Below are 72089 nucleotides of genomic sequence, written 5' to 3' on the forward strand. Positions count from 1 at the left end.
AATTTTCACTCCAGAAGTAGAGACTGCTCCAACAAAGGAACAGTTTTTCTTAAGTGAACTAATTATTACTTGATAAAACTGATTGATGCACTGGACGATTTTTGTTCCTGCTTATTAACTCACTACTTTCTTATTAATTATTCCTTTCAGTCAGCTCATGTTCCCATACTGTGCAGTTCTACAGATTTATGGACACAGCAAAATTAGGGCAATTTAAAAGCATACTCTGATCAGATTATGCCAAAATATTTTACCAATAGTAACCAAATATAGAAACTACCTTCATAGAAAAACCTAAGCTTCTCTTTGGCACCAAACCTTCCCACCAATAAAAATCACAAAAGCATCCCAACTGTAAATTCTGGCAGTTTTAATTATGGTAAAACATCTTTCCTAGGCACCATTTACCTTGCTAAAAACTACAAGTAACCCTTTACTTTAAAGCAAGCATCAAATCCCAGTCTGTTTTCACCAGCTGTTAAGCTAACACACAAATAACAATTAGCTTCACTGGGCCCCCGCCTGCCTTAATAGGCAACATCACATATACTCACCACCTTAGGATGCTGCTAATAGTTTTTTCTGTTTTGGAAGACAGCCAAAAACTTTAGAGCCTTCTTTCTGTGGCATCTTTAACACATGGATGCCTCACACTCATTTTCAGCTTCTTTCTAAAATAATTCCTCTTTAAAATATTTAAACTATGAGTACATTGCACCCTTGGCTGAAACATACCCCTAGACAGACCTAGGCCTATATAAAAACACATGTAGACACAATCACATTAACTTCTCATTATAACAACAGCTAACATGATTGCTACTTTATGGGAGGTGGACACATAGATACAGTTATGTCAGCAGTCATGCTGAATCAGTGACATATGCATCGCACATTCAATTACATAGTAAGATTCTATAAAACAAAATGTGTTTACCATTGATTTGCTTATAATAATTGAAATGGTTCAAATGACACTTTGTTGAAATCTATGAAATGGTTCTTTGGTTATGATCCCACACCAACATGTATATAAAGTGAAAATCAATAAAACTATTGTATTTTATGTATTTATTAAGTTCTGCAATTATAAAGGTCAGAAAACTTTATTTTGAAGCCTGATAGCACCAAAATCTACATTCACTGCATTTAATTTAGAACCATTTTGCCAATTGTGTTTTATGCACTGTGGAATAAGACCTCCGCATTTGAACCATCCATGCAGTGAAACACCCACATGCATGCACACTAGTGAACACACACACTAGGGGCAGTGAGCACACTTGCCTGGAGCGGTGGGCAGCCCTATCTTTGGCACCCGGGGAACAACTGGGGGTTAGGTGCCTTGGTCAAGGGCACTTCAGTCACGGACTGTCAGCTGAGGGGATCAAACCAGCAACCGTCTGATCACAGGGTTCGTTCCTTAACCTCCAGCCCCCATTTAGCAGTCATGGTCACTGCTGACAGATATTAAGCTGCACAATACTGAAATAAAACAATACGTAGGTGTAATTATAACATATTCCTGTAAGTGCTAGATTTGTGTTTAAGTGTTTCAAACAAGATGGGTCTGCTAACAGCATTTGAAGACAGTGAGGCTTCACATAGCCAGTGGAAGTTTGTTCCACCACCTGTGCTCTGTGACAGAGAATAGTCTTGATGTTTGTCTTCCATATGCCTTAAAGGATGGCAGGTCAAGTCGAGTTGTCCTTGAGGCTCAGAGGACTCCCAGCTTGGATCAAGCCATCAGGTTGGGAGGGGCAGGTCCATTTATGGCTTTGTGAGCAAGGGTTTTATATCTCTTGTAGGCAGCTACAGGAATTCAGTAAGGGGGCACAGAAGCAGGGTGGCATGAGTGAACTTAGGAAGACTGTAGACAAGCCGTGCTGATGCATCTGGAATCAGCAAATCAGCGACAGCCTGATGGCATACATAGGATGGCCATCCAGGAGCAAGTAATCAATTAGTAGATGACAAGAGACTGAACAAGCATCTGGGTGGCCTCCCTAGAGAGAAATGATTGAATTCTCAAGAGGATGCAATAAAAGGTCATCCAGAATTAAACCAAAGCTTTGTGCATCTTCAGATGGTAAGGAGATGCACAGATCATAGTGAGCACCTGAACAGTACACAAGTAATTTAGTTACATGATACAGTTTAGACACCATTCAGATACCTTCAAGGTAGCTAGTGACATTAGAGTGGGCTACTACAGTGAGGGAGCAAGTAAATCAGGAGTTCTCTGTTTAGAGTGGTCTTCCACCACCAAACAAGTAACAAAAAGGAAGATGAGCAATTAATCAAGCTCTTTTAAGACTCTTATTAGGTGCCATTCACCTTCCTCGCTGCCAACACCACTGGTAAAGGTTGGAATGATGGCATATTGGCCACTGCTTTCAAACGAGGACTGAACTAGGACATGTAAACTGATCTGGCATGCAAAGGTCATTTTATCCTTAGAGCAACCATCTTTCTGCTCTCTTCTGAGTGCATGCTTTAGGTAGTTACCCTTTAAGAGCTGGAAGTGTGATACTTTGAATTTGCTTGTTTATTCACTATTGTTATGTCTCAGGCAAGCTCTTAAGGCATGGCTTGTGTTGTACATGGTTCTGTATAGAGTTCTCTAAAGTTTTATATAGCACCAAAAAGGGTTCTTCTATTGCTAAGATTTAAAGCTTTTAACAGTAGAAGACCCTTTTGTGTGCTATAAAGAATGATTTTTAAAACTTAAGCAAGACCACACTTAAGTATAGCATCTGAAAAATTATAGATAAAAATTTTATTAACTTTTACAGCTGCATTAGACCCTTGAAACTCCCCCGTCTGTCAAACCACATCCCAGATTTCATTTTAAATATTTTCCAATATAAAATACTATTTGTACTGTGGCTTGGTTGAATACTTTATGGTTATTATTTACAGAGATATGCGCATCCATATTGCCCAGTATACCTTTTTGTACATTTTAAATTCAATTGCCTTCTATCTTGCATTCAAGTTTAGAGTTGTAACAAAAGCTTGACTGTCTTGTTTTAAAATGATGTGCACCTATGAGGAGTGTGCCATCATGCCCATTCATTGTCTGGTCTGGTCTGTACCGACGTTGTTGTTGTGAAATGTTTCTTTTCATTCATGCGCTGTATGGATACTCATTTACTTGCAACACGGTTATTCACATTTACATTTATAGCATTTAGCAGACACTCTTAACCAGAGTGACTTACAAGAAGTGCTTTGTCTTAGAGAAAGTATCTTTGCTAGTTACCAGCTAGTCCTGAGCTCAGATATCACTAGAAACAAAAGGTCACTGTTGATACTCAGAGAAAAAGGAACAGAGCTGAACACAGAACAGTGCAGTGCAATATAGTACAATATAATACATAAGTGCAGTACAATACATTACAATCAATACTTAATTCAGTGGTCATTTTAGTGCTGCATAACAACTTCAGTGATTCAGTGTCATTTGAAGAAAGCAAGAGACTCTGCTGTACGGACAGCCAGTGGGAGTTTGTTCCACCATCTGGGTGCCAGTACAGAGAACAGTCTTGATGCTTGATGTCAAGCCGAGCTGTACTCAAAGCTCAAAGGGCTCATGGTACAGTTTGAGATTTCACCATTGTCGAATGAGATGGCAAGATCATGATGAGGAGTAGTTGCAGGGATGAATTGCAGCTCAGTCTTGCTAGAACTGAGCTTCAGGTTGTGAGCTGCCATCCATGAAGAGATGCCAGACAGACATGCTGAGATGCAACTGGAAACCTGTGTGTCAGAGGGTGAATAAGAAAGCATTAGTTGACTGTCATCAACATAACAATGATAAGAGAATCCATGAGATGATATTAAAACACCAAGAGAGCTTCTGTAAAGAGAAAAGAGAAGAGGACCCAGCACCAAGCCTTGTGGGACACCAGTGGAGAGCCTGCAAAGAGAGATGTGGACCCTCTCCACATTACCTCATAAGAGCAATCCTCCAGATAGGACTTGAACCACTTCCATGCATAGCCAGTGATTCCAAGGTTGGTGAGGACATCCAGAAGGATTGTATGGTTGACCATGTCAAAAGCTGCTGAGAAGTCGTTTATCTTTTCCAAGCTGCGGTTTGTAAACTCCGTTGCCCATTGGAATTCATCAAATGTAACACATCAATTTTTATTTGTGAAACACAACTGTCACTTGCTGACATCAAACTTAGAGATGAGAGAACACAGGTTTACCTGATTGCTGTTCTTGTAATTCACTCTCATCGTGTTTTTTTTTCATGACCAGAAGTATAATTCCACTTATCAACTCATCAAAATTGTCAATAATATGCTTGTATACCATGTGGAGGCAGACACAATGTGCAATGTGCATAGGCCAAACAGCTCTGGGTGACATGCATTATGATTAATGGCGAGATACGTAAATAGTGGCTATGCCACTGCTAAGAAGTTTAGGAAATAGTATATGGAAAATCAATACTAGAGAAATTAAACTAAATAGAAAAACACACATAAAAACACATGAAACTATGAGGACTTCACTGCTCAAAAAAATAAAGGGAACACTCAAATAACACATCCTAGATCTGAATGAATTCAATATTCTCACTGAATACTTTGTTCTGTACAAGGTTGAATGTGCTGACAACAAAATCACACAAAAATCATCAATGGAAAACAAATTTATTAACCAATGGAGGCCTGGATTTGGAGTCACACACAAAATTAAAGTGGAAAAAAGACACTACAGGCTGATCCAACTTTGATGTAATGTCATTAAAGTCAAAATGAGGCTCAGTATTGTGTGTGGCCTCCACGTGCCTGTATGACCTCCCTACAATGCCTGGGCATGCTCCTGATGAGGTGGCGAATGGTCTCCTGAGGGATCTCCTCCCAGACCTGGACTAAAGCATCCGCCAACTCCTGGACAGTCTGTGGTGCAATGTGGCATTGGTGGATGGAGCGAGACATGATGTCCCAGATGTGCTCAATCGGATTCAGGTCTGGGGAACGGGCGGGCCAGTCCATAGCTTCAATGCCTTCATCTTGCAGGAACTGCTGACACACTCCAGCCACATGAGGTCTAGCATTGTCCTGCATTAGGAGGAACCCAGGGCCAACCGCACCAGCATATGGTCTCACAAGGGGTCTGAGGATCTCATCTCGGCACCTAATGGCAGTCAGGCTACCTCTGGCAAGCACATGGAGGGCTGTGTGGCCCTTCAAAGAAATGCCACCCCACACCATTACTGACCCCACTGCCAAACTGGTCCTGCTGCTGGGTTGTTGCCCTCCTACGGCCTCCTCCACGTCTCCTGGTGTACTGGCCTGTCTCCTGGTAGCGCCTCCAGGTTCTGGACACTACGCTGACAGACATAGCAACCTTCTTGCCACAGCTCGCATTGATGTGCCAACCTGGATGAGCTGCACTACCTGAGCCACTTGTGTGGGTTGCAGAGTCCGTCTCATGCTACCACGAGTGTGAAAGCACCACCAACATTCAAAAGTGACCAAAACATCAGGCAGAAAGCAGAAAGGTACTGAGAAGTGGTCTGTGGTCCTCACCTTGCCAATAATTTCCACCTGTTGTCTATTCCATTTACACAACAGCATGTGAAATTGATTGTCAATCAGTGTTGCTTCCTAAGTGGACAGTTTAATTTCACAGAAGTTTGATTTACTTGGAGTTATATTGTGTTGTTTAAGTGTTCCCTTTATTTTTTTGAGCAGTGTATAAGATCTGAGAAACATATGTCCAGATCTGCTCAGAATAATGTCAGGTTTTAGCTTGACATCATATCTTTAAGAGACCCTGATAATTTCAGAGTCAGTTAAATTTGTATCGCAGAAGTGTCTACAAAAATAATCCTTTTACTTTTAACATTCTACTGTGCATACTGTTGCTCAGCTATCCCACATCTGATGGGAGAGTTTGATTGAAATACAAATCAGCACAAATCAAGCCAAATCTCCAAGCTCCAGCTTCATCAATCACCCACCAAGCATCCTCTCAATGGACTACCCTTTCTGTATTAACAAGTTTGACAACAAAGTATATCTGATTCTCAGATTAATCATAGGCACTCAATCTGCTGCTCTATTCCATAGAATCAATCAACATCTGAGACATTTTTAACCATGGTTCTTTTGTCCGTTTCCTGTGTGGATATCTTTCTTCTTCTCCTTCATCAATTTATTCATTCCCTTATGAGTAACCTGTTGTTAAATATTTGCATCATGAGCTGACTCCACACTGATTCAGTCTACATTCAGCAAAGGCCATAGAGCTGAATGGTGGGGTATTTGAAGAAAAAATTAGATTTTGAATTAATTCATGTCCCCTCAAGAAGACCTGAGCTCTATCTCTGAAGTTCAAAGAAGTTCTTGTTGTACAGAATCTATCAATATGTAAATCAGAGAGGAAGGAATGGGGTGACCAGCCAAACACACTGGGATAGGCTGCTAACTCCAATAAAGTTCAAACAGACTATCAGTCCTCTGAGATGGAGTGACTTTGGTATTGTCCTTCAAGCCTTTTTCATTCATTTCTGGGTCTTCTTTTTAAAGCATGGTCCTATAAAAGAGCTCTTAACCAGTTAATACATCACACAGGAATTCAGAGAGGAGTCATTCACATTTCTGTCTAACATGGAAAAGTTCCTGTGAGTCATGAATCATAACACATTTTCTTTGTGTACTGTAACACATTTCTAGGTGAAACATGGTATGGGGGAGCGGGGGGTCTCTGGGCTAGCTGAACTTTTTCACTTAATACTGTATGTGGTATTAGGTGGGGATGGTGGAAGTAGGAGGTGGAACATGATATGATTATTCAGAAGTAGAGCTTGAAATTGTCAGGTTTAATCATCATATTCTGACTATGTGTCAAACTCAAATAGGGCTCAAGTTTCATGTTCAGGTTCTTACAGCTCACCTTCCACTTTTAGCAGAGTTTACCCTACATTTTCCCTGCTTTGGTTTTCTTCTTACTTTTTTCTTCCTCTCTTTTTCTGGCAAGCAGTTCAGTGCAGCCAACAGGACATTTATAGTTCATTTACTTGGCCAGAAAACGTTTTTGTATTATTTGTATCTGTGTAGAGAAATTAAGCTTAAGATTAAACAGGGTAAGTAATGAGAAAACATCACAGCATGAGGAAAATTATAATACAAATTAAAAGAAATTGTTTAATATTATTCTGTTGCTACACAATAATTTATTCTACACTTTCATATGAAATATCAGGCTTGATTCAGCCATTTAGGTGATAATGAGCTGAGTTCAGGTCAGTTTTAGAGGCAATACTTAATGATGTAGGTCTGGCCGGATTTTACAGGAATTTTATAGGAAAGCAAGAATTTTGTCATTTGTTGTTAGAATATGAAGAATTGTGCTCAATATGCCCAGATTCATGAACTAATAAGGTCTAATATATGAATAAAAGTATTTGATTTCAAGTTCACTTTAAGCTTTATAGTATTATGTCATTAAAAGAATTCAGGAGCAGTGAACACCACAAATAATACAAGATGCTCAATTTAACCCCACTATGCCAGTGAGATAATGCACCATGTCTTGGTGCTTTAACTGATTTCAGTTAAAGAGCACCAGCACTGATTAGCCCTCTGGCTATTTAACAAGTTCCATTTCAATTGCATGAGTTGGTATCTAATTTGTGACAGAAAACTGTGTTCAGGCACTTCTGATTCATGGAGTGCAAACAGTCGATTGAACAAAATACCAGGCAGAATAGTCTCCAAGAGGGTCAGATCAATGCCATTGACTGAGTCCATTGCACACATAGTGAAGAATTACAAGAATTCATTTACATTCTGGGAAGAAAATCAATAGTAATTTGTAATTCAAAGTATACCTCACTGTATTAATACAAAAACAAGCACACTGAAACTGGAAAAAAATAAGGTAAAAAAAAATTAAAGCATCCTTTTATAAGGATTATATATATTATATGAGGGCTGAAAATGTTCTCAGCACTTTTTAATAAAGCATCTAAAATGACTGCATACATTTTCTTCTTTTCTTGAAAGGAAGGATGCGCAGATCTTTTATTACCAGCAACCTTCCACAGATCTACCACAGCGAGAGAGGAAGAGAGAGAGAGACAGAGAGAGAGACAGAGAGAGACAGAGAAAGAGAGAGAGAGAGAGAGAGAGACAGAGAAAGAGAGAGAGAGAGAGAGAGAGAGAGAGAGAGAGAGAGAGAGAGAGAGAGACAGAGAGAGAGAGACAGAGAGAGAGAGAGTACCTTTGGTACTGGATATAATACCCATGCAAATATTCAATGAGAGCTATGAAGATTAACTGCAGGCATTTTAGTTATTAACAAAATTAGCAATGAATCCATAATTAATATAGAAAAATCTTTCCATGTATAATGAGCCATTTCTGAATGCAGAGATGTGATTGAGGCTGGCACGCAGACACTTATCTGTCGCAAAATGATTCTTTGCAAAATTATCCTTGAGCCATGTAATTTGAACCCACTCTCCAGATTCATGCTACACTTCATATACTGTAAATTACCATGCAGTTTTCCTGACATTTAATTGAGATTTTGATGAGGAATTGATAAGTGGGTGAATATAAAGATGTAATGATCCATATGTGATGCTATTTGAACAGCTTGTCAAATTGTATTGAAATGACTGTGGAGTGAAAGGTACTGTATTGTGTAGGACTATGTTTTATTCTGAATATGATCATTTCCACAGAAGACTTTCTAGCGATGGTATCATTTGCTCCTTTAGAGGGTCTGCAGAGGTCACAAACAATACAGATCATAACCATAAGTGGTTATCTTTTTATCCTAATCATCTGCCCACCACGAGATTAATTACAATATTCAGAGCGGGCTTAATGTTCAGGCATCTTTTAATTGATACTTAATGGTTCAACTAAGCACAGAGATGTATATTTGTACATGATAAAGATGAATCAAAATTCCTGAAAGCTTTCCTAATATTGCTAGTAGATGTTTTTCATGTTGACTTAAAGTATTGATTCTGGGAGCCTGTAGATATGCGTGCAAATTTCATACCTTTTACATCTTTAACGGTGCTCGCAATGTTTAAAAGGAAAATCACCAACTGTCACTGAAAATAATGAGTCATCATGGGATTTCAGCCCTTCTTCGTTTTGCCTTTTCTCTTTCATTATTTACTCGGGTTACCATCTGTCTTTCAACTATTAGCTATCGACTTTCTGCGCTCATTGCACAGTTATTTTTTGGGTCACATTACCTAAGATCAACCAAAGGATTGTTGGAATATATTGCTGAAGAGGTATCCAAGGCTCATTGCTTCGAGCTTAAGTCACCCTTCAGACTGGAAAGCTACTTAAACCCCTGAAATCCTTGTCAATGTTGGATAAAAAGTGCTTTTATCAGCAGCCAGTTTTATATGAAAAATAATGAAAGCTGGCCTTTGAGCATTCTTCTGACAAATTTCAAAGGCACACTGGTCTGATCTTGAAGTCTGTGTGGGTGTTTGTGTTTTAAGACAGTGCAGAGAAGAGGCGTCACCGCTCATACTTTCCCTGCATAAAGCAGAGATCAGCATTCTAACAAGTCTGAGATAGTCTCACCCCTTCCTTCATTTGATTTGACACTTGTCTTTGTTTACCTTTGCTCCTTGTCAATGAGATTTGTTTTTATCCTTGAAACTATTTATATAGGCTCTACATTTATTGGCAAGCTGTTGACAGCAGAGGCACTTTGGGGTGAGAGTGTGAAGGCTAGAACAGGGCGTATGATTCATTTCGCATTGTCTCTGAAGGAAATGACTCCCTCACTTCATCATTAACTTGACTACAGCACTGACAGCATGTACAGAAATTAAATGTGTATTGGATGCAGTTCGGGAGAACCGTGCACATGCTACAAGAGTATGAGAGAGAGGGAGAGAGATGAATATGGAAAAAAGTTAGTTGGGGCACTTGTTTTCAGCCCATGAAATTCTCCATTTATGATGAAAGAATGGCATTACATGAATACAAAAACTGAAACTGTTGAGGTCAGAGCACAATGACCCAGCATTCTTGAACAAACACTAATGACCACTACACACCGAATGTGCCGTGTTGTGCCATGCCATGTAGTGTCAAAAAATTGAAACCATTATTTGTAATAAAGGTGTAAACGCCAGCATGACAGTCTGAGCACCGTCAACACTGGACACCGTTCAATTTCTTAGCATGCCAATCAGCCCTTTGCCATTACTATGTTAAAGCCATATAAAGACCTCGGAAAGCCACAGTAGATGACGACCTGAAAAGGACACAGAGAACGTCAACTAGTCTTTTAAAAAACAGACAAATATGATTTTTGGCTCCAAAACAATAGGCCTCATTCAGCAATATCTTCCTAAGTTTTTTCTTCAATGTGTTTTTGAGAAAGGTCATCAGAAAAGATGTGTGTTTAAACCACTGAATTGTTCACACCTGTGTATACTTGACTGTGCGTAGATTCTGTTTTTACCAAAGAACAAATCCCAAAAAAGAAAACACTTCTTAATTTCTCCTTACAAACGGCTGTTAAATGAGGCCCAGTGAGTTTGTAAAGAGTTATGAACTGATGCCAAACATGATAAATTATGTTGAAAGTTTTATTTCTTTAAATTATCGTGAGTAGAGTGTAAAAATGAACTTGGAATTGAACTTGGTGTTTATCGGCACTCTCACTATGTATTCTATCTAGTATAGCAGCATTTCATACTGTATCTGCTACATGATGCTATGCAAGGCTTCACAGTGCTGCGTGGCATGGCTGGGGTCATTATGTCTGGTGTACTGTGGCCTTAAGAAAGTGTTTTGAGCCAAATAGTTCTCCCCTGTTCACAACATTCTAGAATGTTCTCTCCATCTAAATTGTTCTACCATGTTCTCATCAATCATACTATTTCAGAATGCTCTCCCCATTCACAATATTGTATACTGTTCCCCTTAATGAGACTGTTCTAGAAAGTTCTCCCCTGTTCACATTATTCTAGAATATTCTCTTTAGTAACACTGTTATAGAACGTTATTCTAAACCAGCCATTAGGGGTGTACTTTGTGTACTTCTGGTGCCGGTCCCAAGCCCGGATAAATGTTGAGGGTTGCGTCAGGAAGGGCATCTGGTGTAAAACTTGTTCCAAAACAATCATGCGGATCACAAATATGATTGCCATACCGGATCGGTGAAGGCCCGGGTTAACAACGACCGTCTCCGGTGCTGTTGACCAGCAGCGTGCCGGTGGAAATTGGACTACTGTAGGTCGAAGATCATCAAAGAGGAGAGGAGGAAGGCGGGTTAGAAGGCAGCGAGAGAGAAGGAAAGGCAGGAGTGTGGAGGTTAGAGTAAGGACTCTGAACATAGGGACAATGACTGGTAAAGGCAGAGAGCTTGCAGACATGATGGAGAGAAGGAAGGTAGATATTCTGTGTGTCCAGGAGACCAGATGGAAAGGAAGCAAGGCCAGGAACATTGGAGGTGGATTCAAAGTGTTCTATCATGGTGTAGAGAGGAAGAGAAATGGAGTAGGGATAATCCTAAAGGAACAGCTTATGAAAAGTGTTCTGGATGTAAAGAGAGTGTCAGACAGGATCATGAGCCTGAAGTTGGAGGTTGATGGAGTCATTTTGAATGTGGTCAGTTCATATGCACCACAGGTTGGTTGTCAGTTAGAGGAGAAAGAGGAATTTTGGAGTAAGATGGATGAAGGGGTAGATGGTGTCCCTAGAGAGGAGAGATTAGTGATTGGTACAGACTTCAATGGACATGTTGGTGAAGGGAACAGAGGGGATGAACAGGTGCTGGGTATGTATGGTGTGAAAGACAGAAATGCAGAAGGTCAGATGGTTGTAGATTTTGAAAAGAGAATGGAAATGGCTGTGGTGAACATGTATTTTCAGAAGAGGGAAGAACACAGGGTGACATACAAGAGTGGAGGGAGGTGCACACAGGTGGATTATATCCTTAGCAGGAGATGCCACCTAAAGGAGATTGGAGATTGTAAAGTGGTGCCAGGGGAAAGTGTAGCAAGGCAGCATAGGGTGGTTGTCTGTAGAATGAGAGACAGAGCCAAAGATTAGATGGTGGAAGCTGAAGGAGGAGGATGGTTGCAGGCAGTTCAGGGAAAAATTGCAACAGGCCCTTGGGGGCAGTGAGGAGCTACCTGAGGACTGGGAAACTACAGCTAAGGTGGTGAGAGAAACTGGCAAAAATGTGTTGGGTGTTTCGTCTGGTCAGAGGAAAGAAGACAAGGAAAGTTGGTGGTGGAATGAGGAAGTCCAGGAGAGTATTCAGAAGAAGAAGGCAGCTAAGAAAAAGTGGGATAACCAGAGAGATGAAGGAAGTAGGCAGGAGTACTGTGAGGCTAGTCGCATAGCAAAAAGAATGGTGGCAAAGGCAAAGGCTCAGGCCTGTGATGAGCTGTATGAGAGGCTGGACAGTGAAGAAGGAGTAAAGGACTTGTATCACTTGGCTAAACAGAGAGATAGAGCTGGAAAGGATGTACAGCAGGTTAGGCTGATAAAGGATAGAGAGGGAAATGTACTAATGAGTGACCAGAGAGTGTTGAGTAGATGGAAGGAGTACTTTGAAGAACTAATGAATGAGGAAAACAAGAGAGAGAGAAGGACAACGGGGGGAGAGATAGTGGATCAGGAAGTGCAGAGAATTGGGAAGGTGGAAGTGAGGGCAGCTTTAAAAAAGATGAAGAATGGAAAGGCAGTTGGTCCAGATGACATACCTGTGGAGGTATGGAGATGTTTAGGAGAGAAAGCAGTGGACTTTTAAACCAGGTTGTTTAACAAAATCCTGGAGAGTGAGAGGATGCCTGATGAGTGGAGAAGCAGTGTATTGGTCCCCATTTTTAAGAACAAGGGTGATGTGCAGAGCTGCAGTAACTACAGAGGTATAAAGTTGATGAGCCACACCATGAAGGTATGGGAAAAGAGTTGTTGAAGCAAGGCTAAGGCGAGAGGTCCAGATCCGTGAGCAGCAGTTTGGTTTCATGCCCAGAAAGAGTGCCACAGATGCAATTTTTGCATTGAGAGTGTTGGTAGAGAAGTACAGAGAAGGTCAGAAGGAGCTACATTGTGTCTTTGTGGATCTAGAGAAGGCATATGATAGGGTGCCAAGACCGGAACTGTGGTACTGTATGAGGAAGTCAGGTGTAGATGAAAAGTATGTTAGAGTGGTGCAGGACAGGTGAGGTGTGCAGTTGGAGTGAAAATGGTTTCAAGGTGAAGGTAGGGTTACATCAGGGATCAGCTTTGAGCCCCTTCTTGTTTGCAATGGTGATGGACAGGTTGACAGATGAGGTCAGGCAGGAGGCTCCATGGACCATGATATTTGCAGATGACATTGTAATCTGTGGTGAAAGTAGACAGCAGGGAGAAGAGAATCAGGAGAGGTGGAGGTTTGCACTGGAGAGGAGAGGAATGAAGGTCAGTAGAGACAAGACAGAATACATGTGTGTGAATGAGAGGGAGGCATGTGGAAAGGTGAAGATGCAAGGAGTAGAGGTCGTAAAGGTGGATGACTTCAAATATCTTGGGTCAACCATCCAGAGCAATGGATAGTGTAGAAAAGAGGTGAAGAAGAGGGTGCAAGCAGGATGGAGTGGGTGGAGATGGATGTCAGGGCTGATGTGTGACAGAAGGATAGCAGCAAGAGTGAAAGGGAAGGTTTACAAGACAGTAGTGCGTCCTGCTATGATGTATGGTTTGGAGACTGTGGCTCTGTCTAAAAGACAGGAGGCTGAGATGGAGGTGGCGGAGATGAAGATGCTGAGATTTTCGTTGGGAGTGACAAGGATGGACAAGATTAGATATGAGCAGATCAGAGGGACAGTGAAGGTGGAGCAGTTTGGAGATAAAGCCAGAGAGGCCAGGTTGAGATGGTTTAGACATGTGTTGAGGAGGAATAGTGGATATATTGGACAAAGAATGTTGGAGATAGAGCTGCCGGGTAGAAGGAGAAGAGGTAGACCTCAGAGAAGGTTTATGGATGTAGTGAATGTGGACATGAAGATGGTTGGTGTAAAAATAGAGGAGGCAGTGGATAGTTCAAGATGGAGGCAGATGATCTGCTGTGGCGACCCCTAAAGGGAGCAGCCGAAAGAAGAAGAAGAACAACAAGTTATAGAACGTTATTTACATTGTTCTAGAATCTTCTTTGCTACTCACATTATTCTGTTCTAGAATGGTCTCCCATATTCACAATATTCTAGAATGTTCTCCTCAGTCACACTATTACAGAATGTTCTTCACAATTACACTGTTTCAGAATGTTCTCCCCTGTTAACAATATTCTAGAATCTTCTCTTCTTTTACATTTTTCTAGAATGCTCTCCTGGATCACAGTATTTCAGAATGTTCTACCCATTCACATTATTCTAATGTTCTCCTCAATAACACTGCCTTAAAATGTTTTCCCAATTCAAATTATTCTAGAATGTTTTCATCAATACTCTGCTATCAAAGTGCTATCAAAGCTACGATGTTTGCTCCATTCACACTGTTCTAAAATGTTCTCCTTTATTGTACTACATACTGTCCTGAAATATTTTCCCCCTTCAGAATATTCTATAACTTTCTCCCTAGTCACACTGTTTTGTGCTGTAAAACATAGAAATAAATTCCTATTTATAAGCAAATTATCCACATTGACATGCTGTGATTTGTTAAAGTATCTAGGCAATTCGGTGTAAGGTCAGTAACCATGTGTGTGTTTAAAATTTCATAAATTTTTCTCTCTGGTTATGGAAGCTGCAAAGAAGTAAGATAGTTGGTGGTTATCAGACTCACTATAGAGATTTCTCTGGAATGTAATGCTGCAACGCTGTCCTGTCCAAGTTGTAACCAGGCCCCTCAGAAAGTAAAAGTATTGTGATGCCTTTGGAACTCTATCTCTACAAACTCCAGACTGCCTTTCTCTGCTTCATCAGTTGTTGCGATTTGCACAAATCAAGCACAAGTAAAAGCCGATTATATCTTGTGTTTACCATGATGCACTAAGGGGCTTCTGCTCTCACAGCTGGATTCCTGCTGTAGCTGCTCTTTTGTGGCCTGTTCGGCTCATTTGTAATGGCCTTGAGAGACAAGGGAATGATCCCTTCCACGCACCATGCACGTAATACGAACAGGGTTGTATGCAAAGTAATCCAGTGATTATGAGGAAAAATCTGGTTTCATTTGTTTATTTCTCCTCTGAGGGCTACTGCTGTTGGTTCTTTAGCTGTTTTCATCTCGCCATAGAGTTTTGGAATGCTGGCAGGTCTGTACATCACCAAAGCTGAGACAGCAGGCCATTGTGTACATGGTTGTGAGTCTAGGGTTTATCTGATAATGACTAGGGGAGAATAGGGAGAGCTACGGCTTAGCACAAACCACCAGCAGTGGCCTGGATTTACTGTCCTAATGTCAGATGGAAGAAAAACACACATACTCTGAGCAGACAAGTTTACCCAGCCCATAATGCAGGAGTAAACACAAACTATCAGCAGCTAAATTCAAACCTCCGTGTTATCAGCTGCCACTGCTCTATAAATAATACAATCCGATCTTGAAATTTTGAGATTGTGATGACTTGTATCTTTTCATCTAAACAGTGTATGTAATCAAATCATCGCGAATCAAAACTGCTAAGTGCTGAGTGTCATCCCCGTTGTTTGCTCATTATGTAGACACATTTGCTAATCCACAAAGCGCAGAAAGCAATGTAGAATTAGTTCCCTACATTGATTATTCCCCTCTTGTGCTGTGATTAAAGTTGTGCTGGTGAAAATCAGGCAAATTTTAACACCTGTCTGAGTAAAGTGGAGCTGGAGACATTTTGACATGAGAAAACAACATTAAAGAATCTCCATTTTCTGGAGAAAACAGGTTTGAGACATTGCAACATCTACCCACACAGATGGGAGCATCACACAAGCATGCAAGCAGTAGTTAATCTCACACAAATGCTTCTTTTGGAAGTCAAACAGTGCACTACCTACATTTGCTCTGGTGACTTTCTGTGTTAATGTGCTTTCAATTATTGAATGGTATTGATTTCACAAGCCAGCCCTGCACTGAATATGGACCATAAAAATGCGCAACAGGCCAGAAACAGTGGCTTAAATATGAATAAGCAGCCTGTGTGATCATGCCACTCACGCCACCTCTGGTGCACCCTGCAATACCTGCACAGCATTATAATGTTTCTGTTAATTATTTTTGTTGAATAAACTGGGAGTTACAGGGAGAATTTTTATCCAATGCAGTCAGGAATGATGCGTTCTTGTTGACGCATAATTCTTGTAAATTTACAGTGCTTTAATTGTGCCTTTGGACCCAAAGGGGCAGTCGGTTATTCAGACTTTGCTCCTGTGCTGCAATAGTAGAAAATAATATCATCTTGAAGCACAGAGATAAGCATATGTGTGAGATGGGGGAGGTGGCATAGAGAAAAAGATAAAGACAGAGAGAGAGAGAGAGAGAGAGAGAGAGAGAGAGATTAATGTCTGTTTGTAGGCATTAGTTGAGATGGGGGTGGCTGTACAGTGCTGTACAGATAGTGGGGTGTGAATTGTTATACCACAAGGGGCATTGAAGAGAAATAAACCAAGATGAGTGTGTTGAGGGGATTATGGAGGGGGCCTGGGAGTAACAGAGGGAAAGGAAAAGAGAGAAAGAATGTTTACTTTATTGATTATTAATAATTTTGTATTCAATTTTCTGTTGCTCTATGTCTGTTTTTCTTTTTCTTCCTATTTATGTTTAGTTGTTTTGGTAATACTGTACTGTTTGTAACATTCAGGCTGATAAAGCAGCACTGTTGAACTGATAGAGAGAGAGAGAGAGAGAGAGAGAGAGAGAGAGAGAGAGAGACAGAGAGAGAGAGAGAGAGAGAGAGAGAGAGTGAAGGGAGGTAAGGGCGGTGGAGATAGGGGGAGAGCAAAGAGAGAGAAAGTGCCAATAAAGCACTGTTGAACTGAAAGAAAAAGAGAGAGTGAGAGAGAAGGAGAGAGAGAGAGAAGGGATGTAAGAGGGAGAGAGACCTAGAGATAGAGGGGGAAGAAAGGGGGAGAGAGAGAGAGAAAGTGCCAATAAAGCACTGTTGAACTGAGAGAGAGAGAGAGAGAGAGAGAGAGAGAGAGAGAGAGGGGTAGAAAGGGGGAGAGAGCAAGAGGAAGTGCCAATAAAGCACTGTTGAACTGGGGGGCGAGGGGGTGGGGGGGGGGCTGAGGGAGTTGGGGGGGGGCTGAGGGGGTTGGGGGGGGGCAAATGAGAGAAGAAAGGACAGAAAGGAGAGAGAAAAACAGGGCTTAATGGGAGAGAGCAAAACACAAAGAAAGGAAAAAAGAAGGAGAAGTATAGTGAAATTGAGAAAGAGAGAGTAAGAGACAGAGAAGGAAGGAGAGAGAATAGGAAATATAAAGATACAGGAAGGTGGAGGTAGAGGTAAAGGAGACAGAATGAGACAAAAACTGACAGAGAGAAGGAAGGAGAGACCAGGAGAGAGAGAGAGAGAGAGAGAGAGAGAGAGAGAGAGAAGCCAATGAGAGAAGAAAGGACAGAAGGGACAGAAGGGAGAAAAGGAAGGATAGATGGGGGAGAGAGAACTTGAGAGAGCTAGAGAGTAAGAAACAAAAGAAGTAAAGAGAGCATGAAGTATAAAGAGAAAGAAAGACAGAGGGAGGGGTAAAGGAGAGAGAGAATGAGAAAGAGAAAGACACTGACAGAGAGAAGGAAGGAGAGAAAATGGGAAAGAAAGGAGAAAGAGCAAGGGAGCGAGAGAGGAGTATCAGGAGATGTGGGACAATGGAAGCGTTGGGGGGAATACTAATTAGATATTTGAATTTTTAAATCATGGAAGAGCACACCTCACACGGGTTAGCTCTGTTGGTTTGCAGGCAGATGGAGGGAATGTGAACAGAGGTCTTTGTTGCTGTATGTGAAGGAAGGCTGTGGTTTTGGAGTAAGATTGTGTGAAGTGTGCTGCACAGGGTCTGATGAAGAGATCATGCACTGATCCTCTAGAGGAATGGTGAGATGGTGTGAATCACACAATCCACACACAGGGTGCATCTGCCTGCACTCTAGCAGCATACACTTCACTTTCACCAGCTGAGTGAAAAGGCAGGGTGGGTTGAGAAAGGAGTGAATGTGTGTGAGTGAGTGTGACGGAGAGTCCAGTGGAGATTCCTAGTTTTGTTCAAAGGGGGGGGGCCATTAGTTCAGGAAGGTGCATTAATTTGTCCCTTCACATTGCAGCCCAGACAGCCTCAGCACGTCATAAGAACAGTGGGTTTCTTCAAGTTCAAGATACAGAAACAGAATTAAAATCAAATCAGTTCACTCCGAGGAGAACCAGTATTTTAAGGCTTATGTTCTTGCTTTACAACCCCAACATATTTCTAAACTTGTTGCACACATTTCAAAACTTTTTTTTTTATTCTCACAAGTTGTAAGTGAATAATAGGTTTGGAAAGCTATTGAACCCAGAAGTTGTGTTCACACTGATGAGGACATGTTCACAATTGGATTTTTATTGTTTGTGACCAAAATATAACATATAGACCATAAGTATTACCAGACGTTGTTATTATAAAGCAGGTAGCCTCATAGGTGCAAGGACAGGCCTGGTTATCTGTTTAATATGTACTTAAATGTAATTGGTTTACAGTACATCAATTTTACAGAGCTGGAAACTTTCCTTCTTAATAAATAGTGTGTCACCACAGCTTGTTAATTGGTATAGTTAAGTTGTGGCCATAACTTGCTAAGGCGTGGGAATAACTAAGTCATAGTCACAACTTAGTAAGGCATGGGAACAAGTTAATTAAGTTGTGGCCACAATTTAGTAAGGCATAGGAACAAGATATTTAATTGCTATAGTTAAGTTGTAGCCATAACTTGCTAAGACGGGGGGCACAATGAAGTCACAATTACAACCCCAATTCCAATGAAGTTGGGACATTGTGTAAAACATAAATAAAAACAGAATATGATTATTTGCAAATCCTTTTAAACCTATATTCAATTGAATACACTACAAAGACAAGATATTTAATGTTCAAACGGATAAACTTGAATGTTTTTTGCAAATATTCACTCATTTTGAATTTGATGCCTGTAACACGTTCCAAAGAAGTTGGGACAGGGGCATGTTTACCACTGTGTTACATCACTTTTCCTTTTAACAACACTCAATAAGCGTTTGGGAACTGAGGACGCTAATTGTTGAAGCTTTGTAGGTGGAATTCTTTCCCATTCTTGTTCGATGTACAACTTCAGTTGCTCAACAGTCCAGGGTCTCCGTTGTCGTATTTTGCACTTCATAATGCGCCACACATTTTCAATGGGAGACAGGTCTGGACTGCAGGCAGGCCAGTCTAGTACCCGCACTCTTTTACTACGAAGCAGGGACGTCCCTGAAAAAGACGTTGCTTGGATGGCAGCATATATTGCTTCAAAACCTGTATGTACCTTTCAGCATTAATGGCGCCTTGACAGATGTGCAAGTTAAGCCATGCCATGGGGACTAACACACCCCCACACCATCAGAGAGGCTGGCTTTTGAACTTTGCGCTGATAACAATCTGGACAGTCCTTTTCCTCTTTGGCCCGGAGGACACGACGTCCATGATTTCCAAAAACAATTTGAAATGTGGACTCGTCAGACCACAGGACACTTTTCCACTTTGTGTCAGTCCATCTCAGATGAGCTCGGGCCCGGAGAAGCCGGTGGTGCCATTTCTGGGTGTTGATATATGGCTTTTGCTTTGCACATGTAGATGGAGTGACTTACAACCTTACAATTAAGCTGTGGCAATGATGTAGAAATACATAGGAACAAGATACTAAAGTTTTTGAAGTCATGGCGATGAATTAGTAAAGCATGGGAACAAGATATTTCAAAGTTGTGACCATGTAGCCATGACTAAGTAAAGCTAAGTAAGGCTTGAGAACAAGTCAGTTAAATTGTGCCTAAAACTAGCAAGATACATTGCTATAGTTAAGTTGTGGCTTAATGATTTAATTTACTTGGCCACAACTTACTGAGGTATGGGAATAAGTTAATTAAGTCATGACCATGAGTTAATAAGCTGTGGGAATGAGATAATTAAGTCAGTCCAGTCATTAGTTCAGTAATGGTTCAGTAATTAATTGTGTAGTGACAGGAGTTAAAAAGGTTGGAGAAGCTAAAAAAAGTTATATCTCATTCCATCATTGACAGCCAGATCTCAAGATGCATATGATGATTTATTGAATAAAAGCACTCAAAACATGTTGTTTATTCAAACACATTTTGGGCTTTGGAGATAGACCAAAGACAAAAATAACACAACTAACCAGTCACAGAGACTTCAAGAGAACATTTCTGTTATGGATGATTTTATTTTTCGTTTTATTTAAGTTATTTGCAAAATTGTATTCGTTTTCATTTTTATTCTTTAAACAGATTTGGAGTTGTGCATTACTTTAATTTACATCATACATGCACTGGAATTCTTAAGCATTCTTACACGACAGCTGGGTGTAGTCTGTGTGGAAGAACATTTCATTAATGTGTATTGCACAAAGCCTGGTTCAATCATGTTTCCAGTGGACCATGGAGGACAAAAAGACTCTCAGACATACTAACAGCCTAAAAATAGGTACTGCAGAGAGACAAAGATAGAGAGAGAAAGAGAAACAGCCAGAGAGAGGGAGAGAGTGGTGTTAAACTCTGGGGTACTGACTGAAGACAAGCCGAGCATGAAGAGAGCACCTGAAGCAAGGTCTGAGGAAGGCCTCTAGTGCTTGTCGTTATAATCACTCACCAATTCAGGCACACAAGCACACACACTCGGAGCCTAGTCTTGTACTGTTGTCTACAGAGCACGCTTGATGTCTCACTGGTCCTGTGGTCAGAAACTGACCATTAATGAAAGACTGTATGGTGACTGATGCAGTTTGTTCATGAAAAAGATGAGTTGTAGTCAGTCTGTAATTATACACCTATAAAGTATATCACAACATCGTAATTCGACAGGCACCACACTCAATAACAATAATATTACTGCACAGGGCATTATCAGGTTTTGTTATTACATTAGCCTGAGGTGATTTGGAATTGACTATTACTGATGAAGCTCCAGGTTCAGATAATTAGAGATGGTGATTAACTCTGTAATTTTACTGTCAGGCTATGGACACAGCAGATTCATACTAGAAAAAAAAAAATCATAAATCTTAATGGCAATCACTTACTGTCACGATTAGCCCCTCCCAGTCTCCCCATGTGCTTCTGTTTACCTTTTAGTCTTGTCCATGTGCTTCTTTGTTTGGTTTCCTACGGTTCTGCCCCTTGTTTCTTGTCTCCGCCCTTGTTTCCACCTGTTTTCCACCTGTGTCTTATGAACCCTTGTTAGCCCTCTTGTATTTAAGCCCTGTGTTTTCCTTAGTCTGGTGCTGGTCTTTGTTTGATATGATTCATGTTTGATTTGTTTGATGTGTTCAATGTTTTGTTTGTTCTTTTCGAAGTGTTTTGTTAAGTATTAGGATTTCTGTGTTCCTTGTCATGTCTGTCCCTCCTGCTCTTCCTGTTGGCTACCTGAACCTGGACTGTATCGACCACGACCCTGGATTTGCCCAAAATAAAACTTGCTTATCTCAGCGTATGTGTCCGCCTCCTCGCTCCCCAGCGTTACGCTTACAGAGGAATTCTACAGGGTTTTTATTATTATTTCTGCATAATTCAGTTGTTTGAGCTATAAACAGTCATTCTGAGTGTTTTGATGTAAAATGTGCATTGTAGCAAAACTTACTGTTTTTTAGGAAGCAGGGGGCACAATGTCTACAAAGCATTGTCATGTTATTTACTAACCATGACCATCAAACCTATGTGTGTCCGAATCTTTGTATGTTTAGGTGATAATAGTAAAATAATAGAAAATTATTTTTTTATTTGGGGACTATTTTGTTTTACAATTCAATGTGTGTCAAGAATTGATTAAAAACCTTATTTCATAACTATTAAAGAAAACATGTAAGGCATCAAGTAATGCATTTGTAACCGTTTTTGGTAACAGTTTTTTTGATGTAGACATTTAATGCTTCAGACATCTTCCTATCACCACCACTGTGAACAATTCTGACTCACTAAGACCCCTGGTCACTTCACTTCGAGGATTATATGTGGATTAGGTCAAGCCAAATAAATATGCAAACATAAAAACACACCTCATTTAAAACAGAGGCATAAACCACTTCAGGAGGTGGTCTGAGACACACTTCAGCCACATGCTATAGCAGTGTAAATACACCCATCTCCCCGAGACACATCCAACAACCAAAGCCCCTCCTGATACAACAACTCCTCCCCATACAGTACATCACTGAACACAAGATCTGTGGTTGGGGACCAGATGCAACATAATGCTTAATAGCATTAATATGGACAGACACTACTGTGCAAAACAAACTGCAGACGACTTACAGGAACCATGGAATATTCAAACAGCTCTCAGAGAACAGCTTCCATATAAAATGCAGATTTGCATATTCGTCCACCATAGCAATCAGAACCAGAGACACATTGAACTATCAAGAGTAAATACATGGCAAAAATTTATTAGGATACAATCCAGATACTACTCACATGAAGTGACCAGGTGTAAATGGCATCTAAGTTTAGAATGTTACATTTCACACCAAACCACTCAGAATGACTTTGTTTGCACTTGAATTATTTAATTATGCAGAATGAAAAAAATGGATTCCCCATTTTAAATACAGCACCAACCAGGGTTAAACTAATACGGCTCCAATAGGGCTTCAGTTTCACTGAGGTCCTGGCGGAATGTTATTTCATTCCACTGTGTACTTGTGTATGGTTGGAATGACAATAAAGATGTTATTGATCTCTTGATCTTGATCTTGACACCCAAACCTTTTGTGCTACTCTTGAACTCCCTGAATAACATGATGGAAGATTTCTGACAGCAGTGCCTCATCACAGACAGTTGAACAAGAACAGGAGAAAGAGAATGATATGTGAGAACAAGAGAGGAATGGAGAGACCAGAAGAAGTGCTCTCTGCTAACACAGTTCACTCAGGGTCAGTGCACATGGATAAATTCACCAGAGAAATCCAGGTCCTCAAAAAGGCAGATGTTGTAAATTTTCAAGCTCACCATAATCAGTGTGAAATGCGATTATGGGAAAATTATAGCAAAATTGGAATGTTAATGGGTTAGAGACCAAACAAATTACTACTGGACAGAATAGGTGGTTTCAGCTACATTCACACATACATACTAAAAAATGATCCAAGCAATCATCATGCACCTAACTGGAAGGAAAAGTAGAGAGAGATTTCATTGGTTCCTCCTCTCTTTGTCACAGTAATCACATTGCAAGCATAATTATGATAGAATTACAGTGCTTGCATGATGCAGAGGGAACTTCAGAATCAGGAGCTTGCGGTACACAGCCAGGAAAGCAGAGCAGCAGATCCCATACTGCTGCATTATTTTCATAGCTATACAAGTTTCATCATGGCTTGACAAAAATCTCCCACCGAAAGTTTCAAAGCAAGATTATGCCCTCAAGGCCAACCACATATCCAATGTGTGCACAACCCCCACCGTTTTCACTTCAATATAAACTCCAATTTCTCCATTATAAAGAAAGACACATGCACAAGCAAGCACATGCAACACATACATACACAAAAAGACTCCACACCTATACATAATTTAAAGCATAGACACATATGTGCTCACTCAAGCAAATATCTGGTAGCTCAGCTTTGCCACCTGCTGGTGAAAGGCTGCCAGCATCACCATGTATGGAGCAGCAAATGTCACAGGCTGTCTGGCATATGAGATAAGCCATTCAGATCAATCCAGTATGCAACAGGAATGGCCCACATTCTTCTTTCCAGTCTCGACTTTTGGCAGGTCTTCTTTCAGATCTTAACAAATCAGATGCATACTCTGCACCCATCTTGAGGGGGCAATACCAAAGGTCTTTGTCTAACTGCTAGGCATGTTTCAACAGTTTCTTAATTCTATTCTTAAAAATCTTCTGATATGTTGCATTTGTCTCAAGATCATCCATCAAGCATCCGTTTGTGCATTTTAATTTGTTTTATATGTAAAATATCTACATAGCTGCTTGTAGGATACTAGATCTCTGTTCTACCAATGGCATGTTTAAAAAAGTAATGGGCTTTCCATTTAAATCACATTTAATAATACTCATATGACCTTTATAAATGAGCTGCGCATATTCAACATATGCCATTAACCAGAATATATCACTGCTCCATCCCAGTTCTAAGGAGCACAGTTTGTGGCCTGCCTAATAAACCTGATAATTAACTGGTTAGTCAACTCGGATGTGTTTGAAAAGAGTGCCCTGGCTGTAGCACTGGTCATAAGTCGCAGTGACTGTGAGACTAAAGTGTGAGACATCAACTATAATTCAAGGGTATTTGATAGGATTTTTACATGTTTAAAATAATTAATCACGATCCATCACATCATTTTATGTAGTTAATCGCATTCATCTCAATTTCTCTAATTTGACCCTTACAAAGAGTTTTTTTTTGGTTTAAAAGCAATATGTTTTGTCATAGCTGTATAAATGGAGCTTCATCAAAATCTGTATAATACCTTTAATAATTAATTTTGTACCTGAATATACACTCACATGAATGCAGGATAATAATTAAAATATTTATTGCAAGTGTCCTGTGAGAGTAACAATGGCTGCATGTTCCTCCTCCTCCACAATTGTAATCTCTCATTCTCAATAGCTATGCCAGGTCTTATTTCCACAGGAACTGGATGTTTCCACTTTCCTTTTGCTGTAGTTCACACCTTACAGTGTCCCCAAATGTATCATTGTCCCTCTCTGGTGTCATGTGACTTGTTAGAGTTACAAGGTTCCAGGTGTGAATGGGGAACAGGGCTGTTAAATTTGGTATTTTGGGTACAAATCGCTCATACTGGCCACTGGATATTCAACATGGCACCTCATGGCAAAGAACTCTCTGAGCATGTGAGAAATAGAATTGTTGCTCTCCACAAAGATTTATAGGCTATAAGAAGATTGCTAACACCCTGAAACTGAGCTATAGCACGGTGGCCAAGGCCATACAGCGGTTTTCCAGGACAGGTCTCACAAGGAACAGTCCTTACCAGGGTTGCCCAAAGAAGCCGAGAGCCAAAGAGTCCACGTGTTCAGAGTCATATCTAGAGGTAGGCTTAAAAAAATTGACGCATGAGTCTGCCAGCATTGCTGCAGAGGTTGAAGAAGTGGGAGGTCAGCCTGTCAGTTTTCAGACTATACGCCACATCAACTCGGTCTGCATTGCCGTCGTCCCAGAAGAAAGCCTCTTCGCTGATACACAAGAAATATATATATATATGTATTTAAAGTGGTAAATTTAGAGGAGAATGTAAAAACATGCTTTACATTTTAATGTAAATTGAAATTTTTGAGCATTTATATTGGTCCATTAATCACAAAATTCATAACATTTAAAATAAAGGGAAAATGTAGAAATGCAGAAAAATAAAAATTGCAAAAAATGGAGATATTTGTTTTGTTTGAGTTTTTTTCTGGACAGCAGCAATTGCAGCAATTTATGACTATACATTTATTTATAAATATAAAAATTATAAAAACTTTTGATACAGTCAACAATACGATCCTTCTGGACATCCTCACCAACCTCGGAATCACTGGTTATGCGTGGAAGTGGTTCAAGTCCTACCTGGAGGATTGCTCTTATCAGGTAACATGGAGAGGGTTCACATCCTCTCCATGCAGGCTCTCCACTGGCGTCCCCCAAGGCTTGGTCCTGGGTCCTCTTCTCTTTTCTCTTTACACTAGCTCTCTTGGTGATGTAATACCTTCTCATGGCTTCTCTTACCACTGTTATGCTGATGACACTCAACTAATGTTTTCTTTCTCTACCTCTGACACACAGGTTTCCAGTCGCATCTCGGCATGCCTGTCTGACATCTCTACATGGATGGCAGCCCACCACCTGAAGCTCAATCCCAGCAAGACTGAGCTAATATTCATCCCTGCGACTACAGGTCCTCATGATCTTGCCATCTCATTCGAGAACTCCCTGATTGTTCCATCTGCAGAGGCAAGAAGTCTTGGTGTGACCCTGGATGGCCAGTTATCGTTCTCGACTCACATCGCGAACCTGACTCGGTCATGCAGGTATCTACTGTACAACATCCGGAGGATCCGACCCTTCCTCACCCGAGAGGCTACCCAGGTGCTAGTGCAGTCTCTGGTCATCTTAAGGCTTGACTACTGCAACTCACTCTTGGCTGGTCTTCCCATGCAGACCATCAAGCCTCTGCAACTCATCCAGAATGCGGCAGCATGACTCGTCTTCAATCTCCCCAAGTTCAGCCACGTCACCCCATTGCTGCGATCCCTTCACTGGCTTCCTGCAGCTGCGCGCATCAGATTTAAAACCCTAATGCTTGCCTACAAAGCCAAAAATGGACCAGCCCCTACCTACTTGATGGCAATGGTGAAATCTTGAACTATACCACAAGCCCTTCGAGCTTCGAGTACAGCTCGGCTTGACCCGCCATCCTTCAAGGTGCACGGAAGACAAGCGTCGAGAATGTTCTCTGTACTGGCACCCAGGTGGTGGAATGAACTCCCACTGGCTGTCCGAACAGTAGAGTCTCTTGCTGTCCTCAAACGCAGACTGAAGACTCATCTCTTTACACAGCACTTAAATGAGCATTGAACTATAAGCTGCACTTATTTTATTTATTGTATTGTATCTTATTGTTATTGTATTGCATTGAATGGCACAGAGTTCTGCGTTCAACTCTGTTTCTTTTTCTCTTGGTGTCTGCAGTGACATATTTGTTTCTAGCAGTATCTGAGCTCAGGACTGTCTTTTTCTCTAAGCTATTGGTAACTAGCAAAGATACTTTCTCTAGATTGACAAAGCACTTCTTGTAAGTCGCTCTGGATAAGAGCGTCTGCTAAATGCTGTAAATGTAAATGTAAATGTAACTATAACCAAGTACTAAATATGACAGTTGTACTCAAACGGTGGAATTATGTATAAACAGGGCCTGTTTTCTTACATAGTTCTCACAATGTAAGTGTAAATATCCTCAAATAGAAGCTGAAATCCTGCACAAATTTACAAAATGCCTCCATAATTCATAATTCTTTGAGAGTAGTTTAATGTGGTTACCAACCTTCCTTCCAGAGATCAACTTTCCTGCAGAGTTTAGTTCCAACCTGCGTCTAAAATGCTGCTTCCTCTTTACCCAACACTAATACATCTGATTCAGCCAATCAAGGATCTCCAAAGAAGCTAATTAGCTAGAGCAGGTGTGGCACATTGTGGCTGAAACTAGAATCTGCAGGAAGGTAGATCTTCAGGGCCAGGGTTGGTGACCACTGTTCTAGAGAAACAGAACGTACACAATGGCAGTCATAGGAACCAGACATTTGAAAGGTTCAATGCGTCTAAAAGCTACCTCACAGATACCTGTCACATGAAATGGTTTCACCTAAGCTGAAGCCAGAGACATTGTGTCACATCAAACCCCTTTGAGTGACACTCTGTTTACATTTTGATAAGATAGATATGCGGAAAGTTTGAAAAATCAGAATTCCCCTGCTAGTCATAGTCATTGTTTCATTTCGGCTCCAATACTGTAGGGCACAGAACAAAATAGCAAAAAATGTATTACTGTCCAATTAACCACAATGCACACTGCATCTGGTTATGTTACTGTGCTGCATTCTGTGTTCTTGAGTCACACAAACTAAGCAAAAAGATCATTCAGGTTCCTACTTGCACTCAGAAGACATACAGCTTATATTATCAGCAGCCATGGCAGATTCTGGAAGCAAAAGTCCAATTACTGGTTTAATCTCACATGTAGCTCCTATAAGTGCCAGCGAATCAGTTCCAGCTGCTGTTCTGTTAACTTTGCAGAAGTGTGTTTTTGTTATGCCTGGACAGCTGGGCAGCGTTTTATCTAGCTTCATTTCTCTTTTAGGACTGCTCAGAGGCACTCTTGCAGGCTTCTTGGCTGTCCTCCAGTAAAAAGAAGGACTTTTGTTCTTTTCCAGAAGTAGAGATGCTGCTTATCTAAGAAATTAAAATCTTCTTTTAATGTCTTCGCCAGGGAAGCGATGTGTGAACACAATCTGGCTGTTTAAAAGAAGCTCAGAACAGCATGTGGGAAATGGAAGATTGAGGTGATTAAAGCAAGAGAAAAAAAATCACTTTTCTTTTGCTTCTTTTGCTCCAAGATTTTCTCCTTAAAGCACAAACACCACTATTCCAGCAGGCTTTCAAGAAAGCACAGAGTGTTCTGCCTGCATTTAGGGGTAATCATGACTAATGGTGCACATTTGAAAATAAAAGCATCCCAATAATATACACTCCCTATGTCCATAGAAGGTCACTATGAGAAAAAATACTCTCTATGACGACGAATGAGGCTGACCTTCTACCCGTAATGATAAAGCATGGTTGGAGGACCAGGCCGAAGTTGCCATTAACCCAGACCAAGAAGCAGAATCACAGAATCAATCGAGGAATATGCTTTTATGATGGAGCTAGCTATGATTTACTGTGCCCATAAAGCCACTCGGAGAGGCAGAGTGGGCCATTCAAAGACTGAGAGGTACTCTTTGTTCTGGGCACACTGTTCTGCTGTTACCTCGCTTTGCTCTGTCACTCATTCCCCCAGCTCTCATTGACTTATGACTAGCTGACAGCCATAAAGCAAGATCACCTGCAAAGATTTCCATACCTGCCACTGGGTTCCAGTGCCAGCCTCAGGCATATCTTACTTTACTGAGAGAAGTGATGGTCCTTCACGGCCATGATTTCAACACTTGGATTATATATAGCATGAAGTGGTACAGGTTCTCAGGAGTGTGTGTTCATTGGTCTCTATATCTTTTATACTAGAATAGGCTGTCTTCACTTTGAGAGTTTGAGAACTGTGACCAGCCAAATAATCAATGTTTTTGGTGTCTAATACACTCGGCTCTGGAATTCACAATTAATGTGACAAAAAATGTCATATTAATATAAGCCACAAACATACTGACAGGTGTGTGTTAGAGAAATACTTGTCCTTTTCATTCTTATGAAGTATTTTTGGAACACTTTATTTGGAGTTTTATACACTGCTCAAAAAATAAAGGGAACACCAAAATAACACATCCTAGATCTGAATGAATGAAATATTCTCACTGAATACTTTGTTCTGTACAAAGTAGAATGTGCTGACAACAAAATCACACAAAAATCATCAATGGAAATTGAATTTATTAACCAATGGAGGCCTGGATTTGGAGTCACACACAAAATTAAAGTGGAAAAACACACTACAGGCTGATCCAACTTTGATGTAATGTCCTTAAAACAAGTCAAAATGAGGCTCAGTATTGTGTGTGGCCTCCATGTGCCTGTATGACCTCCCTACAATGCCTGGGCATGCTCCTGATGAGGTGGCGGATGGTCTCCTGAGGGATCTCCTCCCAGACCTGGACTAAAGCATCCGCCAACTCCTGGACAGTCTGTGGTGCAACGTGGCGTTGGTGGATGGAGCGAGACACGATGTCCCAGATGTGCTCAATCGGATTCAGGTCTGGGGAACAGTCCATAGCTTCAATTCTTTCATCTTGCAGGATCTGCTGACACACACCAGCCACATGAGGTCTAGCATTGTCCTGCATTAGGAGGAACCCAGGGCCAACTGCACCAGCAAATGGTCTCACAAGGGGTCTGAGGATCTCATCTCGGTACCTAATGGTAGTCAGGCTACCTCTGGCAAGCACATGGAGGGCTGTGCGGCCCTCCAAAGAAATGCCACCCCACACCATTACTGACCCACTGCCAAACCGGTCATGCTGAAGGATGTTGCAGGCAGCAGATCACTCTCCACAGCGTCTCCAGACTCTGTCACGTCTGTCACATGTGCTCAGTGTGAACCTGCTTTCATCTGTGAAGAACACAGGGCGCCAGTGGTGAATTTGCTAATCCTGGTGTACTCTGGCAAATGCCAAGCGTCCTGCACAGTGTTGGGCTGTGAGCACAACCCCGATCTGTGGACGTCGGGCACTCATACCATCCTCATGGAGTTGGTTTCTAACCGTTTGTGCAGACACATGCACATTTGTGGCCTGCTGGAGGTCATTTTGCAGGGCTCTGGCAGTGCTCCTCCTGTTCCTCCTTGCACAAAGGCGGAGGTAGCGGTCCTGCTGCTGGGTTGTTGCCCTCCTACGGCCTCCTCCACGACGCCTGGTGTACTGGCCTGTCATCTGGTAGCGCCTCCAGGTTCTGGACACTACGCTGACAGACACAGCAAACCTTCTTGCCACAGCTCGCACTGATGTGTCATCCTGGATGAGCTGCACTACCTGAACCACTTGTGTGGGTTGTAGAGTCCGTCTCATGCTACCACGAGTGTGAAAGCACCACCAACATTCAAAAGTGACCAAAACATCAGCCAGAAAGCAGAAAGGTACTGAGAAGTGGCCTGTGGTCCCCACCTGCAGAACCACTCCTTTATTGAGTGTGTCTTGCTAATTGCCAATAATTTCCACCTGTTGTCTGTTCCATTTACACAACAGCTGTGAAATTGATTGTCAATCAGTTTTGCTTCCTAAGTGGACAGTTTGATTTCACAGAATTTTGATTTACTTGGAGTTATATTGTGTTGTTTGTGTTCCCTTTATTTTTTGAGCAGTGTAGATGATTAATAAACTTAATTAACAGAGTATCAGTAACACATCAACAACATATCTGTGAAGTAGCAGTAGTGAAGCATCTGAATACATTGATGTAAATATCTTGAAGATATACTGTTAGTACATTACTTACATTAAGCAGATTTATTGTTGATATGTTGCATCAAGTAGACTTGATATGTTAATTATATTACAAAACCTAACCTTACCCAACCTAATCCTAACCCTAACCTAAACCTCAACCCAAAACCTAATCCTGCCCTCACCTGGTCCTAATCCTGACCTTAACTTTAACCAAAACTTAATCCAGTTAAAGTCCACTTACAGGATGGTGTGAGCAGCATGTGTATAAGAGCGTGTTGAGGATGTTGAAATGGTCTACATTATTCCCGTTACATACTCAATGATTTCTCAAGTTTACATCTACAGATATGATTTTGGACACTTCAAATAAAGTGAAAAATAACTGAATTCAGCAGGTTATAAGCAAATTTTATTTACACAGTTAATTAAAGGTCTGATGATACTGTATTGAATGTATTCACTGCTGCTACATCATTGATATGTTGATGTGGTACTATGAGTCAGTTGAGTGTTTAGTTCATTTTTCATTTTTCAATATCACATCAGGGCGGCACGGTGGCGTGGTGGGTAGCGCTGTCGCCTCTCAGCAAGGAGGGCCTGGGTTCGATTCCCTGGCAGGGTGACCAGGGTCCTCTCTGTGTGGAGTTTGCATGTTCTCCCCGTGTCTGCGTGGGTTTCCTCCGGGTTCTCCGGTTTCCTCCCACAGTCCAAAGACATGCAGTCAGGCCAATTGGACATGCTAAATTGTACCTAGGTGTGAGTGTGTGAGTGACTGTCTGTGTCTGTGTGTCTGCCCTGCGATGGACTGGCGACCTGTCCAGGGTGTATCCTGCCTTCCGCCCGAAGACTGCTGGGATAGGCTCCAGCTCCCCCCCGCGACCCTGACGGAGAAGCGGCTTGGAAAATGGATGGATGGATGGATGGAATATCACATCAATACAAATGTTGTTTCTGTGTTACACCTGGTGACAGACTATAAGTATGGTTTATCACCTGTACTGCCTGTGTTTCATATGATGTAAAATATCAGAAAAAAACAGGCAACGGATCATCTACAATGGTAGAGAAGACCTTGTCCTGCAGCTGCTGTGATTTCAGCAGTTGTCAGTGTCATTAGTGTCCAGAGGACTTTTCAGACATAAGAGAGAAGTCAAGACTTCTGTAATTGTATGCAGAAAACATATTTCATTCACAATTGTGTTGAAAGTGGTCAAAACACCACCTCTAAATGTGACTTGATTGTAATTGTAATTTTATTGTAGTAATACGATTGTAGTCCAATCACAATGCTTCCTGGATGTGTTAATTCTTGTTTTTCATGCAGTCAAAAGAAATCAGAATCCAATTCAAAGTGTCAGTAGCCTCAATGTGATTGAAAACCCCCCAGATTTGGCCCTCTGTTTGGATACAAGACTTGTTTACCTTCTTTAATTATGAAGAGCCCTCATTTAAACAAGTGTGTGCATGTATGATGGCATGCATATGGGCTCTGGCATAAACACATTTCATTGTGTTTGTATACTGTATGTTGTATGTCTGTATGTTTCAATGTTTTCCTGCTGCCCGAGGACTTTGCCACCATATGGGCCATGCTAGTGGTTGAGAGTGAATGTCCTCCATGGCTCAGAGGCTTCTCACACTGGCCACTGGAATGACACCATACCACCACTACGAGGACTGCCAAGCTGATCGGGACCTTCCCCCACAGCTTAGGACTCTTTGGACTCCATCCAGGCTACAAGCCTTCCAAGGCCAGCCGCATGAGCTTTGCTATATTGCAGCAATGAGGCTGCCTGGGACTGCTGCCTGTGTGACACTACACTGTAGCTACAAAGTTTCCAGACCTAAGAGGGACTTTCCCCTGCATCTCTTTTCAGCTAAATGACTTTATATCCTTTTGAGAAAGTGATAAATAAATTAAACTTATTATTATTTAGACCCTGGCACCCAAGTCTAAACCTTAATCAGTGCCATGTCTGAATACTGTCTATATACAATACAACTGGAACAAATAGAATAGACAGTTAATTTGCCAGTAAGTAAATGCAAGCTCAATGTGAAGGAAGGATTGTGATGGTGGCATTTAAAAAAATCTGATTTTCACAGTTAAAAAAAATACAATTTTATTAGAAAATACTGTTAGATCACATCAAAAAAGCTATTTAAAAAGAGTTATATAGGAACAAAGTGAAATACCAAGGGTTTGTGAAATGTTATTGCCACTTTACTGGCTGGGAGCTGGGAGCTTTAATTAGATGAGTTCAGCTTTTTGGCCAGAACCATCACAAGTTTGCTCTAAGAAGAGGCCTGTGTGTAGCTAAAAGAACAACAAAGCTACTGTAAAATATAGTTTGATGCTCTGGGGCTGCTTTGTTGCCAGTGGTCCTGGGGCCATTGTGAAGATCAATGGTTTTGTAAATTCTAAGAAATACCAGAATATGCTGGCCAGCAAACAGGACGCCTTTGCCAGGAGGATAAATCTTGCTTGAAAATTGAATCTTTATGACAATGATCCAAAAACACACTTCCCAATCAACAAAGAAATGGTTCATTAAAAGAAAGCTGGCACTTATGTGCTCCTGTCAGTCCTAGACATAAACATTGCTGGCAATCACTGTGCAAAACTGAAGATAACCATATGTGTACACCTATAAACTAAGACTTTACATATTTGTAATTAACAAAGACTTACTGCCGTTACCATTATGAGAGAAAGCTCACGTTCTACAAATTGGTTTACCATTTCTTGTACTTGCGTTTTTTATGTTTTATTAGATGAAACTTCATCATCAGCTGTTTCGGAATTGGCCTCATGACTGTCAATACAATCAGTTTATAATCACACTTATCATATATGTACTGACAACACAGTGCAAAAGTCAGAGACCACGCTTTATTTACATCATTTCCAGTCAAAATGTCCAATAAGCAAAATTTACTCAGTTTTTAGCTACAGGAAAATATCAGAAAGCATATATTTAAGAGAAAATCACACAGAACCTCAACAACTAAGTATAATATCAATTTCCATTGGTTAGTATGTCCACACTTTTCCTTTATCATAGTTTCTATTCTTTTGTGAGACTTGGTTTCAGTTTTTCTACAAGGATGTTTTTCCACACCTCCAACGTTTTGTCTTAGTAGTTTGTTGCATTTTTTTTTCTTTTACAGTCCAAGCTATCCCAAACACATTTAATTATGTTGAGGTCTGGACTCTGGCATGGTCAGTCCATTGCTCTTAGAACATTAGCGGCTTCTTGACAGCTACACATTCTTTCAGACTCATAGTGTTGAGTTGTCTTCTCACAATCTATCTATCTATCTTATCTATCTATCTATCTATCTATCTATCTATCTATCTATCTATCTATCTACCTCAAATGATCAAATGAATGAATCAACTATTAATTTATGAAGTTCAGACAAGTAATTAAGGTGAAGGTTGTGGGCATTGTCATATCTGTATTCCACTGAGAGCATCCTGACCAACTGTATCACAGTATGGTACGGGTGCTGCTCTGCCTCAGACCAGAAGGCGCTGCAGAGCGTGGTGAAAGCTGCCCAGCGCATCATCGAAAATCAACAAAGAACCAAGTCACCCAGCACGCAGACTCTTCACCCTCCTGCCCTCTGGGAGGCGCTACAGGAGCCTCCGAACTAAGACCACCAGGTACCGGAACAGCTTCTTTCCAACAGCTGTCACACTCCTGAACTCTGCCTCCTGATATCTAAACAAATAACAATGGACTGTACCCTAACACACACCAATAACACACAGACTTAAACACCACTTACCAGAACTTACATCTGTTGTATATACTGCCCATTATTGTACATACTGTGTAAATATTCTACCTGTTCATAAGTACATACTTATCCCCCTTCATATTTATAACCTGTTCATAGTACTTTATACCCCTTCATATTTATTCATAGTTCATAGTACTTTATACCCCTACATATTTATAACCTGTTCATAGTACTTTATACCCCTTCATATTTATTCATAGTTCATAGTACTTTATACCCCTACATATTTATAACCTGTTCATAGTACTTTATACCCCTTCATATTTATTCATAGTTCATAGTACTTTATACCCCTACAAATATATAACCTGTACATTTTTGTTTATAACCTGTATAACCCCCTTCATGTCTATACCCCCTCATATTTTTAACCTGTATATACTATATTTACTGTACATTTGTAACATACGTATTTATATTTCTGCTAAGCACTTCTGGATGGATGCAAACTGCATTTCGTTGCTTTGTACTTGCGACATACGCAATGACAAAGTCGAATTCTATTCTATTCTATTCTATCTGTATTCATACTTCTACTTTCAAAGTTCAAAGAACCTTCATTTTGATCCGAAATTTAAAGCCAGAAAAGTTAACATGTACAGTTAGAAACTTTATTTGCCAAAAGCATTTCATACATAATTAATCCCCTTTCAACGTTCCCTAATATAAATTCTGTTTGGATTTGTAATCTCACATTGTTTTGATAAATAAAGGATTTATTGAACTCTCTGTTCACATGATATTATGTTCTGGCAAGATTTATGACAAAAGCTAAGTAATCTCCGAAACAGTGAAAACGTTCCACTGAGAACGCTGCAGTTTTCTCTCTCAAGCGTCTGAATCTTTCGCGATCCAGATGAAAGCTTGCACTGGGAAAAGAAACAACAGACTTTTGGCTTTTATTCACTTATTCTGTTTGGTTTATTCTGCAAAGCATGAATGCTGTGTTGAAGCGGTGATACGGAGACTGCGGCTTTTCCTCATGCCTCCCGAGGCAGTGTACAACAGCCAAACAACAAAGCACACAAACAAACCCAGCAGTGTAGGATAGAGGAGGGGGCAGAGAGGCAAACAGAGTAAGAGAGTGTGGTGCTACACCAAACTGAGTCCTTACTGCTTTGTAATGTTGCCATCTTGTGGCAAAAATTTAAGAAATAGAAAAGGATGCTGCTGGTAATTAACACAGAGAACTTAAGTATGTGGACTACAAGAAAAAAGGACCATGCTCACTCTCTTATTTGCTGTCTGTTCATTATGCATGAATGAAAAATAATTTCTGTTTTTGAATATTAATGCCCTGATGACCCATTTTGGCTGTATTCACTGGCACTTTATTAGGCACACCAATCTTGCATCTACAGGCACTTTTTAATTTCACAGGTACACTTATCGTATAGGTAAAGGGATGTGGCTTAACAATTGCAACAATTGTGCAATGTCACCCAAAAGGCTTTTACCCCACAACATTATCTCCAGTATACATGGCTAAGATATTTGAGGGAGTCCTTCGGTCAGGGCTGAGAGGGGGCATCATTTTATTGAACTGAAACCAGGTGTTATGCCTTTAAGGAAGCCAGTTGTGTCTTTGTGATACTTCTTGTCTATGAGTAGTAATAAAAGAGGTGAACTCACAAAGGGAAAAAGAGAAACAAAGAAAGAGAAAGAGATGTAGTGCACGGTTCACTTCCACATCTAAATGAAGTTTTCACTTGAAGGTAGCAAAGACACCATCCTACATTCTAAAATCGGTGACATTGATAGAAATATATTTTTGGGAAGTCCTCAGAAATATGGGTGGGCCAACATTTATAACGCATTGCAATGTCTTACAATGTCATAACATCGGGATATAGCCTATTGCTAATAGCAGCGCATTCATCATCCTACCTATTCCAATGCTTACCAATCCCCCAGGTATATCTTTTGTCAACAGCTGGAGCTGCAAATTGAAACTCTGGAATGCAGATAAACACAGAGGTAATGGCGAAGAAACATTTGCTAAGCAGTGACTGATGGGCTGAGAATATAAGATGAAGCTTAATACAGTGGGATAACTTTGAGCAGCTATAGTACAATGGAAGCGCTCATACAAACCAAATCAGCAGTGCATTCATCACCCTAAAATAAATCAATTTTCATTATCTTTAAAATTGCAGCCTTTCCCTATTGATGGGGTGGGCCTGGGCTTACATAGGCCTACCCCATCAAATAGGCTAACATAGGACTACAGTGCCTGTGCCCCAATCCTAAACATCAAGGTTCCTATATGGTTCTTGACTTGAGTGTTATAGGAAAAAGAAATTGTATAGGATCTTTACATAATGAAGATTCTTTACATTTTCAAAACTTTCTTCACACACCTAGAACCATCCATTGCAGGGTTCTCCAAGGTAGTGGCTTTTAATCCTGGTCCTGGAGGCACCCTATTCTGTCCATTTTAGTGTTATCTGTTCCCAGCACATCTAAATCAAAATAAAATCTGCAAATTAACAGGTCTTTCCTGAGCTGAAGTGAGTATGTTTGAGCAAGGCAGGAGTTCCCCATGACCAAGGTTGGAAACCACTACTTTAGCCACTAAGAACTACTCTGAAAACACTTGATGGTCCACACTTCACTCTAATCAAGATTGCAACACACTTGTATTATGTTTTCAATGTTGCTAATGGCTTGGTCCAAGTTTATTTGCTGGATTACTGGCTGAGGATTGGTAGTGAACTAAAAGTGGTTCTTCTAAGGCATCATTCCACACAATCCTTTTGAGGCACCTTTATTGGAAAAAAGTGTATGTTTGCCTGTAGAAGCACCATATAACATTAGAATAAACACAAATACACACAATCACAATATATTGTATATTTGTATTTAACAAACAAATGCTTACTGCCCAGATAAATTGCTTTGTATGAAATATTCTCAAACCTAAGACTTTCAGTATTTACTGCATCAATTTCACATGAATAGTACTGACACAGTAACAAGGTGACACAGTAAAATGTAAGTTTACATTTGATCAGAAAATCAAGAATCACATTTGTGACCTAAAATTGGTTTCCTACACTAATGAGCCATTGCAGCTTCCAGACATGGCAGCAGTTCATAAGTTCCTTACTCAAGTAGGAGTAAAAGTACTATGGTATAAAAAAATACATGCTGATAGATAAGGTGCCTGAATAGAAGTTGCCACATTTAAAAACAATAATAGAAAAATAAAAATGTAAAGAGCCTGGTTTGAAAATGGAGCAAGTAAAAGTAAAAAGCATTTAGTGACAGAATTACTCAAGTAAAGTACAGATATGTAAAAAATTTACTTAAGTACAGTAACAAAGTTACTTACACAAACATAATTTCCCATCTCAAGTAACTTCACTAATGTCAAAATAATAAAACATGTCACTAACTGTCTCCTAACTGTGTGCTTTGGTGCACTTGTCACAGTGAAAGACTGGAAACTGAAAAACAAGGTATGAAGCAAATGGCTGAATGCCAAATGAAAGCTTACTTTCTCTGCTAAACAGAAAACTGAGCTACATTTTTGAAAGACCTCAAATGACAGTCTGGCTTGTTTGTGTAGGTCAGGCCTTTCTGCTGTGGTAGACTCCTTCACAAAGGCTCGAAAATGGGAGGGAGACACCCACAAAATGGGTCAAACTGGAGTACGTAGTGCCAGACGCCGTGTGAGATTAGTTGCTTGGGACATGAGAGACTGCCACTACAATGAATAATGTAGGAGCAGCTGCACACACAAGAGCAGGCTGAGCGCTCACCAAACCACCTCACTACACACCTGAGAATCTCCATTAGGCCTGTGTGGGGCTACTCTGGTCCATTTTCCCCCCGACGTGGGCAGTCTCTAATGGACTCACATCATCAATCAACAGTCCATCCAGCTTCTGACCCACTCTATATCACTTAATTAGGCATAATATGCTCTTTAATGTTGTTAAGAATAGCTAGTGCCATCTTCTTTTCCAGCTCATGAATTATGCTTAGTTTTCCCCATATGGCTGTGAAGAACTATGAATACACTGCCTGTGTGTACGTCCAGTGATTAATCTTGGCAGAGAAGGTGAAGTTGTCACTGAATGTTATGTAAAATATCAGTATATTTAAAATTTTGACCTCTTTTTTTATAATTTGACTATTTTATAAAGGTGCTGCACTGCAAGAGCCTGGCAATTAAAATTTCATTTTATAGTTATAAAAAACCCTGTTGATGACCATTGTAAGTTATTACACTCATATGGCATGGCTCGATTTGCATATTGTTTGAATTAATTGGAATTCCTGTATAAATAAATGGTTGAGATGTAAACAAAGTCTAGTGAACAAAAATAACTAGTGAAACTACACACCTCTTCTGAGTTTTATAATCTGAAAAAATAACTGTTCTGCTTTGCAATGCTCTGCATGTACTTCTCCACCATGAATGTATGGTTAAAAATTGTTTTAGCCAAAAACTTGTGTAAAAACTATCATAAAACAATGACTTTGACATCAGGCACTATTTTGACAAGAATTCATGTAATAACTTTCTGTGAGAGAGTTTTTAGAGACATTAAATTCTTCAGCCCTCTGGTTCCTATCACCACCACTGTGAACAGTTCTGACTCAATATGTTTCTCTAGAATGGAGCTTTTAGCACAGCCACTTTAACTCAGTAATGAGCTGTTAATGAGCTGGTAAAACATTAAAAAGTGCAGGGCAGTGGGCCTCCAAGACCAGCTTTGAGTAACCCTGATTAAAGATGTCTGTCTATATTTTAATTCCATTCATATTTGAGCTTTACACAAGCGCCTTTGATGTAAGTGACTTTGTACGTTTAATGAAATAAAGTAAGTTTAAGAGTAAGTATAAATAAAAATAATGTGCAGCCCTGGTAAGGCGTGTCAACGAGATAATTAAGCCTTGACCACAGCTTCATAAGGCATGATCTCGTTCCCACGCTTTACTAAGTCGTGGCCACACATTATTTTCATTTCTCCACCAGGGCACCATACTAAGTCACTCAGGGCCACGACTTTTAATACAGCGAGCCATGCATTATTTTTTATTTATACAGTATGTCACCAACAGGGCTCTGAAAGTTTGCTTTTTAGATTCATGATCAGGTGCAGCTGATGACTAAATTGTGTTTTAATATCACTACATTAGAAAGTGTTTATTTTAACTCACTGAATTATTTGATTTACTTGTTTATTTATTCATGTATTTACTTTATTTCTTTCTTATTTACTTATGGCTTACTTTTAACCACTGTTTACTCTTATTTGTCTTGTTTCCTGGCTGATGTAGATGCATTTCTAACTTAGAAAACCCCCCTTGAAATGAAATAATGGTGATTTCTTTTTCACACAGAACTCGTCCAGTTGTGTCGGGTTAGGGAGTTAAATATATCCACAGTCTTTTCCAAGCAACGAAACGCGCGAGAAAGGCTGCTGTAATCCTCCTGAAAGTGCAGACGGGCCATCGTCGCTGACGGTATAAGAAGCTTGGCCGCTAGAGGAGCCAGTGCGAGGCGGTGCAGGAGAGGCAGAGATGTTCACCCAAACAGAGATGTGGCTGATGACTGAGCGACCGCTTCTACCACAACGATGAGGCTGCTTTGAACTGAGTTCTCCGAAGTCCCAGAGGAGAAGACTCTTTTCTTTAAAACACCATAACTGGGACATCCTTTGCTTGAGTTGCCGGTGAGTAATAGTTTCTCAAAACTCCTCCAGCTCTCTCGTATGCCGAGTTAGCTCGTTATTGCTCTCTGTCTGTCTCTCCCTCTCCTTATTTCTCCGTAGCTGCCTGCTAGCACAGGCGGGCTAGCCGCTCGCTTAGCCACTGCTAGCGTTGACGTTACTGTCCCAGCCGTCTGTGGTCTGGTTAGCTTGTCATGCTTAGCTGGCACGTTTTAGCGACAAACTTGAAGACAAAAACACATTTAGCCGGTGTGCAGGGAGTGAAATGCGGCTACTTTCTGTAAGTTCGCGCTGTGTTTCCCCTGAAATGTAAAGTTAACGTTAGCGACTTTCTGTGCATTAGCTAACACTGAGCTGGCTAGCTCGTTAGCTAAGTTAGCTGTTTATTTCCCGCTGGCGTGAATTGGGGTTGCAGTTCTGTTACGTGGCCGGGTTGCCTCTTGTTTACTAGTCTAACGTTGCAAATGTGAGTGTGGCTGTGTACAAAATGTCCTAGTAAATGTACTAAAAGCGTTCAAATGCTTTGTAATCTTCAGAGAAGGTCATTGTTCCTTAGACTGAGATTCTTTCCCATTCAAAGGTTTGGAGTCACTTGTCATATTAACAATTGTTATTCAGTAGTAACTTGTACAGTGTCGACTGAGGTGTTATAAACTGAGCAACCAAAATGTAAAGACTTTTTCACAGTTTAAAGCATTTTGAGAACAACTGATATAAATATTTAGTAATACTATAATGTTATATGTAACTGTCTTTTTTTAGGACCGTGTAAAATTGCCATTAATATAAAAAATGTAAACCTTTTATATTAGCATCATATTAGAATAAATACATGTGTGTACGATCAAAATTGGCTTTGTTATTGAAAACGATGATGTTTGAATGACAGTGCAAGTTAATCTTTATGCTGTCAACTGTGAAGGTGCAGATTCTGAGGTGAGTGTGAATACAAGAAGAGTGATTATAGCTGAAAGATTCAGGTAGTTAGTCCTGTTTCCCCTGAAACTGTATGTGTGAGAGACTGTAGCTACTTGTTTATGAATGTTTTGACTCTATGCTTATCACTGGGAAAATTCTGTCACTGCATGGATTTAAATAGCTTTGCTAGAGCTACAGCTGATATATTTAGATGCTTTTGCTTTCTTTCTTTTGTCATGGAAATGAGATCCACTCACTTGACTCTATTTATGTCAGGTATACTTTCAGCTCTGCTTTGCAGCTAAAAATACGGCTCATGTCATGTTAAGGGGGGATCAATTAATTAATGCTGAAGTTGGCAGAGAACTTGGGGCTCTGCTGTGGTACTGTATTGATTGGTACAGCATGATGGGAGAAAATGCTCTGTCTAGGCCAATGTGTCTAGACCTAACAGCTATGTCAGCAGATTTTAGGTTTTAACTGTCTGAGATTAGCCTGACGCTGCCTGATACCAATAAGTAACCTGTCCTTTTGTTTTTGTTTTCTACAGTCCATTGTGGTAGTAAGAACATGCATGGTGACAGACTGTCCATCCTGGCCTCATTCTGAGACACAGCAGGTGACCGCAGAGTTACAGACAAGCTCTACACAGTATAGAAAGTGGGAAGACTTCCAAACGGATGGCCACACCCTTTGTACCAGTGCCTATCCCTATGGAAAGGGCACTGTCAGCGGCTCCTAACCCCAGGCGGCCCCACAGAGCCTCAAGTCTGGGCAGTGCATCCAGCAGTTCAGAATCCTCCTCCACTAAAGGCCCAGGAGATGAGAGCAGCTCAGGAAGGCGAGGGAATAGCACCGGAGCCTCTGGCTCAGACCGAAGCTGCTTCACTCCGCCATGTCAGAGCCACTTTACTCGGGCCAGGATGAATGGCTTGGACTCCACAGTCGAGTACTCTAGCTGCCCACAGCCGGACACACCGCCAGAGACCCCCAGTTGGGAAGAAAGACCCATAACCCCGACTGTGCTGGGTTACGAGGTCATGGAAGAACGAGCCAAGTTCACGGTGAGAGAAAAGCTCCTGGGAGCTTAATCTTTCAGACATGAGCCAAAATAAACAAGTCTCTGAATTTATTCCATTGTTTAATGAAGGCATGCATTTAGATCATGTATTGAAAAGCAGACTAATCATCTGAAAGTGCAGGAGTCACTCCAACTTGTTCTCACCTAATTGTTGGTGTCCTAATTACCCTACTTCCCTTACCACAAGATTGCTTAGTAAGTGTTTTCACTTTCTGATCTTGCTCAAGTATTTGGTTCTGTGGCAGCAGTCATGATAGACTTAAGGGTGCGGAGTTAGGTATAGGTCACACTGTCCAGTCATTTGAGGTCACATTTTCTCTCTTGGCCTGAAAGTGCTGATCTGAATATTTTTAGCATTGTCTCTGGATTCCTTCCTCTCTCTTGTGTTCTGACAAGTTAAACTGTAGTTTAAAGTTAAACCGGGGAGGGGGGGGGGCAATATGAACTCTTTTCACTATTTGGACAATAACAGTATCACAGTAAACTCTAATAATTGTTGTGAATTATAATAACTAAAATTAAAATATTAAGATTTGTGAATGGGGGTGTGGGTGGGGGAGGGGAGGGGGGGGGGGGGGCAGTCCCATGTGCAGACAGGTCACTCTGCTTCCAACATCCCACCCTCCCTCTCCGCTGTTGTTTTTATCCATACATCCTATTCATTTGGCTCACGGGGCCTTGATGAAAATTCCACTGCTAGATTTTTTTTTTTTTTTTTTCTTTATGAGGCTTGTGGAATGTGGCAGAGTTTTCACTGAAACAGGTAACAGAAACTAGTCCTGGATTTGAGGGAAAGCTTAACTACCTTACATTTCTCTGCAGGCACAAAGAACAAAACATAGTAGGTGTGCAGTATGTTTTCATAATGTAAATATATCGTGCCAGTATTCAGTCTAAATCATGTTTCAGACAAGTTTATTTAGGACATGCAAATGCTGACATTTTGAAACCTACAAACTGAAGCTCAGCTGTGGTGCAGAAAAGGTCAGGGTTCTTAAAGGGAAATCATGACAATTTGGGGAGTCTTTCTTTCAAAGCCTTTCAGTTAAAAGTGAATGTGGCAAGCTATGAATGAAAACTGGCTGCTGCCAATTAGCGTCATCTCATTTGCATTAAGCTCCTTTCTTTGATTCATTATTAGTAACGTCTCCATGGAGACACTGAGATCACATCTCCGGAGAGACGCTGAGAGAAACTGTGTAGAGGAACTGTTGACTACAGCTGTGTTCTTTCATTTCAGGACATTACCACACCCACTGTTCTTCTGTTTGTTCTTATGTCACACCTCCTTTGTACACCAGCATGTCGCTGTTGTCGGAACAAAACCTCGTATCTCCAAAATGGTAACTTTACAGGAGAAAGAAAAAACCTACTGTAGTTTTAATGTAAGTTAGTGGAACAAGATGTCTTTCCAAATCATTTTGGGTTGTTTCTTTTGGTCCATTTATCATGAAATTTACACAAAATGTAAAGAGAACAGGTCCTTTGAAATTGTCAAAAACTGAAAAATATGACAAAAATAGAGATACGAGGTATGATTCTTAACAGTACACCATGCTACCTGTTCCTGAAGCTTGCGAATGGGGATGTTTGGTGTTATGCTGCGTCTTGGATTAAATTGATCACATTGATGCCAAAAATACACTAGTTTGCCTCGATATCAGGGACATGTTTCTATGTGTGATACTCATTGACCATTTTATCAGAAACATCTTTCATAAAGGTGCACTTTGTATGCTGACTGTAGATTATGGTATTGTTATGGTGTTGGGCCTGGAACTTGGTTTGGCTAGTGCCCGTAGTAGCATGGACTGTGCTGTTATCTGCGCTGTAGTCAGGATGTTTGCATGTATGTATTGCAGTGTGCCCTTCTCATTGGGCTTAGAATTCTGTGAGTGACCTGGAGAACACATTTGTTTGAGCGCTGGATTAGTATGTTTACATCGGTTTTCTCATCCCACCCTCCTTCTGTCCAACCAGGTGGGAGCCTTCTTCCCCAGGCCTCACACTTTAAATAGCCTCTGGAATCACAGACTCGTGCAGCACTAAATGATTGGTTCTCGGCTTTGTGGTGCAGATTGATTTAATGATTGTGTGGTCAGATGGGCCTGAGGAAAATATTCCTGTCTGAGCTTATGAATTGTTCCAGATGCTGCATATTTGGCTCTGTTCTGGTGATGTATCTTGAAGGTGGGAAGAGGTTTTTGAAAAACTATAAGGGCTTCAAGGTTTATATATCATAGTAGAGTGTTTAAAATGTTTGTGGATTTCAAAAAGTCTTTAATGTTAAACTGTCTTAATAGCCAGTTAATGCAGAAGGAAGCCAGATAGCTAACATTACTATATCCTACACTGGCAGTCAGAATTTCTTTATTGCTGTGGCAGGGGACTCCCGATGGATATATATGATGGATTTGTGTGATGCATGATGTAAACTGTGGTGGGAGAATATTACTGGCCAAAAACAAAGTTTTAATGTTCTCTTTTCATAGTACTTCAGGTTTATATGGCTTGTTATTCATACTAGTGCAAAAGTATGGGTGATACTGATGGGTGGATTTGTGCATTCTATATTTTATCAAAATAAAGAAAACTAGACATCAAATTATCAAGCACCAATGACAAAACAATAAGAGTAAAGCTGCTGTCAAAGCTTGTTTACTGATGTTGCTTATTACAAAAGAAATGGTGCTGAGAAGTGCAATATAAGAAGAGACAAACGAAAGCAAAACAAACGAATTGCAATGCTTATCTATAGAAGTGCCAATAAACATTTACTTGGATGATATTCTTAACACGTGTTGTAAAACGTAGTTGCTGTTCCCTCTTTCGGCAACAGGTGTACAAGATTCTGGTGAGGAAGTCTCAGGAGGAAAGCTGGGTGGTGTTTCGGCGCTACACAGACTTTTCCAGACTCAACGACAAGGTCAGTATCAGTCCCTCATCAAGAGGGTTTTGTCATAGTGATATTACCTGTACTGTCTAGGTCATTATTTTACAACTCCTGCAAATTTGTCATGTTGTCTTACACTTTCTTTGTTTTGCCTTTGACCTGAAGCCAAGAAGGTTTTTGTGGGTTCTGCAGGGTTGCATATCCAGAGGGAATAATTGCTTAACTCTCAACAGGAAACAAGGCCACACAGTGCCTGCAGTTTCTGCTTTTTTTCAGTGTAAAATAATATCTTTGGTTTTTATGTGTGTTTTTTGTATTCTGCATATGCTTCATTTGCTGTGAGCTCATCTTTGCTCCAGTTTGTGTGTTTTAACATGTGTGTTTGTCTTCTGTGTGTGCATTTTAAATTCACTTAATGTTTGCGGGCCGAGGCAAGGAATAACCTTTTACCAACCATTTGACTGCTGCATGGCCCTTACCCCACGGGAGCTAATTACTCCAGTGAACCAGCTACTAGTGCTGAGCCAAGTGCAGTAAACCAGCTACCAGCTGTGCTTGTGCCAAGCATGCTGGCCTCAGCCCATAGGATGAAGGCATTTACACAGACCCTAAACTGACATCAAAACATTTTCTCCACAATTCCAGCATAATTTGTGTCTAATAAAGTGAAGTTATCTGTTGGAAATTCTCATTCTTATTCTCGGTACAGTCATTCTCACACAAAAGGGAAGAACTTTGTTTCATTACTGTATTACATTGATTTAATATTCAACTATAAATCCAAAAGAAAATGAACTGAACTTTTGCAACCCCAACAGGGACTGAGACAGCTTAGTTCGATGTGCAGACTGAGCTTTTTTGTACAGCCTTGGCAGTGCGGTGCATCCTTTAGTTTTGGGAGCTGACCTGATGTCTGAGTGGAGTGTGGAAGTGATTAGGCCAAAACCCGTTTCCATGCACACAAAGCCTTACTGTTCCTCTGTAAACCCAGAGCCAGAGCCAGCCAGCTGACCCAGCCTCTGTCTGTACACACCACCGGCGCACTGTTAAAACCTGCTGCTCACTTACATCCCCAACTCTCTAGGGTAATTTCAGAGGGCAGCACTTTTGTTCAGGTTGGAAAAGGGTGGGAAAATGTGGGCATTAGGTACCATTTGTGCTGAGGGCTTAGGGATGTTGTGCTTCTCTTCTACAGTATGTATTGCGTTAAAATGAGCCCTGTGTGAATGGGGTCAGCATTGCTGTAATTGCATCTCAGAACAACCAGTCTAGCTTGTTTTTCCATCAGCTTGTTTTGCAATGTGCTGTCCTTATCCCACACTTGGGTTGGGCAATATATTACACACAGTATTTTGAAATTGATACTATCAGGCATTTTAAGCACTTGCCCTAATGAATGCATTCGCTTCATATTCTCTTTAGTTCCACTAACCATTAGACAGGTGCAAGCCTTATCAAGGTACACCTGCCACCTGGCAAGTGAAGTGATTATCCTAATTATTGCATAAGCCATCTTGCTCACCAGTAAACAGTAGCAAAGAAAAATTGTACTCTTGAGTTGTCACACTTGTTTTTCATCCTTTTTCTCTTATGTATAGATTACATTGTGGAAAAATATTACTGCTATGATGATCTGAATGGATTGTAACATCATATTTATAGCCTATCACATGCATTCGACCGGTTCTTTGCTGAGAATTTTGCATTCATTGGTTGGTATTTTTGATGTCATAGATGTACATAAAGTTGATAAGAGAGTTAATTTGCAATATGTCCAACAAAGTAATGTGGGTCTGTGTGTGTGTTTGTGTGTCCCAGTTGAAGGAGATGTTTCCTGGGTTCCGGCTCTCTCTGCCACCTAAGCGCTGGTTTAAAGATAACTATAATGCAGACTTCTTGGAGGACAGACAGTTAGGCCTGCAGGCCTTCCTACAAAACCTGGTGGCTCACAAAGACATCGCCAACTGGTGAGCAGATGGCCCTCCCTCCCTTGAGCTCTTAGCTGACCCTAGTCTGCTCTGCCAGCCTGCCAAAATGTGCTCCCCATTCTGGAAAAACAAACTTGAGTTATTTGGTACACTTTTAAGTCACAACATGTTTATTTAGCAGTAGTTCTGGGCAATAAAGTGTCCATATATCAGTGTTGCACAGCAGATTTTGAGGTATTGATAGATATAAACGTTTAAATGCAGTGTGTGTACTTTACTGACTGTTACACGTAATTTTGACGTCACAGTTTGCAATGCTCTGTAAGCTTTGGCTTAATTTTAAAAGAGGAAAACAAGCACAGAGCAGTCCAATCGAAAAAGCTGTCAGATTTAGAAGGCATTCTTTTAGCATAGACACCTTTTGGAAATGTAGGTTTATTAACTTTTAATACGAACTTAAATATCAACCGATTCCATATATTTGGAAAATATTGTGATATTGAATCTCATCATCACCCAACACTGCTCAACAGTGTTAAAATATACAGAGCTTTGTTTGTAGCTAGATAAGTAGGTCACATGCATACATGCATGCACTGCCCCCTCATTGTCCTGAGGTTAGAGTTCTGTCCTGAATGCATTGTTCAAACCGTCTGGCATGCAGTAAATATGCTCCAGTCTCTCCCTCTGGCGGCTTTCCTCACCCATACATATAACCCATCAGAGAGAGTTAAATCTACTTGAAAAAGTTATACAAAGTTGGCTGCTGTCCAGGCCTTTGCAGTTTAACATCCTAAGCTATATTAGCAGGAAGTATGTCTCATTAGAGGAAAACTGATATCCTGTTTCATATGCAAATAAGTCCCATTGTTTAATAGATATCTCCGTGCTCACTTCCCTGCAGAGTTACTGTGTGTTATCATAGCCCTTTGCTGAAACTCTGGGCCTGGGTTTGTCATCACAGATCTGAGCTATTTTCAGCTAGAACTGTGAGATATGTTGTCTGTCTCATTTTATGAGAAACAGAACAAAACGGCCCAATTAAACAAGCACAGGAATAAATTTCAGGATTGTATGCCATTCTTTTAACATGGCTGAAGAATGTGTTAACTTTATTTATGTGTGATTTATACTCGGGTATATATGCATGATTAATTACCATGAGGGTGAAATTGATCAAATCTGCCCCAGCACTAGTTGACCTGACTATGTTTGTTCTATGTACCACATTATTTGTAAGTCGCTTTGGATAAAAGCGTCTGCTAAATGTAATGTAGTTGAGTTTGTTTGTGTATGTGCACTTTTGCAGTGTTGCTGTACGAGAGTTCCTTTGTCTGGATGACCCGCCAGGTCCTTTTGACAGTCTGGAGGAGAGCCGGGTAAGACCTGAAACCACCCAGTGTAGGCTGAGCAGTATCAGACATAGGCTCACACAGCATCACACTGAACTTTTTTGAGCTTTTTACTAACTGTTTTCAGCATGCCTGTTTTTTATGCCAAGGTACTGCAACAGGCAGAGCCAGAGAGCTGAGCATTAGACAGCTCTCTCATTAGCGTGGCTGGCTTTCAGCAGCCTGTCCGCATCCCTCCAGCTTCTAGACACGCTGTGCTGACCAACAGAGGCAGTACTAAACAATCTAATAATCGTTCTCTCGTTTTTTTTGTCTTTCTCTTTATCCATCTTTTTTCTCTCTTTCTGTCTTACTTTATATTTCTCTCTCTCTCTTCCAGGCATTCTGTGAGACTCTGGAGGAGAGTAACTATCGGCTACAGAAGGAGCTGCTGGAAAAACAGAGGGAGATCAACACCTTAAAGAAGCTGCTGGAGGAGAAAGAGCTCTACATACACTTGCTTGAAAAAAGGATCAAGTAAGGACATTAGCAGTAATATTTTTCCTTGGACCGTGCTACATAACACTGACATAACTATTCCATAAATATGTCATATACTGTCATGAGTTGTCCCAACATGTTCCAGGATGATGTTACAATTGGCAGTTGTCATGACTGACGACTTGATGTTTGTCGTGGCCGCTGATCCCACATACTCTAGTTAGCCGTCATGACAGACTTCTACAGATACACTTTGACATGACATTGTTATATTATTTTACATAATGAGGCTGTTTACACCTTGCATCAATATGCGTTTTCAGTGATCGGCTGATGTTCATTTGGCTGCTTGAAAAATTTGATCGGATTATAACTGGATCACTCAAACCACTTTCAGGGGTGGTTAAAGGTGGATCATGACCACATTTAACCTAAGTGTAAACCGAATGTTGTGGTGCCTTTTATGAGAGAAATTGACCTTGGATCTCATTTGGTCACACAGGGCATGTTTAGAAAAAGTACCAGGCCAAATTAAATTTCGGCATGTTCCACGCATGAACCACATGTAAATGGCATGTTTATGGCATAGTTATGTCAATGTTATGTAGCAGGGTTCAAGGGAAGTGTTTCCTCATTAGTTTTATAAGCAATTTTTGCTGTGCCAATGCACCCCCACTATAGGTGTATTATAATAATAAATAAATAAACTTGCCTTGCCTTGAGCACTGCTGCTACACAAAAAGCTATTACTGTTTATTTTATTTATATATATATATGTGTGTGTGTGTGTGTGTGTGTGTGTGTGTGTGTGTGTGTGTGTGTGTGTGCGCACCTGTACCTGTCTGTGTGGTTGCCTGTGTATGCTTGTGTGTGAATCCTGGTCTGCACTTGTGCTTTCAGTGGTGAGTCTCTGACTCCAGAGAGCCCTTGTGGTCTGTCTGCTCAAGGCAGTGAGAGCAGTGTGGATGCAGATGGAGAGGTAGAGTCTTCTACTGCCGAGGCAGATCAGGACATGCCAGAGGAAAACGGGTACGGCTCACTTCCAATCCTTAACACACACATAGATACACGCTCAAACATTAAATCCATTCTTGGAACTACAGATTTTTTTCACTTATGTATTCTGTTTCTCCAGCTCTCAACAGTCTTCCAATTGTGGGTTTTTTGGATGCTAAACATTTTCAGCAGGAGCTGGCAGTGTGCCTGTTTGCCAAGCAGCTTTTAAGACACTTGCAGCTTTGTTCCCACTGTGGCCTACACACACTGCTGATCCCCATTGATCATTTGGCTCAATTAAGCTGTGTTCAGAGTTTGACTGTCCCTAAAACCTGCTCCCTCCCCTCAACCTTCAAGCCATGTTTTTGTATGGCTGGAGCTCTTTGGAGCAATACAAATTACTTTAAAAGCTTTACAGAATACACCCCCCCCCCTCCAAACACACATATAAACACACCCACATGCACCCCCACACACTCCAATCCCCTAACTCAATTAAGCTAATGCTTGTGGGTTTATGCGTTTGGAGTGGTATCACACTCATGGTAATAAGTAAAGCAGGTTATGTGCTGCATGACAAAACTATGAAAATGGAGCTTGGCACCATCATGTTCAGTGTTCGTGTATCATATTTGGGTGAAAAAGGCAGGGGGCTATAATGAAGCAGTATATGGCTGTTGAGAATGAACCACAGGGCATATTTAATTAGAAATATTTACTTTGGCCAGTCTCCATTTTTATGTAGCTTTATAAATTGCTAGATTGTTCTGTGGCCAATTCAATGCCATGTGGAAACATTTTTGTGGGCGGACTGGAGAGTGATGCAGTTGATATTGAGTTAGCCTCCATTTCCAAGCAGCTATGCTCTCCCTGCTATCCCTGCCATTTTAGTGGTGGGGGCATGTGGTCTGCATTTCATGTCGGTTTCTTTTTTCTCTGCAAATCAAATAGCTACAGATATAGGATGAGGAATGACATTCTGCTTATAGACACATTCTCCCTCTAGATTAGAACATGGCCAATCAGGTTTACACCATTTATTTCTCGTTGTTCCACACATTATTGTCATGACTCATTTCAGCTGATATTGAGAAGAAATATCCCAGATTGTGATCTGTGACCCTCTTAAAACCTTCTATTTTTACCTTCCTTCAGCCAGACAGAGCCTCTATGACCTATAACGCAGGGTTTTGAGGTACTGACTGCATTCTACCTGTTGTTTTTAACCTTTTGTCTTGACACTCTTGTATCTGTATTGCCTTGCCTAGTCGAGAAGTTGTGTGTATAAAAGTCTTCCCATGATACATTCCCACAGTCCTGTCATTGTTGCAGTTGCCCATTTCAAGGCTCAAGCCAAGTAATAATGGTCAAGATTGGCTACTTTTGCTCTGTTCTTGCATTCTCTCCTACTTTCTGTACCTTCACTCTTAAAAATAAAGGTGCCAGTTCTTTAGAGTGATGTTATAAAAGAACAATTTTTGCTTCCCTGTATGTATGTATATGTAAATAGGATGTATGCACAATCTTTTCAAATTTTAGAATAGGGATGGATGATATGGCAAAAATATAACATCACAATAATTCAAGACATATTTTCACAATATGCATCATATGTAGTTTTTATGAGGATTAATCAGTGATGGCACATTTAAAAAAAAAAACTTAACATACTGTGCTATTATTATTATTATTATTATTATTATTATTATTATTATTATTATTATTATTATTATTTATTTTTTTATTATTATTATTATTTTATTCAGTGTTTCACATACAGCACTGCACTATAAATCTAATTAACCATGCTGGACATGCTGTTTATAATGGAACATAAATACTAAAATTCACAAAACACCCAGAAAGGCATATTGTGACATGTGATGTCATTTGTCACAGAAACAAAATATATTGGTATATTCCCCACCCGTAGTTTAAAGAACCCCCACGTAATGTAAAGGTTCTATAGCAATTGTGTGGTTTTCTTCACATTGTACGTCCAAGCCAGGAACTATTTTGGAACCTTAATTTTTAAGAAGGTCTTGTTTGCTCTGTTTTTCTTGTCAATTAGGTTTCCTTCAGTGTGTAGTTTTAATATTAAAGTTATCCAGTCTCTGTATCTGTTTTCTTCATGACTCAGAATGTAAGCAGAAACATTCCTAACGCAAGGTTTATGTCAGTCCTCGACTGTCTTGTCTTGTGTCCTAGAGTCCACTGCAGTTATTGTGCTGTCTGAGTGAATGCTGTTTCTGCATGCTAAATCATTCTGTCTCTGTTCTTTCAGCAGTTCTGAGAAGCAAGCATCACGGAGCTCATCGTCGTGCTGGTGCGGGCCGGCCATTAGCCGCTCTCCTCCAGTCATCCAGGTCACTCAGCTGGAAAAGTGAACTAGAACCAGTACTGCACTTCCTTTTGTCGGTCTTGTCTTTGTTCTCTCTCTCATATGCTCTTGCACTCTATTCTCTATGCTGCGGCGAGATGCCAGTCTCTCCTAACTTCGTAGTTGATGGACTGACTGACAGACAGACAGGGGTTGTCTGTCTGTGGTCAGCATCAGAAACCATGTCTAAAGATCAGACAGGCATGCATAAGATTCGTGAAAGGAAGCAGACCTGTCTGGGAGAGGGACTGAGAACTGGAATATCCTTTGAAACAACAGAGCTTCATCTGAATGCACTGTGGATAATCTGAATGTGCTCCATTCATTTGCTGACAAATATAATTACTTCAAACTCTTCTAGTCATGGACTGACTGGAGGAGAAAGGCTTCAAAGCTGCATTTACTGAGTACTGCAATATCTACCCTATGGTGGACATCCAGCCAAAGAGGGCTTCTCAACCAAAATGTACGGACGGGGACAAACTTTATTTAAACTCCTTAAACCAGAGGCATCTCATATAATGTCAACTTTGACAATCCAGAAACAGACTGCATTTACTCTTGCTCTCTTCAATGCTTCAATGTCTAAAAACAATAACGGAGCAGTGCCCCCTTGTGGCTAATACAGCTACTGCAGTCATCAACTCAGGAAGGACAATAACAAAGACTGAGATTTCCCCAGTGCTGCTGTCATATTATCAGGGCTGTGATCACAAGACCCAGTGTATAAAACTATAACTCCAGTTGGACGATCTCTGGTTTAAAGCCTCTGTCTGAATTTTGCCTTTTGTGTCGTGTTGCTTCGCAACGCACTGCCATTGCTTCATTGATAATAGGAGGACAAGGAATACGTGTATGGGTGTAAAAATGTTTTCTGATTTTTATCAGCCTGAACTGTTTTTTGTTTTTTTGTTTTTTTTTTCCATTTTGTTTTTTTTTTTTTTTTTCATCTTGTTTACTCACTGTGATTGAATTTAAGACACATTTCAAATATCACGTGTGCTTTTTGTTGTCGTTGTTGCTTTTGATGTCACGCAGTGCTTGTGCAGTAATCATTGTGAAGGTGTAAACACTAAGTGAACTTTTAACATGGGCTTTCTGTGGAGCTGATTTTGTATTAACACCTTTCCTGTCATCAGAGATGCAGTGTAAGGTGCAATCTACAGGATCATATATTGATCTACACTAGTAATACTTTAGTCAGTCTCTGCACTTCAACTCCCTTTACTCACATTTCATATGGGTCTGTCCTGTTTGACACACTTGTACGTTTGCTCACATTTGCAATACTAGACTTCAGTTTAAGACCTAGTTTCCCAAAGGCTGTTGCACTGTGTAGATCATTTTAGCTGATGATCAAAGTGATTGCTGGTCATCGTAGAATAATCTTTGTGCTTTAATGCCCTTGGGGACAAGCACTTCTTTGACTGTAATTCAAAATTGAAGTTGATAGAAGCAGATGTTTTAATGTAAGCCATGCTTGTTGTGGCTCTTATAAGAATTATGTCCTGCACTGTGACTACATTTTGGACACAGCTGATGGAAAAACACCTTAAAAACTTTCAGACATTAACCTGTCCATGTTCTGTGTTCTTTTATAGCAACTGTTTGGAACGATTAAGACCAGCTTTACAGAATGTTGGGGGGGGGCATTCAGCCTAATGAGACACTATATTAACAACATAATTTTTATAGTTGCTGCTAGAGTTTCAAATGTGCTGTTACCAAGCTGGACTGTGTCATTGTAGCCTGGTTGGAACTGACCATGTCGAATTTGTAGGGATGCACCAATGTTGGAATTGTGGGCTGAAGCTAATATCTGATATTTTGGTTCTACATACATCTGATATATAAACACTTATAAAATCTAGATATTCCTGGATTAGCTTTATGGAGAAATGTCATATTTTTTCCCAGGGTTACAAATGCAGTTAAATAAAAAAAAAAAATGCAGACCCCATAGCTCAGTCACCTAAATGATTTACTCTTCCAGAGTGCAATAAATGTCATCAGATATTGGTCATATTTTAACTTCTGTCTAATGCTGAGGTGTAGATGTGTGTGTGCATAACATTTTTAAAGTAGTTATCTGCTGATACTTATATAATTCCAGTATTATAATGCATTCCTACAAATCTGACACCATGTTAACTTTATCACATTTCTTATGCTACTCTAAAAAGTCCTAATAGTGTGGCATAGACCTTACATTGACCTACAAAGTAAACAGCATTTGAAATTCAAGTATTTTTAAGGAGAAAAAAAACTGATTTATGTCATACAGTCACTCATTAGTTTGAACAGTATTTTTGTTCTGGAAAGATATAAAACGTATGCAGTTGCTATGCAAGAACATGTTTATGGGTAATGCATGACTAGATTAACTTAATTTAAGCCAATATCAGCCAACTTGAACCAGTCACGTCACATACGCAATGCTAATTTTACTGGCTGATTGTGATGCCATAATGAGGTGTGTGTGATGTCACAATAGTAATTAATACAGAAGTAGAGACATTAAAGCCATACTTCAGAAGAAAAAACACTAGTGGGGTACATGTTGTCAGGGTCACTAAAATCTAGCACTTGTGTTTAGTGTGTATGAATATTTAGAGCATCTCTATCAAAGCTAAACTTGATGCAGCCCAAGCAGGAAACTGCTGAGTCACGGTCTGTAAATGGCTGCAGCAGGTCACATGTTGCACTTTAAGGTCCCGAGGGATTGTGGGATTGTAGTGTACAATGCTTCTAGGCTAGCAGGTGAAGCTTCCTTTATGTTTGAATGCTACTTTTAGCTTCAAATGAAGCACAGTGCCTTTTCCCTGCTGTTCATATATGTGCGTGTGTATGTGTGTAACAAGTGACGTGTGCAGGTCCTTCCCAAATCAACCTCAGCAACCCTGCTAACATAGTGCCTTGCATCTCCTTACCTTATTGTAATTTTATCTGTCTCTCACAAATTGAGTTGCTGTCCTTTTTTCTCTCTTCAGTAGGGTTGATGCCGCAGAACGGCTGCTTATGTGCTAGCAAATTGTTTTACATGATTTTGTGGATGGTCTTCATCTACGTCGAAACTGTATTTACTCGGCCCGCTGCTGGCAAACAGCATTCTTTATATGTCCTTATTATTAGTTATAATGTCCTCTATAGGATTTCATTCTTTCACTAGTTAACTAAACTGCACATAACACTTGATGTTAATATATGACAGTGAATGAAGGTTTGTGTAATGATGAGTAGGTTAAGCGAATAGGAATTCTCAATTCCTGTTTTCCTATAGTTTAGCTTTTAAAAAGTCTGATGATAAATCTTATGCAATTTCTCAGTAGATGCAAAGGTGTCAACATCTGTCAGTTTGAATGTTCTTTTTGTTTTGTCAAATAGCCATAGATCTGTATTTTTTTTTTTTTTTTTATATAAACCAATAACTCATTGAAAAGTAGGAATATAGGATGGAACTGGGCGTGTGATATCTTTTTCAGATCATCGAAACATGTTTTTTTGGTCACATAAGTTATCTTTTGAGGGATAATAAACCTTTTCAGTGGAGGTATTTTCACTTCATTCTGATGTGATGGATAATTTATTTGTCTCTTAATCAGTGCACTGGTGTGTGTTTATTACAAACTGTCCTTTGCAAAATATCTTTGGGCATTAGGGGGCAGTAGTTACTCTCATTTAAACCATTGCAGGAGGAACTCTTATAGTAGCGTGTTTACTTATTTGTTAGCACATTATTGTTATACATGTATGATTTGAGAGATGCAACACCTGTAAATTGTGGTCTTTAGGGAAAGGCATGAATGATGCATCACTCCAGGGCTGAATAATTCATCCTTTTCTATTAAAATTGTAATTTTAAAAAGTGCAGTTTTCTAAATGGAAGAGCTGCAAATTTCAGTCTATTCCATGTTATGTACATTGTGTTAAGTTTTAATGATGAGGCAGAGCTCATGAACTGGTAGTCTGACACACAATTCAGCAGTTCATTCTTGAGGGGAAAAGGGTCTTTCATTTTTTGAAAGTATATTAAACCGATCCATATCGTGTAAACACAATGCAAATCAGAAAAATTGAGTTTTTTTTACCCAAAATTGTTCATCCCTGATACACTCATTGGCCACCATACCTTGTATCTACACGCATTGTCCGATTTTATTACAATTACCATATCGGTACATTCTGAAATTCTACTACTGAATATGACAGCCACCCTGTTTCTCTGCATGTTAGTTCAAATTTACTCATTGTTCAACAATGGTCCAGACCACCATAGGACCACCACTGAACAGGTATTATTTGGGTGGTTGATCACGATCCAAAAAAAAAAAAAAAAGGATCACAATTAATTCTCAGCATTGCGGTGACGTTGACATGGTAGTGACGTGTTAACTTGGAGCTACACAGAGTGGTGCTGGAGTTTAAACAGCTCAGTGTTGGGCTGAGAATACCTCCAACCACAAATATTGGTCTCACTTTAATTGGATAGTCCATTATAGTCCTTTGTAGATTGTCTACAGATGTCCAATTTGTTAACAAACTATCTGTTGAAACTCCGCTTATTCTGGTGGGGTTAGGGTTAGGACCAGGTTGAATATACCCTGAAAATAAGTGTAAGTATCTACAAAGCATCTAAAGTGGACTATCCAACAAAGGTTTTACACAAATATCTAAGATTGACAATGATCTTTGATACAGGGTAAGTGTACCTTATGAAGTGGCCAGTGACGATCATGTAAGATGGGTGACAAACTCCACTCCTGAATGGCTGGGGTCCAGCGCAGTTTGAATCAACTCAGCATAATTTCCAGGTTAGTGGGTGTGTTGAGCAGGAAAGAACTGAAACCATGCCAGGCTTTAAGCCTCCAGGACGACAGTTCTCCACCCACATATTTATAAGATATGAATGTCAGGTCTGTCGAGTTGAGTCTATGCAAGTATCAGCAATTAGGTTAAGTTAGAAACTGACAGTTGAGGGGTCCTGTCTAGAAATTGGATGAGGGTTTCATTACCTAAATGGTGGTTGAAAGGGTGGTAACATTTGTCTCCATCCATCATGTTATTGTTGTATGTTGCTGGTCAGGAGTTGATCCATGACTTATGAGTGACCTCTACATGCCAGGAGCAATAACAAAACTAGTGCAATCCGGGCCTACACCAAGAAGCAGTTTATTATCATTCAGGGGGCTTTGAAAATGCTACAGGTGAGCTTACATGTTATCACAGCATGCAATGTAGTCAAAGAGCAGAGCACCACAGCATAAAACAGCACAGTTTTAGCCTGATTTACAGCTCCTTGGCATTGTGCAGGACCATGGTATCTGGAAGCTGTTAGCAGGAGCAGAGGGATATAAGGCATTTTGGAACTGCAGACCTTTGCTTACACTTAAACTTGCTTTAACGCCTTGCAGTACACAAGGCCATCAGTTAAAGCACAGCGAGATTACACAAGAGATTTGTAAGATGTATGAATTATTGTTTCAAATTAACATAAAACACTGAACCTACACAACCATAAAAGGGATCATATTTGATGGTAAGGATTTATAGTAAACTGTCACATATGGAACTCTCCAGATATATATCAAATTCAGAAGTCAGATGATCATCCACTGGAGCATTTCCTATTTGACTGTTGCTTCAGTGATTGTGAGAATGAGAGATTTCACTCTTACTCCAGTGTTATTGCTATATCAATAACCTGAGGCCTGTTCTCATTCTCCGTGTAAACAATAAGTAAAGGCTCAGGCTCCAACAACTGAGATGAAAGCCGTTTCAAAGCAAATGTTCTGTAAGTGCGTGAAGTGATAAAACGGATCAGATTCTCATCCAGTGCTGAGGGCATTCTGGTTTACATCAGGCCTGCTTGTTTATGAGATAGCGAGCCACACTATGTGACAGAGGAAAAGCTGTAGGCCTTGGCTTTTTGAAGTTGTTATGGCAGGTTCACATGTCTTTATGATTTCTTCTGCTTTGTGAACGTGCCTGAAGTGATAACTGCTGCCTTAGGATTAACATTTCACCAGTTTGTCCATTCATGGCAATCCTTTGCAAGAATTTCCAGATCAATTTGGAGTAAAGCATTGTTTAAATCTGCTGAAAATTTGTGACTATTTTGAATTATCATGCATTATTAGTAAACGGTTCACTGGGAAGAGAAGATCAGCTTTCAGACTAACTAATCAGCTTTTATTACATTCATTCAAATATTTTTGATAACTGATAACAGATTGCTCAGACTGCAGAGAATCAGTAAAAACAGAATTTATTGCATCCAAACGCTGTGCACCACACTGTTCTCTGAAAGCATTTGTGCTGGTGCATGTTTTGGGGATAAGGACACTTTGAATTGAAGTTTTGATTTTGATTTTGATTTTTTTTTTGCTGGTATATAAAACGTTGTTGCAGAGTTTGCAGCATTTTCTCTGTACTCTTTATTTTAACCTGGCCTTTCTGTTATTGAAATCAACAAAAGCTTTGTTTGTTCTTGAGCAGTGGGTTACGGCTGCATGCTGGAAGATGTTTTTGATTACAGTCACTTTTGCTTTTTTGTTTGTTTGTTTGTTGGTTTGTTTGTTTTAGTGTTTTCTTTTTTTCTTTTCAGCCAAAGCTGCTGCTGATGGTTGTGCACCACTGTCTTTTTCATTTACAAAAGTTGCTTTAGGATATTTCATCTAATTAAATTCTTCTCTTTCAGTAAGCACACATTGTTTTTTTATTGTTATATAGATCTTCATACTGGTTTATGGCCACTGCCCCAAAAGACAGAAGTTATGGTGAGCAAGGTGTAAAACATTTCTAATATCTTTTCAACTTTTTTATTCATCCCAATAGTAAAGCGAAACTGAGATGTGAATGCATATAACAGAGCATCCGATTATTCCAAAACAAGGTGATTTATGAACTAACTGAAGTGTGGGAAGAAAGACCACCCTTCTCCTTCTCCCTGTGCATTTCTGTATATTCCCTCCTCTGCCACGTCCTCATTCCTCACAACACAACCATGTACTGAGGATGGTTTTCACTCTCAGTAATGACAAATGAATAGCTCTTTTGTTTGCATTTCTTATTTCCCCTATGATTTCACTATGATTTCATCTCTGTACTTTCTAAAGACACTGTACTCAAATAACACATCATCATCTCATCATCAACTTCTCTCTATTATTGTGACCTGAAACCCTGTTTCAATTAATTCACTGCAGTCAAACGTCAGGAACATAGGCATGCCAGGAGCATACAGCTTAAACAGGAAATTCTTTGGTTTAAATCAATATTTTTCATCATATATTTATATTCCTGCACACAGGAAATCTAGTCCATATACATTCGACATCTTTCATCTCCTGTTAGTGGAATGAGCCAGCTCTGCTTTTCTAATGTTCAAGACTGTCAAGGATGTTTAAAAGTGAAGTGAACTAAGCTACCTGTGACAATATGATAGCTGGCTAGTTTAGGAGGTCTAGCAGGTTTATTTACATATTAAAACTAGAGAAAAACTACATATGAAGGTATACTTCAGTGTCTGTGTGACACCTATGTATAGCATTGGCAGGTGTTTGGTTTTGGACTGGGGGATAGTCTTGTTTTGAGCTCTGTTAAAATGTATTGAAAAAGATAAAGAAAGATTTATTAGTAAATCCTCACCCCTCCCGCAAAACACACACACAAACACTAAACAGGATTACATTTTCCATAGATGACTCACTTTATTATGCTCTTTTTAGTGGATTTTAGTTTTCTACGTCATTTGAGCACAGTAGCTCAATTTCATGATAAATGGACCAAGAAAAATGCTCAAAAAGTGGAATTAAACCTCATTACCTTAACTTACAGTAAAAGTTAAGGACGTTTTCCTCCTCCTACTAATTTACTGTTTTTACTAATTTACTGAACATACTTTAAATTTGAGCAGTGATCATATGGAGTCCTGAAACTATATCAAATGTGACAAATCAAATCAAATCTCAGACACTCTTCTTAGTAGGTTGATTTACTGCATTTTAAATATTTAAAGAATTAACAGCCAAAAAACTGTCAATGCAGATTTACATAAGGGAGGCCTCTGATGAAGTTACTGTACTCCACTGTATTGTATTGTAATGTAATGACATCTGTGGACATATGTTGCCTGTTTTTTTGCCAAGCTCTAATCAACTATTAATATCATGCGAGTCTGGGCAAATTTACTGTGATAGGCTTTCAGCTCAGAATAAAATATTGTCACTAGAATGATTGCTTTTATTATTTGTCCAAACAAGCTAATCAGGCATTTTGTAAAGCTTAACAGTTGTTTAACACTCTAGAGACCTGATTTCAAGTATCATATTTAGGACATAGTTGGCCTTACTGATACAGTGCTCATTTCTGTCTGGTTGGACTTAAAAAACACTGTGCTCACTTTTTAAAGTAAAGATTTCTAAATGGTTCTTGGCTTGAATGAGTGTTCAGTTCCATCCCTGGTGGGCTGGTTAGTGATTTGCCCCTCAGAAACACCCACTAAACTTGACCATTAAATGATGAGTTTGAACAGGGGAATCACAAATTATTGCTGAACCGTAGCTGAAGAACCCTGGTTTTATAGAACCTTTCTGTTTATGTGACGATTTTTTTTATCTTTGATAAAGGTTCTTCACTCATATTTACAAAAAACGTTCTTCAAATAATCTCCCTTTAATATTTCTCTTAGGGAACATATTGGTACCACTTTAAAATAAGACTACCTTTATAAAGGGCTTAAATTGTTTTAAAATAGTGTGGTTATTAGTTAGGTAATAAACACTTGATTAATCATTAATAAGCAGTTCTAATGCATTAGTTAAGCGGGCAAAAGTGAGCAGTAATATTTGATGAATATGAATGTGTGATTGAGCTGATATATTTAATACTGATGAATAACCTATATTTAATAACTGATGAAAAAGACAAAAGTAAAATCATTAAACATTAAAATCTGAAGATTGATATGAATGAATGTGAGTTCACTGTTAGGCTTTAATGATTTTAAGGTCTTTAAGATCTTCTAAATAACCATTTATAAAAATGTCAAACTATTCATGAACCGTTTATAAGGGTAGTCTTATTTTAAAGTGGTACCAAATTACCAAAATAAGGCATCTTTATTCATGCAAAGAGTACTGCCAGTGTTGGAGGTTATCACTGGAAGTTGCAGTGTAATGAAAGGTGTCTAAATTGTGAACTGTGAATTCATATTGAATAGGTGCATCAAAGGGAAATATCTGGGGGCGACATTGCTCTGAAGTGTTACAAAACAAAACCGGAAGGAAGCTCATTTGATTCATTATGGGAATATTTAGGTTTGTCTAATAAGTGAAAAGTATAAGTGAGAAGTAAATGAAAGACAGGCATTTCTCATCAGATAACAGAAAATTGTGACACCTTGTTGACATAGCCCGTAAAGACTGTGCTGTTTCCAAATAGACAACACTGTCAAAGAAAATAATGCATCACATACATCAAATTAAATCTGGAATTGAGTTTTAAAGAGATGTAAGTGTGCCTTTTATTCTCCTCCATGTTTTTCAAATCGGAAGCAGAAGAGCTAAAGATACATTCCAAACAAATCACATTCCCCACATGCTGAGGTGGAACTCACAGTATGGAAAGGTGGAACACGTTCTACCAAAAATGAATTTTGGAAAGTTCAAGTGATGCTGTAAATTCATGAGATCCAGGAATATGGAAATGCTCCTGTTCTGTGCGGGGTGTGTTTTCCTGGAATGCTACAGTTTTACTGGAAAGACGTATGTTATAACGAAATATTATCGTGTCTGACAGTAAAATAGATTATGTGTCTGAAACTCACAAAGGAATAAAATATTTTAAAATATGTCATATAAAATTTAAACAGCTCAAATGCTATCCAGCAAAAAGACAGTTGGACGATTGGAAAAATGAGTAAATCAGTAAAATCAGCTGAGGTCAATCCTGAGACTTCCTTGAGAAAGTCTCAAATTGCTTATGTAAGTGTACTTACCTCTCAGAGCGCATTTAATAAATCCAAATGTGACCTTGTCAAGCATCTGGAATGGAAAGAATTGTCTAGTGTGTGAAATAAATCAATAAGCAACCGCCAATCAGAAGGGTTCAATAAATCCAGCATCCTTTTTAATACAGGTTTAGTACACGTTGGTCTGGGGTTCTTTCTTATCCTTTTCATGCCATCTTCTTCTCATTCTTCTTTAATATGCTGCTGTATGAAGCCAGACATGCCAGGAAAATGTTGCATACACTGGGGGCAGTCATGGGCTGGAAGTTAGGGAACCAGCCCTGTGACCAGAAGGTTGCCGGTTCGATCCCCTGAGCTGACAGTACGTGTCTGAAGTGCCCTTGGTTAAGGCACCTAACCACCAACATCTCCCCGGGTGCTATGGATAGGGCTGCCCACCACTCCAGGCAAGTGTGCTCATAGTCCCCTAGTGTGTGTGCTCATCAGTGTGTATATGTGGTGTTTCACTTCATGGATGAGCAAAATATGGAGGTGAAATTCCCCAGCGCCAATAAGGGCCACTTAATCTAATAATTGTTATACACATGAAAGGGGGTTAGATCAAAACATTTATAATTATCGTATATACAGTGAGGTAAAACAGGTATTCAGAAACTTTAGCTTTTTTTAATGTAATATACTTCCAGTGTATTCACACATAATAAAGTCTTTGCACTTGACTTAACTTTTGCATATGAACAAAAGTTATGCATTCATAAGCGTATACAAATATATGTTTAAAAAATGAAATTGGTAGAGAAAATTTCCTTAGATTCAGTTCCTTGGCTCATTAGATTATTTTGTCCTCCAATATCTCTGAGTGCATCACGCATATGTTTCGTTTTGATACATAGTAACTACTGGCTCCTGTCTTAGCTTCCATTATCCTTAGTCTGAGAGCATGTTGTGAAATCTTGTGTGGTGCACTTGTCTGCTGACAACTAGTTGTGGTTCCATGAACTTTCCACTTATGAAACTTATTGTACTGACATAGATGTTTCAGGTCTTTGCTCTGACGTACTCTAATGTAGATTCCTGGACTGTCAAGATGCTGTAGCATGAAGTGCAGGGTCAAGTTGACCACATCATCAACAGATCTGTTAGCCCTGTATGCAAACTGCAAGGCATGCAGCAGAGGGTTTGTGAATGGCCTTCAGGGGGGCTAAGAACAGGTGTTCAAAGGCATTCATTACTACAGAGGTCAGGGCTACAGACCCATTGTCATTATGTCTAGTAATGTCTGTTCTGGGGGGCCTGGGTATATTGTTGCTGTCCAAAGAAAAACAAGTATTTCCAAAATAGTAAGCTTCATAGAGCAGCATATTGGAAAAGAAAAGAAAATGAAAGAAAAGAAAAGAAAAGAAAAAGGAAAGAAAAGAAAAAGGAAAGAAAAGAACTCCAGATGAACGTGCACTAAAGTTGCATTAACAGGTTGCTGGATTCATTGAACCTTACTGATTGGCAGTTGCTTACTTATTTCACACATTGAACAATTCTTTCCACTCCAGATGCTTGTCACTGCCACATTTTATTTATTAAACATTCTCTGAGCGGTACGTACACTTACATAAGAAATTTGAGACTTATAATTTACTCAAGGAAGATGTGAGGACTGAATTTAGCTGATTTTACTGATTTACTCATTTTTCCAACTACATCTCTTTGCTGGATACAATTTGAGTTGTTCATCATCAAAAGCAGACAATATATCATCGCTGTCCAAAGGAAAACAAGTATCTCCAAAACACTAAGTTTACAGGACAGAGCAAAAACATTCTTTACTTTCAATGTAAGTTAATGGAAAAAGTTTTATTCCAAGCAATTTTGGAGCAATATCATCCAATCATCATGACTTTTTCTCACAATATAAAGGACAGCTACTGAGCTCAAATGATGTACAAGAGTTAAAATAAAAAAAAACTTGAGATACATGTTTTTCATTGGACAGCGAGAATATATTTACCAGAAAATTACACAGGGGCCTCAACAACTGAATATAATTCCAAATTTTCAGTAGTTTGTGCACCTTTTCGCCTTATTACAGCTTCCAGACCTCCTCTCAGTTTTTCCTAAGCAATCATTTAAAACTGCTTATCTGAGCTGTAAGTGTGTTTGGTGACACTTCATTTTAAGTGGTCCTTTTAAAATGAAACAAACACTGAACAGACTCTCAGTAACATGCCAAAAACATATGAGGGATAGCATTAGGTTTTGCAAATACCATATTAACGATACATTTACTTAATATAAGTAACATATCAACAGAACATCTACAAAATTTACATCAATGTGTTCAGATGCTTCACTACTGCTACGTCACTGATACGTTGTTGATGTGGTGCTGATAATCAAGCACTTTGTCTTTTCAAAACAGTAGTTAATGTCAAGTAATACTGGGCTGCCACAAGAAAAGGGTTAAATGAACACACTAACATATATAAAATCACTATTTATTGGTAGAACCTCACAAGCACTTTTCCAGATAACCCCATTCAGGTTTCAATAGAATCTCACAAGCATAAGGATGTAGTTATAGAACTTCTTTTACCATAAACATGTGATGCGCTTGTCTTTCTCTGGTTAAATAGCAGCACTTTCACAGTCATTTCTTGTTGAAGTGTTATGTGGTTGTTTGTCTGAATACTTTGGGGAAAGAGTGTAAATTTACAGTGGATTATATGAACCTCTACGGTCCTTATACACTAACACTAACCATTATATAACCTTCAAACCTCCACAGACAGCCGGACTGCAATGATGCTTAGTTGAGTCATGTCAAATGAATCATTACTGCACTCCTTATGGTGTCAAGCTGGTGGGACTAAGTGCATGATCTCTGATACGATAACAGGATAAAGGGCAATCCATTGGAATAAGTTCAGAGAAAGACTGTGGAACCAGCTCTAAGCTGAGTGAAGTGGAGCCAAGTGCTCATTAACTGTGATGAGAAGCTTTTTCAATCGTCGCATAAGGGAGTAGCCCGAGACTTCTTTTCCGCTTCCTGCTCTACCTGCAAATCATGAAAAAGGTCAAACATTTTCTTGAATGATTTGTCTTCTCTTGGAAAACAAAATGTCCACAGAGTCCGAATCTAGGGCCAAGACAAAAACTTCTTAGCTAGTGCCAAGGACAAATGGACGCAGCAGTGAAAGCTAAAGAAAACTCCTTAAATAGGTTGGAATCGGTTGGAATAAAATGCAATTTATAGCTGCTCCATGGTTAGAGCATGATGCAACATATCACTTGCTTAAACTAATGTTTTCACACTCACAGCACAGGGACTACTACATCTCCCCGAGCTCAGTTACTTAACAACAGACTCCACTTTCCTAGTGACCCCTCTTGTTATGCGGGGAAACTAAATCAACACGCTTGATGGCACTTCAAGGCAAAGTAATGTTTCAGAATGAAAACACTCCTACACCAAAAAGTCATACAGTGTTTTACAGCTGTGAGGCATCTCATGCTTCAAGCCAACCACTGACCTTTTCCCCACACAGAAATTACTAGATAAGCCCAAACAATGCCAGTCAAGCTTGATGGAGACTTTATGTCTCTGAGAGTTGCTTGCCTGATGAAATCCTTCAGATTCATCTCAATTCTCACATCTCCAGGGGATATTCTGAAATGCCTAATGTACTTAAACAACAAGCCAGGAACCCCAAGTTTTTCACGCACCTTATTTGTCACTGTCTGCTGCCAAAAGGATGATCTTATGATCTCGACACAAAGCATGAACTTCTATTACATAACATAGTTTAGTGTGTTTTCTAGGAAATCTAACATTAAGCTATTTTCATACCAAGAGTTTTAATGGAGACAATAACACTTAATGCTTTGTTTTCACATTGTGCAGCTCTTTTGGCAGACAGTGTTTACAAGGTGTGAAAGAAATTTGATGTTGTTGTTGGAGAATGTCTTTGTTTTGGTGCACTGTATGTCCAAAACGTTTTCAGACACATGAGTCTGAATTAGTGAGCTCAGCTACTTTAAGCTGCACACATTGTTGACACAATCGTCATGCACAGCTCATACAATCTCTGTTGAAAAGCACTGGCAGCTCTGGAGCAGCTGCACATGAGCCTAAGGTCACCATGCCCAATGCCAAACATCAGCTAGAGGGGTAAAATCCACCCACCCCCCCCCCCCCCCCCATTTAAAAACTTACCCAGTTGTTGCCTATATTTGAAATTGCCTCAACCAGTAACGTTAAATTCTGGTAACATATCGCTGTTGTCAGAAAAAACCTTGTCCGTTTTTGACATTTTTCAGTTCTTGACATAATTTGACATAATTTACATTTGATGTAAATTTCATGATGAATGGACTGAAAGAATGACCGAAAATTAATTGGCAAAATGCCTGGTAACACTGACTTACATTAAAAGTAAAGCAGGTTTTTTCCTTCTCCTGTAAAGTTAGCATGTTGGAGATTTTCTTCTGACAGCAGTAATATATTACTTGGATACAACCACAGCAGATTAGCCATGTGATCCATGCTGGCTGTATAATAAATAAGAGGCAGCTGTAATTAAAAAGTTTGACTATGGAGTCCAAAACTGCCTGCTGCTATACTTTGTCAAAAATAGCCCATCAACATTAGAAGTCCACTCAATGGTACAGTGTGTATAGTATACTGTTTTGGATGCAGCCTATCCCTCAATAAGTAACTGATATAATTTGATATATGCTGATATGAATTGTTTATAAATTATACCATTGTTAATGATTAGTTAAGCAATAGTGCTATGGAATACTAATTAGTATGAAATAGTTTACACATTAATTTCTTTGTTCACTTGTTTATGTCCATCAGAATGTTTAAAGGATCTGCGCGATGCCATTGGTGAAGAAAAGTGACTGTGACACATTCTGACCTTCTGTTTTGACCTTTATGTCTGCCTTGAATAATTAATTTTGAAGTTCTCTTGCACGTAGCACTTGAATTATTTTCGGGTGGTTGGTTTAATTTACACTATTGTTGCTGTTCTTTATGATTGACTGTTACATTTAAACAACATTGCCTGTGTAATTAATTAAGAGTTTGCCTGCTAACTGACACCAATGTCCAAAAAAAGTAAGCATCAGTGGAGAGGAAGCTGCAAAATACAGACAAATAACTTTCAAATGCGGACACAGAGGCTGAACAACGGGTGGAAACCCCAAGCCACATGTCTCCAGAGCAGTGGGTTAATGTGGAGCCCCCTACATCTCCAGGCTATGGGCGGGGCCACAGCAGCCCTATAATACACCATGCTGTCGACCGCTGGACCAAACTACAGAAGGACCTCAACCAAACGTAAGGTATTCAATACCTTTTCTCATCGCTTTGCTCCTCACGTGTATTCCTTGACCTTCGCATCTGCTTCGTCTGGCATCTGAGAGTGCTGCGTGCTTTGGAAGCAGAGATGAAGCTCGTCATGTTCTGGATTTGTCTCATCCAGGCTGCGCTTCTGATTGCTTCAGCGCAGGAGCTCCCCTTCCTCCACTCAGGTAAAGTGCTTTCAGCATCAGCTCCACTAACTCATGCAAACACAACATTCCCTTCTCACTTAAATACTCATATTTCAAGGTTTCCCTGCAAAAACAGATAGCCTACTAGCCCACATGTGTATCCTACTTTCTGTCAAAATAAGTTATTGATGACTTTTACTAGCTGCCTTCATCCTCTCATTTTTATCTTCCTGTTGTTGTTGTTTATCTTATTATTATTATTATTAGTAGTAGTAGTAGTAGTAGTAGTAGTAGTAATAGTAGTAGTAGTAGTAGTAATAATGGTAGTAGTAGTAGTAGTAGTAGTAGTAATAGTAGTAGTAGTAGTAGTAGGAGTAGTAATAATGGTAGTAGTATTAGTAGTAGTAGTAGTAGTAGTAGTAGTAATAGTTTGCTACTTTATATTTTCTAATTGTGACAGTCATTAATAGGTTGACTTGTTCTATGAGGTCTGTTAGCTGAAAGCAGTTTTACAGGCTGTTTACAACAAAGCCTAATCCTTTGTATAGCTCTCTAAGTCCATGCAGACTCCCAAATGGGCCATATTCACAGCACTGAAGCTCATGTTCTCCTCTCATAGTATTCTCCTCTCCCCCCTGACACTGACCCCACACAGAAACCAGTGCCTATACTTAAAAATGTTAAAAAAAAAAATGTTCCTAAATAGCTATTGGCTCATGGTTCTAACATAGAATTCTTTTGGCATTTACATCTTTAAGAATGTATCTTAAAGATGTATATGTACATCTTTAAGAATGCATTGTGGTCCAAAACTGCAAGGAATAAAATGTCTTTATTTTAATTTACATTGAAATTTAAGAATCTGTTTTTTCCTTCTCCTGTAAAGTTTTGGAGATGATTTATTTTGAATAATTTTGAAGTATTATGAATTATATATTTTTCCAACATTTACAAAGACTTCAGTGTTGATATCATCTTTCCCACAGAGCTGTGGAACCCGGGAAAGCCACGGACATTGTTTGCAAGAAGGGGAGTTGTGGAGTATCAAAAATTACGAGCAACAGTAGGTTGTTTTACATTACAGGGTGTTAATTAACTTAATTAATGTTTACTATCACATAATAACACCACTTTACCACACCCAGGAGCAAGAGGTTCCTGTTATCCAGATTAGTGAGAATCAGATCAGAAAAAAAACAATAATCTATACATCTATATACAGCGAGCTGAGTTGATTTGCATCTGGCTTTAACTCTGTGAGTTATTATGCAATCCTGGCTTTAGAGCTGACTGAGAGGAATGCTCTCTATGGCCTTAGGCAGATGAAGCATAGATCTTTGTCCCTACTGAATCAACTGACCAGTTGTTTATCATGCTGCTGTTTCTTCTGCACTTCGTACATGCTTACAGACAAAACTCGCTGTCTTAATAAATCAACTGCAAAAATAACAGTCAACTGTGGTGCATATCCGAAATTGACTTCGGATCCAAAACATGCAGAGCTTTCGCCTGGGGGAATGGCAACAATTACTGTTGTCCACAAAGGAGTATCAGGAATATTCTTCGCATTCTTTTTTTTCTCCACTGTTAGAGCTGTACTTTCTCTTCAAAGACATTTTGTGCATTTGTGTGTTTCTTTTCAGCAGAGATGTAGGAATCTATTCAAGTTCTTCTTCTTCTAAAAAAAGAGAAAACAGAGGTGGCAAATCTAATGTGAAGCAGCAGCTTTGCTGAACCACATTCAGCATTCAGGTATCAGATGTTTGCAGAATGCAGTGTCTGCAGCCAAGTAAAGGGATATTTTATCCTGCAGATTTTTAGCACTTTTAGTGAGTGGGCTGCTCACTACCTTCCTGAGTACTAATGTAAAGTCACGATCATGCACTGACCACCTGCATTTAATATTTCACATTCCACAGAATCTGTCAACCACTCAATAACACTACAACTCACTTAGCTTTAAAAATTAAGTGCATCAATATAATGACTAAGAAAGCACTTTTAATGATAATACGAAGACCAATAGTGAATAATCTTAAAGGGAACACTGATTTGTATGTCTTTAAATACTGTATATGTCCAATGCTATTAAATTATAATGTTTTAACCAAATTGATTTTTTTGATCCCCCCCGCGACCCTGACGGAGAAGCGGCTTAGAAAATGGATGGATGGATGGATGGATTTTTTTGATATTATGTGGATCATCCTACTGAATTGGTTCAGAGTCAGAGTGGAAGACACATTTCAGACTTTTAGCTGACTTAGACTTTAGACCAAAATCCTTTTGTACCTTAGTTATGATTATTTTGCTATAATAAATGACTGAACTTTCTGTTTTGTTAATACCAGAACAATCATAACACTACAGAAAGTTTGTCAAATGTTTTGGAAGTAACAGGTGAGCATGATTCAAAAACACTAGCCAGCACATGATTACTGAACACAGCTTTAAACAGTTGTACATACACAAAATCATCATTTTTGATTTATTGTTATTTTGACTTGGTAACTTAATTGCACATTTACTTCAAAACAATAGGATTTGACTGCTCATCATGCAGCCATGAGGGACAGGGATGCAGTCTCACTTCCTCCTCTAAAATGCAGGGGTGTGGCTAAAATCAGGCTCTGCTTACATACTACAATTCTGTGTTTTGGTAGTCACATAAAATTGCATTAAAAATTAGTAATGTAGGTCACCACTGTCACAGTGTGAGGATGGCGTATAGTTGGCAGTGGAGTCAGTCTTATGGAAGTAACAATTAATGAAGTTTGTCATGCTGTACCTGAAGTTAGAAAGGCTAGTTTTTTAACTTGCTGTTCATTTCTGAATGGACATAAGAAAGAGAGAGCAGCCATTTGATACCGCAACAAAAATGGCAAGATACTAGTAGAGAATTTTTGTCTAATGTTTAATAAAATTTTGCTCAGTTTATACAAAATATTTCAGCAGTACTGGACATGTACACCATATTGAGGCTTACATGTCAGGGTAAGGGCTTTAAGCGACCCCTTATTGTAAACAATGAACCCTTTTATCCATTGCTTTTGTAATGATGTAGAAGAGTTACTCTGAGTTCTTGTGACATTTTAATGACTTTACCTTCCCATGACAAAGGATTCCCTACAACAGAGGTGTCCAATCTTATCTGCAAATGGCCAGTTTAGCTGCAGGTTTTCACTCCAAATAAGCTGAAGCACACCTGTTTCTACTTTTAATCAGTTGGTCTTAGTTTTCAAATTTCATCAGATGATCTCCTTCTTTGTTGGAATAAAAGCCTGCAGCCACACCAGCCCTCTGCAGATAAGATTGGACACCCTAAAGAGCTCAGAGCTCACTTAACTTGTTTAATTCTTACTCAATGTTCACTGCATGTATGGATGGAAACAACCTGACTTACTTGGATGACTTTTACTTTACCCCAGTATTATTGAAACTGATTATTTGTAGCCTTACTCAAATATGCCACTCAAAAACAAAACATATCATCTTAATGTCATCCCTTAAAGCACTTACTTACATATTTGTTTATTTATATTATGCTATTTTTTTACTGAAATATGTTTTTGCTCCAGCCTTCCACTTTCAGTGAAGTAAGATTTTGAAACTGATATTTTCACAAGTATAGTTTCTCTGTCCACCCCAGCTGTATTACGCGGCAAATGATATGTGATAGCTTTTCTTTTATGAACAGAATTTGATCTCTTAAACTCCACCGATTCATTGCCATGGCCCCTCTGCGTTTCTCTTTCGGATAGATCACAAATCAAATCTTACAGACTGTCTCTGTCCATCTTTCATTTTTAGAAAAAAGCAAATAGAAAAATTCTAAGAAGGTGAATGAGTCAAGCAGTTCTCAGCTTTTGAAGCATATAAAAGAAACTGTTTCAGAATAAATATATTAGAAAATTGTTTTAGCCCATTTTTTTTTAAATCTGGCTTTAGGCACTTGCCTTAGTGGCTAAATCAAAGTGTTTAGAGTATACAAAAAACAGGATTACAAGGTGTACATCCAAGTTTGTAGACATCACCTCCAGAGTTTGTTCTAAATTCAAGTATATTAATAGAGAATTTGTCCCCCTTTAGGCCTCTATTTCTTCAGGAGGTCCTTACAGTAGATGTGGGAACATTGCTGTAAGAACCTGATTGCATTCAGCCACAAAAGGATTAGTGATGTCAGGTACCAATGTTGGATCACAAACACCACTCCAATTCATGCCAAAAGCTTAATACCCCTTCATCTCTTATGGGCATGGCAACCTTAGACTCATGTGCTTCTG

General features: G+C 39.7%; 2 protein-coding genes across 9 annotated transcripts in view; both read left to right on the forward strand.

The window, feature by feature from the left end:
• Positions 1–40151: 40151 nt before the first annotated feature.
• On the forward strand, positions 40152–55907 carry snx16 (sorting nexin 16). 8 transcript variants are annotated; one of them, XR_001858152.2, is made up of 9 exons: positions 40152–40318; positions 41784–42297; positions 45154–45240; positions 47026–47174; positions 48445–48514; positions 48867–49003; positions 49868–49996; positions 50103–51158; positions 52248–52357. XR_001858152.2 is itself a non-coding variant. In XM_017704492.2 (9 exons), the coding sequence occupies exons 2-8, from the start codon at positions 41914–41916 to the stop codon at positions 51135–51137; spliced, it is 975 nt and encodes a 324-aa protein (XP_017559981.1). In that variant the 5' UTR covers positions 40152–40318; positions 41784–41913; the 3' UTR covers positions 51138–51158; positions 52248–55907. The 8 variants fall into 8 exon arrangements, 6 of the variants coding, with proteins under 6 accessions (XP_017559981.1, XP_017559990.1, XP_037393234.1 ...); XR_005130129.1 differs by having other exon boundaries at positions 52251–52357; XM_017704492.2 differs by having other exon boundaries at positions 51119–51158; positions 52248–55907.
• Positions 55908–67645: 11738 nt separating this feature from the next.
• LOC108431043 (agouti-related protein-like) overlaps positions 67646–72089 on the forward strand; it is a 7387-nt gene continuing 2943 nt past the window's right edge. The window contains exons 1-2 of the mRNA XM_017703927.2: positions 67646–67845; positions 68793–68869. Coding sequence (XP_017559416.2) covers positions 67761–67845; positions 68793–68869 — 162 coding nt within the window. The 5' untranslated portion in view covers positions 67646–67760. The remainder of the gene's footprint in view (positions 67846–68792; positions 68870–72089) is intronic.

This window comes from Pygocentrus nattereri, chromosome 3, assembly GCF_015220715.1.
Source record: "Pygocentrus nattereri isolate fPygNat1 chromosome 3, fPygNat1.pri, whole genome shotgun sequence".
NCBI classification, from domain to species: domain Eukaryota; kingdom Metazoa; phylum Chordata; class Actinopteri; order Characiformes; family Serrasalmidae; genus Pygocentrus; species Pygocentrus nattereri.

Coding starts and splice junctions, on each gene's coding strand:
- snx16 (XM_017704461.2), top strand. CDS start 41,914: ATGGCCACACCCTTTGTACCAGTGCCTATCCCTATGGAAAGGGCACTG. Junction 45,241..47,025: donor TTTCCAGACTCAACGACAAG/GTCAGTATCAGT, acceptor TGTGTGTCCCAG/TTGAAGGAGATGTTTCCTGG. Junction 49,004..49,867: donor TTGCTTGAAAAAAGGATCAA/GTAAGGACATTA, acceptor TTGTGCTTTCAG/TGGTGAGTCTCTGACTCCAG.